General features: G+C 38.1%; 5 protein-coding genes and 1 long non-coding RNA gene across 7 annotated transcripts; 3 read left to right on the top strand and 3 right to left on the bottom strand.

Annotated features, from left to right (window-relative positions):
- Positions 1-12,539: 12,539 nt before the first annotated feature.
- LOC118439168 lies at positions 12,540-14,448 on the bottom strand. 2 transcript variants are annotated; one of them, XR_004837262.1, is made up of 4 exons: positions 13,123-14,448; positions 12,931-12,994; positions 12,797-12,821; positions 12,540-12,701 (listed from the first exon to the last, which is right to left on the bottom strand). It is a non-coding gene; the product is annotated as an uncharacterized LOC118439168 (long non-coding RNA). The 2 variants fall into 2 exon arrangements; XR_004837261.1 differs by having other exon boundaries at positions 12,931-14,448.
- A 6,373-nt stretch (positions 14,449-20,821) lies between these two features.
- LOC118439161 lies at positions 20,822-29,675 on the bottom strand. The gene is made up of 2 exons (XM_035860247.1): positions 28,976-29,675; positions 20,822-27,223 (listed from the first exon to the last, which is right to left on the bottom strand). The coding sequence occupies exon 2, from the start codon at positions 27,117-27,119 to the stop codon at positions 22,821-22,823; it is 4,299 nt and encodes a 1,432-aa protein (XP_035716140.1). The 5' UTR covers positions 27,120-27,223; positions 28,976-29,675; the 3' UTR covers positions 20,822-22,820.
- Positions 29,676-30,803: 1,128 nt separating this feature from the next.
- LOC118439181 lies at positions 30,804-32,305 on the top strand. The gene is made up of 2 exons (XM_035860271.1): positions 30,804-31,416; positions 32,055-32,305. Exons 1-2 carry the CDS (start codon positions 31,093-31,095, stop codon positions 32,127-32,129), a joined length of 399 nt encoding a protein of 132 aa, XP_035716164.1. The 5' UTR covers positions 30,804-31,092; the 3' UTR covers positions 32,130-32,305.
- A 10,570-nt stretch (positions 32,306-42,875) lies between these two features.
- Positions 42,876-49,694, top strand: LOC110860295 (CUB and peptidase domain-containing protein 1). Its single transcript, XM_022109340.1, has 8 exons — positions 42,876-42,947; positions 43,460-43,745; positions 46,389-46,498; positions 46,573-46,755; positions 47,328-47,504; positions 47,830-48,040; positions 48,486-48,848; positions 49,516-49,694. Exons 1-8 carry the CDS (start codon positions 42,890-42,892, stop codon positions 49,628-49,630), a joined length of 1,503 nt encoding a protein of 500 aa, XP_021965032.1. The 5' UTR covers positions 42,876-42,889; the 3' UTR covers positions 49,631-49,694.
- Positions 49,695-51,865: 2,171 nt separating this feature from the next.
- Positions 51,866-54,922, bottom strand: LOC110860294 (histidine ammonia-lyase). The gene is made up of 4 exons (XM_022109339.2): positions 54,527-54,922; positions 53,887-54,109; positions 53,309-53,468; positions 51,866-53,118 (listed from the first exon to the last, which is right to left on the bottom strand). The coding sequence occupies exons 1-4, from the start codon at positions 54,841-54,843 to the stop codon at positions 52,286-52,288; spliced, it is 1,533 nt and encodes a 510-aa protein (XP_021965031.1). The 5' UTR covers positions 54,844-54,922; the 3' UTR covers positions 51,866-52,285.
- A 4,953-nt stretch (positions 54,923-59,875) lies between these two features.
- LOC118439175 lies at positions 59,876-61,800 on the top strand. Its single transcript, XM_035860266.1, has 3 exons — positions 59,876-60,111; positions 60,177-60,504; positions 60,568-61,800. The coding sequence occupies exons 1-3, from the start codon at positions 59,900-59,902 to the stop codon at positions 61,615-61,617; spliced, it is 1,590 nt and encodes a 529-aa protein (XP_035716159.1). The 5' UTR covers positions 59,876-59,899; the 3' UTR covers positions 61,618-61,800.
- The last annotated feature ends 271 nt before the right edge of the window (positions 61,801-62,071 follow it).

Raw genomic sequence — 62,071 nt, 5'->3', positions numbered from 1 at the left:
TCTGAAGACACATGTTTTCGAATTTTTGGATTCGCGCTAAAATTCGAAAATTTACAGAATTTTTAAAAACCGAGGTTTTGGCTGAAAAATGTTTTAAAATTCGCGCCTCGCGCTCAAATAAGCGCATTATGAAAAATGAAAAAATACGGGTATGCTTATTTTTTGTGGCGAACAAAATAAAATGGGTCCCAACCAGATCTGAGTTGTACACGTAAACGACTTGGATTGTAAGTCGAGTCAAGAGGCGTGGTACAAAGTACCCTTAGATTTTGACCTGGGAGGTCCAAACTACCGGCATATATATTAGACGCAAAATATATGGTTTCTGTACGGGTTTGAAGTGGGGAAGTTAACATTTCATAAACATGGAAAATATTTCGAAAAAACGAAAAAAGATCGAAATTTTCAGGTCAGGGGCATTACAGCATTTGACCTAGGGACTTCATTTTTGCTCACACGGAGAACGACCCCAAATGAGGGGCCCATGCCAAGTTTGGTGAAATTATCGCCTTTGGTGGCCGAGAAAAAGTGTGGGGAAGCAAAATTACCTCTGGGGGCGAGGGGGTGGGGCAATTCGAAAAAAAAATATTTTTCCGATTTTTTTTGGAGCATTTCCTAGCTTTTCCCGCTATTCATTTTCAATTAAAAAAATGTGATGGTTTTGGCTTGTATACCTATATCGAGAGTCCGTCAATAATTCAAAAAACCCAAAACTGGTTCAAACTTAATTTGTACCAGACCCTAAAATATTTCATCTCTAAATTGTTCAATTATTTAGAAAGTTAAGTTACCAAGTTTTCAGTAACGTTAGGGGATTTAAAATACATTAAAAATTGTGATTCCTCAAAATTCGAAAATAAGTTCATCCCGTGGTAACCAGTGCAACTCCGGTTTGTTGATTTTGTCGAACTGGTGATTGCCCCTCCTGCTCGTCGGATTTATTTCCTAAATTTTTAACTTATCTCGCCACGATCAATATTCCTGTCGAAAATGCCGAAAATTTCTACCATGAAAATTTCCATTGTTGCCAGAAATGTGGCTCCCTTTTGGAAACAATTTCCCACCACGTGCACCACCTTGGACAAGATTTGCTCACCATTTATCGCGTCACGTTGCAAAATATCAATCAAAATTCCGAAAATGACGATAACATTTTGGAAATTTGGCGGAGGCAAAGCGTTTCTCGTGAGAATTAATTAAATCGTCCATCAGTTAAATTTCTTAAAAAACTACACTTTTTTCAGAATTTAATACTTCCATCTCTTTGTGGAAGGACTTCCTTGAAAATCAGAATGACCACGGATACGAAATTCTACGTGAGTTTTGCAATTATTTAATTACACATTTATTAACGTGTCTCTTAATAATTTACGTACTCATTTACATAAATATTTATATTTTTTAGTGTACTTAAAGTCTTAAAAAACTACAGATTTACATTGTAATTTGCACATTTTAACACGCAGAAATTGAACAGATTCCGAAACAGAAATGGACCAAGCCCTTTTCATAATTGACGAAGACAGCAACGATGTCGACGTCGACGTGGACGTAAAAACCGAAGTTACCCGGGTCGAGTTCGGGATTTCAGAGGCTGGAGATGACCCCTCGCGCCCCAAAAAATGGGACGAAATTCCCCCCGAGGAAGAGGAAGAATCATATTTAAACGACATTCTCGAACTCGCCGATGACGCTGACGATCCTCCATAGGAAAAAAGGTACAAATTTGGAAATGTCAATTTTATATAATTTTATTATTAACGAATTTTGACCATGCTTTTTTCGGAAAACCAGGCTTCATCGAGTCGCAAGTACCGAAGGAGGTCGATCAAAAAACCGCAAATAATTAATTTGGGCGACAACACTGGAGAAGAACCCGGTTTGAAAAAATAAAACTGGTTTTATAGTGCCGGCCATAAATTACGTAGCGCAAAAATGGCGATTTTTGAGACCCCCGTGAACGATAGGCACGATATCATTGTTGAAGAGTACGACCCACCTCTCGCGTTACGCAATTTATGAGCGGCCCCTTAGCTTTCAGACACGCGGCCCTTGGTAACATTTAGCGTGCTGATGACAACGTCTTATTTCGCACCATTGCTTGCAATAAAATTGTCCCTGGTCCCCGAGGGACTATCTAAAAAAACTGGTCCCCTGCGAGCTATGTTTCCCAAAGAAAACTTGCGATGATCAAAGAATTTGTGTCCGACCAGGGGGTAAGGAAAACCCCCGGAGTTTTGACATTGAAAATCCATACCCCGGGGGGTTTACCTGGGTTTTGCGGGTATTCGGGGTTTTGGGGGAAACTGAGGAGGAGAGCTTCACCACCTGCCCTTCACAGATCTGGATGCCCTTGGGATATGTGGTAGTTTCCCATGAGTGTACTAAAACCCTGAAGTGGTTTGACCGTTTGACTGGATGGCCACATTTGCGCCCGCCACACCCTTAAAAATACTTGTAAAATTTCGTAACCTTCTAGAATTCGCAATGTTACCAATGATCGCGTTAATTATGTTAATATTTGATTATGTACTTGTCCTAATTTCCCCATTTTCTAAAAAACGTAGATCATACCCCACTAAATTTTCGCCACACTAGGAGAATGCGTCCCTTCTGTGACCGCTCCTTCCCAACGGAGGCGTCCCTTAAGGACCACAAGGTCACCGTGCACCTTCACGAAACCCGACATGTCTGCACCTAGTGCAAACTGGGCTTTCTGGAAGTGCAAAATTACAAGTGTCACGTTCTCAAGTGCCGAGCGACCCCGACGTCGGAACGTTCCGAAATCCTGATTGCCGACGCGCTTGGGACCATTTTGGGCGTCGAGGTCACCCAAGTCGTGGACCAAGATGGAAACCAAGTCTGGCAGTGTGGTCGTTGTCATTTCAAAAAGACGACCAGGCCGGAGGTCATGGTCCACATTCGGCTTAAGCATACAGGCAGTGGCGGAGAAATAGGGTATGTGGGGTAGGTGTGACATAGGGGCCCCCGCGCAGCGGGGGCCCCCGGGTGCGGCGTGGTGTACATATTGCTATACTTAAGTTTGGTCAACGAATTTCGAAAAATAAATTCACTGATACTGCGGATAAATTATTAAGTTAATTGTTATTAAGTCAAATAGTTTGGGGAACTACAAGTAGTTAGTTGAGTATTTATGGATATATATTGAAGGTAATTAGGTTGCGATTATTCTTTGCCGATTTGGAAGAAATTTCTCAGTGGTCAATGATAAATGGATAACCAGTCAGTGGTAGACTCAAATATATATCTTAGATTCAGGTTATAATCGTAACCGAGTCATTTCCATTGTGGATTATGTAATCTTGGAAGGTGCTTTCCTGGGGTTCAAGCAATTTTTGCATGCCATTCTGTAAAATTTTCGCAAACTATACGTAGGTAGTAGCTTAGAAATCAATGTGGGAGCCCCTTGACAGAGGTGAGACCTTTTCTACCTAAAAACTGATTTTTTTATATTCTTGAAATATAACAAATAAATATGTGCCAAAAATTATATTTCAACAAAATTTGGCTAGAAAAAAGTTTCATATGTATCTGTCAAGGGGCCCCCAAATTTATTGGTAGTCGGACAGTTTGGCGAAAACCCTTTTGGCGAAAAAAATTCGCCAAATAAAAATCCCGTTTGGCGAAAAAAAAATTTCACCCACTTTGTGGCATTTTTAGTACGAGGGTTCCAAAGTAAGTTTTGGCGAAAAAAAATGTCACATTTGGCGAAAATGAAGATTTCATGAGTATGTTAAATCATGAAGATAATACCACAAGAATTTACATATTCCTTTTATTTTCATATCGTAATGCATTTGCAGTTCCAGAAAAAATAAGGGTTCACAAACCATGTGGTTTATGCTTAGGCTGTTTAGGCATTTTCCAGATGGGTACCCGTCTGGAAATTAATTAACAGCGCGAGCAAAATGCTATGAGAATATTCTTTACAAAATTTATAACGGTACGGTCCTATATACCCAAGTTACAAACGAAAAAATATGGCAGATTCGATCACTTTTTTCGAGAAGTATTGAGTATGTAAGTAAAGGACTCGAGCGAATCATGAAAAATTTCGAACTTGGTTATCCAAGCTTGCCAGAAGTGCTCCAGATGATAACTTAATTTCCTGGAATTTGAATTATCTAATAACATATACAATTGTTTTAATTTTAAGGCGTTTGCCTTGAATAAATGCGAAATTTGTATTTCGCCAAATGTGCTTTTAGGAGTTTTTCATTTTCGCCATATGTGACAAAAAATTCGCCATTCGGTACTTTCATCATATTTTTTTTACCACTTTGGCGAAAATTTAGTTTCGCCAAATCGGCTTTCGCCAAACTGTCTGTCAATCAATTTATTATCCAGCTACTAAAGTATGCGAAAATTTTGCGGAATCGCCTGTAGAAATTGTCAAATAAAAATTATGTTGGCCTATTTAATATTCTCCCCCTATTTCGATCTTCAAATTGGGAATTATTGAGACGATAGTCATAAGTGGTTAGGATTAAAAGTAACTGTACAACTTCAGTCATTTCTAAAGCGATACTGTCTGGCATAATTTTATTTCTGGGAGCGGTGCAACGTAGTAAAAACTGAATATTTTCTCTAGGAAGTGAAAATAGTTCGATAACACTACCAGACATTAAAAATATCGCCAATCGGAGTTCTTTTTAAGCAAATTCATTTTCCGTATCAAGTCAGAGCGCATAATTTAATTAACTTGACAGGAATTTTTCGCCAAAAAGTTTTTGAGGCCTAAAATCACGACCACGGCGAAATTAAAAGAATTGAAACATGCAAAAGCATGTAGAAAGTGCATATACCTATGCTTTTGTATATTTCAGTATATTTTATATTTTGTAATTCGCCACGGTCGCGATTTTAGGCATCAAAAACGTTTTTGGCGAAAAATTTCTGTGGGCGTCAAAGACATCGTACATTATCGTATGATAGCTCATTTTCTTCGTAAGACCTAGCAGTTTCCAGTAAAATATATTAGAAAGTTAAAAAAAATATCCAGGGAGTTTTATTTTTTAGCTCTCATTTCGAATTGCTAAAAAATTCTGACATTTGAATTTCGGCGACCTTAAAAATCGTCGACGCGGAATTATTCGGCTGAGTTTATACAAATGCGTGCGGAGTTTAGAACCTCTAAGTACACGGCATCATATCGTTACTAAATAAACGGCAATCGTTGTCAACTGTTGTTGTAACTCAATTGTTTGATACACTGTAGTTAAGAATTTTAAATACAGTTAAATATCACAAAAAAATCCCACCTAGGGGCCCCGAGTTGGCTTTATCCGCCACTGCATACAGGTAAGAAAGTCGGGCATTTATGTAGGGATGATGTTACCTGATCAAGTACATTCATTTGAGTGATAGTGAATACAAGTGAATTTTCTGGTATTTGAATGAAAATTAGTTTCCTGTTATTTAAATGAAAATGAATTTTTTGTTATTTGAATTAAAATGCACTTTGTCATTTGAATGAAGATGAATTTTCTATTGTTTGAATGAAAATGAATTTTCTGTTACTTGAATGAATATGAGTTTCCTGTTATTTGAATGAAAATGAATTTTCTGGCATTTGAATGAAAACGAATTTCCTATTGTTTGAATGAAAATGAATTTTTTTATTGGAATGAAAATGAATTTTCTGTTATTTCAATTAAAACGCATATTCTGCTATCCTGTCACTAGGCTTAAGTATCTATCTACTAAATAAATTCAGAAATATTTATGATTTTTTCCACCATTTTAGACGAGCCGTTCAAATGCCAGAATTTCAATTGTGGGTACGCCTTCGCCTCGCAAGCCGACTTGGACGACCACATCTGGAAGAAGGCCCACCAGACGAGGCACGTTTGTGACTTGTACGCAGTCGTGGTGGGCACATACTCCGCTTTGAAACACCACATGGTCTCGCTGCACGAAAATGTTCGCATCTACACCTGTTCACAGCATCTACACCTGTTCGCGCTGCGACAAGGGGTTTTATGCCCGCTCTCACTGCAAGCAGCATGAGGCACCGTGCCTCAGGCACGGTGTCAACCCGGGGTGAAAAGCAGTAGGAAAAGAGGAGCAAAATTATAGGGAAAATAAACGCTATACACTACCCGCCCATCTATCCCCGCCCGTGTTCGCCTTACATCCATCGACTCCCGAGCATGAAAATATATATCATTTCCCGCCCGTAATTATTTTCTAAATGAGAATCATCATGCTCCAAATGAACTTGAGTAATGTAAGATTGTCACAAAAAAGTTGTTAATATACATTTTCTTAATGTCGGGAATGTGTCCATGTTCATAAGCATGCATCCTTTGATGAAGTAATAAATTGAAATTAGAGTACAAAGTTTACTACGCTTCGCAAAATGTGTCCATCGGCTCGTCCTCCGCAATAAAGTGTGCTCTACTAATAAAGGTGGTCTCTCAGCGTATGCTCTCAGGAGGGGAGCTTGCGAGGTTGATAATAACAGATCTTGATGCCCTTTGGATATGTGGTAGGGACCCATGAGTGTACTATAACCCTGAAGTGGTTTGACTCCATGGCCCCATCTGCGCCCGCCACACCCACTCAAAAATGTCCAAAAAACGCTTTCACTCCAGTTTTCACTCACTCAAATCCACGCCAAAAATCCAATTTTACTCGGATTTTGAAATTTCTTTCAACAATATACTCCCAGATAGTTGCTTTCTTCAATCCAATATCAAACTCAATTTTGCTGATGACTATTTCGCAGGCATAATTTGCGTTGTTGATTACTACAACAATCCTCATTCCGAATTGCAATTTTTTAAAATACTAAAAATTTCGAAAAAATTGAGTTTGATATTGGATTGCAGAAAGCAACTATCTGGGAGTGTAATGGTGAAAGAAATTTCAAAATCCGAGTAAAATTGGATTTTTGGCGTGGATTTGAATGAGTGAAAACTGGAGTGAAAGCGTTTTTTGGACATTTTTGAGTGGGTGTGGCGGGCGCAAATGGGGCCATGGAGTCAAACCACTTCAGGGTTTTAGTTCACTCATGGGTCCCTACCACATATCCAAAGGGCATCAAGATCTGTTATTATCAACCTCGCAAGCTCCCCTCCTCAGTCAGATTACGAGCAAATTGGATTGTGAATTAATCCGGATTAATTCACAATTATGATTAGTTGTTGAGTAAGAATTAAGGGCTAATCATAACAACTATCCTTAATATTGCAGATAACGAGCGCTTCAAATGTAAGAATTTCAATTCTTAAATTATGTACAAGTACATATGTATTTGCTTTGCCGCTCGAAACCCAAGAGTTGTATATTTACACAAATTTATATCAAACAATGGAATACAAAGAATGCATATTTAGAGAATTACATGTACATAAATAAAGTACATATAGACAAAGATTATCCAATTAAAAATCGGAGTATTAAAGCGTGTGAATAAATAATTGTTCATTGCCAAAATGTATGTACATATATATCATTAGCATGTTAAAGCGGGGAGTGGGGAAGTGTAGAAAATCGCAATTTTTGCTTTACATAATGTTATGGAATTGTCCAGAATTCTTATCCGACTTACAGTGCATTGCAATTTAATCATTTGTTTGTGAGAAGAAGACATTTGTCGTTTCTGAGAGGTCTCTGATTTTCGCAATTTTGCCCCCGTGGTGTATAATCTGTCGCCATTTTTACGTACTTCCCCTATACCTGCCAAGCAAATATTGAATTTGAACATTTTCCTGCCAAAAATTTTGAAATTTCTCGGTACAATGCAATGTAAAATTTTACACATTTCATTCTTTCGAGTTTTACTAATATCACGCAATTTGTCCTCTCGAGCTGTTATATGGCCACAATATACTGTGGTTTTTATTCCAAAATTAGACCATCTTTGTACGAATTTGTTAGGAGGAAACTATTCTAATCATATTCAAATATATGCCCCATGTTACACATGCTTCACATGGAAGGATAGGAGGCATAGGACCCTACCCCCACAAATCGATCGCATTCTTTATGCAAAGTACCCTATCCAGCACCCTATGGAATACGAGCTGATAGTCACGATACGAGTTACATAAATTATGTAACTTAGTTACATATTGTAGCATTTCTACAGCGGCAACATAACCATGGCATTTCGTGTACGTGCATGTTTAAATATTAATATATCCATCTTGCTAATTGTTTCTGTACAAAGCCCCGCCAGGATGGATGGATCCGCACGTATGCCATTCTATTTCTGGGTCGAAAGGCACAACAAACCAATCCTTTTGTAACCCTTTCAGTACGAAAGTACTGCTCTCCTCCTGATCATTCAAGTTCCCCATGTGTATCTATACATATTTACAGATATGGGGACTTACCTAGGCACCATCATTGTATGCATTTGCGTCATCAAAATGCCCTTGGCTGAAGGAATTTACGAAATTCTAAATTTTGAAGACAGGATCAACTCATTTTTTCCTCCCTGCCAATTAAGTATTTCTTATTTTGGAAATTTTCACGTTCCATCGACTCTACAAAGACCGTACCAATTGAGTAAATATATTCCTTCACACGATCCATATAACTCGCGAGCAAACATATACGCATAATATTCGCTGGACATTTATGTTGAATTTCTTATAATTCCATTTAAATGAATTTTAGAGCGAACCTGACCCAACCCAATCTATTTTATCAACCCATTGAGCCTCTCTTTCGTTCATATCTCGTTCCTGGTTGCCTCATTTATGTCATCGTCGTACCACACGAGTCGATGGATAACTATAGTACCGTTGCTATCTACACGTTCAAAATTTCGCAGCATAATACTTTGCCCACAATATATCAAACCTGGAACATGAAACCACGGCACCACTTCTTTTCCTACTTTGATTACACCCTGCTAGCAATGTTTGGTAACTTTATTGTAGCTCCGGCGGATTCAATTGGACAAATTAGATTCATGGTTCAGGCCTCAATGATTGTGGTATTTCAAATCGATGAGACCACACCAGATGTGGTCTGATTAAACTTTGCTGGAAGATGAGGAGACATGGTCAACCGTCAATCAACTACTCCAGCCAATTTCCATGATGTGTGTAACGTAGTGCATTGTATTTGTATAACAATGATGATGATAACAAGTGATGGACCCATTAACAAATAAAATGGTTATCACATAACGTATCAACTACAAAAACTACGTATATATAATGCACGTATAATAATTTCTCTTTCTTGCCCTCCAGAAATTTAAAGATTATCTGAATTTGTTCAACGTCCCAATTATCATCGAATTCAAATTCATCTCTTCCAGTTTGTTTGTTGAGTATAATTAGAGCACAAACGTTGAACTTATTACTTTCCCATCTCATGGCTCGGTCAGTCTGATAAATACCTATATATAACAATCAAGTAAAATTAAGATAAAATTAAAATTAAGTCGTTCAGCAAAAGTTACATCTTTAGACCTGTTTTCTCTTGTTGGTGCGGGGATTTCCAAGGTTCCACTACATCTTTTGATCGCGCTATGTCATACTGTCATCAAATAGCACGAACTTCTTTTTATTTCTACTGGTTTTCCTGGGAACGTTTAGCCTCAATGGGTGATAATGTTTTTAACCTGGTAAATTTCCTGAAACAATATTCACTTCAGGTTGCGTTAAACGGTGCGTTAACGCGAATGATTCGGACCGTGGAAAATGGTACAGCTCAGTTCGTATTAGAAGCCAATTTAGATTTCGCCAACCCTTTCGAACCGATCCTCTGGGAATCAGTTATTGCTCGCAATTCTAGAATTCTAGTGGAAAATTGGTCGTTCTCATTCGTCACATGTTCATCCTTAAATAAACCGTAGTAACGTTAGAAGTAGCTCACCCTGTAATAATGATTTGGTTATAACTTGCCCCAAAGGTGCAGAAAAATGAAACAAAATAGATACATAATTTTTTGCACTAATGCACCAATGGTACAGAAAAAAACCTACTCCAAGCAACTTTGCGGGGCCTTTTAAGATGGCATTAATACCATCTTGGTAGTTAATGGCAACACATTTGGGTGGAAAAAATCCCCACTGCCCAACTACTTGGCCGATCATGCCCATCTCCGAACTCATCCTTACTTTTGACTCGAAGATGAAGTGTGCAAAATTTCAAGTCGATAGCTTGTTGTTAAAGAGAGTTATCGTGCGCACAGACGGACGCACAGACGGACGGACAGACAGACATCTTGGTAAATCTATAAGGCCATCTTAAAAGGCCTAAATCCAACAAAGTGGATCAATAATTTTTATGCAATGTTGCACCAATGGTGCAGAAAAATCCAACAAAGTGGATCAATAATTATTATGCATCGAGAAGAGTCCAAAAATTGTGCATCACTGGTGCACAATTACCTACCAACGGTTAACGATAATTTTGAAAAATTTATGTCAAAATTGTATGATCATTTCTCCCGGATATTCTGCATTATTTGTGCGTTTTGCGTCCCTGCCTCCAATTATTTGGCATCATTTTGTGTTCCCGATTGTTAGATATCAATGGTCCTATTAACTTGTTAAAACATTTAATTCGGTTTGTTTAGTACCAATGGTGCGCCTAACGTATCCAATAATGGTCAAGGGGCTGTTTAATTAGCATCAATTGATGCAAAAAGGTCGTTAACAGACAGACGGACGGACGGACGGACGGACAAGAGGAATTCAATAGGTCCCGTGCTATGCAGGGTGAGCTAATAATGCTCGGGTCGATTATTCGGGTTACTTGAAACCATTCAAGGTCTCCGTTTGGTACGTTTTACTAGCGTCTTCCCTTCTCATAACGTTTCTCCTCATTGCCCAGAATTATTCAAAATACAGGCCGTCCCTCAATTGGTATAAGTTAGCAAATATAATAATCCAGGCAGGGTTCGATGTGTGCCTTATCGCCTTTGAAGGACAGGGTCCCACTGTGCGGGTATTGTTTAGAAGTTCCGCATCTGAGAAAATGATAATTCTCTGGGCATTGATGACTTTCGTATTGGTTAATACTTACAAGAGCATCTTTACGGAAGACACGACTGCGCCACTGGTCTTAAGTCCCCCGCGGACATTTGATGACTTGGTGAGTGGGAAATTTCAAATATATAGCAGCCCTGTGGTGGTATATCCAAAAAAATTTGCTGTGCCCGTAACACTCACGAAATATCGCGTGGGAGAGAGCGAGCTTGACGCTGAAATCCATAGACTGTCTGCATTGTGGAGTTCCGCACTCCCGTTTAAATTGCATTGGACAGTCATACTCATTTTGAGAGAGTACTCATGTCAAACGACAAAAGATGAGCCCCCGTGGTACTGTGCAGACGTACCATTCGAGAAGCTATCAGAAATTGACCCCAATCCGGTCCCCGTAGTAAGTCAGGAATTTGCAAAAAGTCAACTTGGTCGAATAGCTGGGATCTCGCAAGTTGTAAATGCCTCATATGCCCCCAACATTGTGGGGAAATGCGAGAAAACTGCATTTGTCGCACCATCCATTTACATCAAGTCAAAGATGTACTTGCTCTCTATTTTTGGTGGGAAGAGTTCGCATTTAAATAGAAAACCGTACGTTGCAAGTGTTGATACAGTACTTTCGAGAAGGGTTTACATCAGGTTAACAAAATTTGGCGTGTTTAGCGAAAGGGTTAAGGGCAAGATTCAGAAACTAATTGAAGGTGGGCTATACAAGTTTTGGCAAGACTTGCTCATTCATGCCCATACGGTTGGTGGAATAGGGAGAATGCCAGAAGACAAATTTGTTCAGCAGCAACTGGATTCTAATATTATTACAGTCTTTGTCATGTTGAGCGTCGCGGGAGGCATTTGTGTAATGCTACTGCTCATTGAAGTTGGTTGGGGCAGGAGGAAAATAATTTTAGCAGAGGTTAGAACTTTGCGGGCTAGGTGTCGAGCCCTTATTAAAAAGTTGTACGGAAAAATGAGACGAGAAATGATTCGTGTTAGACGTGCTATGCATGATTGCAAACCAAAAATCTCTGTGGGGCGGAAAATTTCCCGCTCTGCTAAGTGACATCAAATTTTGATTCTTCATCTTGTTTGGTCTGAAATAGTATACGAATGAATTGTTTTTATACATATATCTTAAAAAACGCATTTCACATCTGGGAAATATCCCTAAGTTAGTATTAAAATTTATTATTAATCAACATTCCTTCTTATATAAATATGTGCATAACTTCGCGTGACACTTATGTATGTACGATGTAAGATGGAATGCAATTGTGACGATCTAAAATTACTTATACACTCTTAGAAAAATCAATACCAGATCAATACCACGCGGTATTCATATGTGACTCTACCGTTTTGGTATTGATTTAATACCAAGCGGTATTATTTTGGATTTATACCGTTACGGTATAAAAACGTCACTTGCGGTATTGATTTTTGTTCGTGGTAGTATTGTTTATTAATACCGAAGGGTAGCAACCTAAGACACAGCGGTATTAAAACACTTAATACGGTATTGATGATTGATACCATGCAGTATGAAAAATAACGGTTTAGTACTGGTTGGTATTGATTTTAACGTTATTTATTTGATAAAATTACAAATCAGCCAATTATAAATGACAAATATTTACAAAAAATGGAAATCAACTGGATGGAATATAATGGAATAACTTAATTATGAAACTGGCTCACAAACAATAATGTGGAAGAGTTGAGCTGACTGGTTCTAAACGCACAAGCAATTTAAACAATACATTGTGTAAATAATTCACACTTTGAGGCAGTTATTTTTATATATTTTTCAATTTAAAGTTATCTTACTCCTAATTCGATAGGAAATATCCAACTGAAATAAGTGATAAGCAAAATGTCAATTAGTTGAAATATTTTAGAATATCTACACATGTCTAATTTAATTTCAATAGTCATTCTGATTTGTAAATGTATTCACCAACCTAAAATTATCCGGAATCCTATATGCACGACCGGAACTCGGAATTGGCTAAGTTGATGATCTCGCTAAATATAAAACAATTTAATTAATACAAAGCAGACACTATGACGAAATTGGTGGTTTAAAAATCCTTCCGATTAATATAATACGTAGCAAAAGATAAAACGAAAAGAAAAAATAAATTTAAGCTTACCCTTTAATAAGAACGTGTCAAAGTTTCCAGCGGAATAGTCAATTTCTTCCCCTCAAATAATTCCCTAGCCGAAATAATTTTGAAGCACTTATTTTTAAAAAGAGAACGATTTGCAACTGCAAGTGTGAGGTGATTGCAAATCTCGCGCACAAATCTATACCGGACTGATTTGAGACTGGGTGAACGTGGTATAAAATCTGTACCAGTCAGTATTGATGTTTTACCAACTCGGTATTACAAGTTAATACTCTCCACGTACAAGCTCGTGGTATTGATTTTTCGCAAAATTTTAATACCCATTCGTGATTGCGTGATTGTACCAGCACGACGGTATTAAAATTTTTCAGAGATCAATACCCAGTTTCTAAGAGTGTATAAGTCTACATGTCTTTGCTTTTTTAACTCGAACGTTGCTTTTGCAATAATTCTATTGGAGTTTCATTTGAAATTAACCATTTCGTGTACGTGCGAGACCTGGTAAGCATCATGTAGAAACCACCGACAAATACACCATTTTGGCTTGACATGTATAGTAGCTAGCTTTTATAATAATTGCGTGCACACTTGTAGAAAACAGGCTGGTTTTGGTATTTCACATTAACGATGTCTGAATCGGATAATTCACTATTGTCTCATGAACAAGTTCAACATTTACCCGACAAGATTTGTATTCATGTCCAAAATAGATATTCTCTTACGTTCCTTATCTACAACTTCTTATCAAAACTTGTCTATATATAAATAAGCAGTTCATCCGTCTAAAAATTTTACTTACATTTGTACAATCGACAACTTTGTCAGAATATTATGTTAAGCATGTTGTATAATTGTATTTAGCTCCTGTAATTTTGTCGTCTATACACAAATTTGTGCATTTCATACCTCGGGAATTAGCTTTTATTTTAGCATAATAAAGGGTGGGCAACTTAAAAGTGGTACAGCACCTAGTCGGAAATTGTTGGGTTTAGAATGTCATAAAATCAAAAGGGCTTGACGAATTTGAATGAAATTTTCCACACTTATTAACAACTACCTAGTAAGCCTTGTGATAGCACCCAGTGCTCTATTTCATTTGATTTGACAGTAGTTATATACGGTTTTGTAGCATGGTGAATTCTGCACCAAACTACTTTTCGCATACCTAAAATTAAGTAGTTCCAAACTTTCGTCCTCCGAGGACTACGCTTCATATATATCATGTAGTATCTCCCCACATAAGTTGGTGTTAACCAGGAAAAATATTGACCCTGTGCGAATAAATATACAGGGTGGAGGAAATTTTTTGTCAAAACATTAAAAATTTTGGCTTCTTCAAAGCTTTGACTACCTGGAGAGGACTTTTGTTTTGTTTTTGATGCCGAACTCTCCAACGGGATGCATTCTAGGTAACTCATGCCAAATTAGCTAAATAACAATTCGTTTGGCCTTTCCAGGGTAAATAATACTCAACTTTCCGTGTCACGTAATCAGGGATTTTAATTTTTCGTCAATTTTCTGGAGAAATGCAAATTTTTTCAAATTTGATTTTCTGAATTTGATAGCTTAACTTATCAGAAAAATTACAAAAATAATAAAGAGTAGAAATCCTTATGCATGCGGAAGAAATCCAACTTGTTTCAACGACCTAAGATTTTCTAAAAATGTGAATTCCTCGGAATGTATAAACGATTTTGAGCTCTTTTTGTACCAGTCATTAACAATTCGTATGACATGTCTAAAAAATACAAAATGATAGAAATCGTAGCAGCGATACCAGAAATATGGTCAAAGCGCCACTGTACCACTCTTAAGTTGCCCACCCTTTATGTACTGAAAATATTTTAATCCTAAAAACTTGTTGACACTGTCACAGTTAGTTAACGTTACATAAATAAGTTCGCATGTGTATTACGTGGTTGGATAGGTCAGTTATTAACAAGTAAAATGTATTCTTATTGAAACTTGAACCAGGGCAGCCAGATTATTCATCTTTTTTAGAACGGCGTCCAACAATGGATATGTACACAATTGAATAAATGTGTTGATTGATTGATTAATTGACATATAGGTATCTATTTTTTGGGCAGACTAACAATTACACTTTTTCCAAGCTACACCGAGATTGTCTAGCGAGTTATAGACAAAAATCGAGTAAAAAATTCAGTCACATGACACTTGTCTTTCCGTTGAATGCCCCCTATGAGTAAAAATATTGGCAGTAAAGTTCAATTTTTCTAGCGATTTTCTTCCACGTGACGAAAACCAAAGCGGCCCTGTGAACTTTGCCGCCGGTATTTTCTTCTAAGTGGCCATTCAACTAGAAGATATGTGATGTGACTGAATATTTTTGATGTGATTTTTAAGTATAACTATTTTTTAATACACCACCCATAGACGTATTTATGTACATATGTATGTACTAATTAAATAGTATATATGAATAGTATAGTACATATGAAAAAGAGGCTGGAGAAGAGAAGGCACGTCTTTTTTCTGCTCTCGCGGAATATAATTTTTGTGTCAAAGTTTTGAAAGTTACCGACCACCCCCACTTCTAAAAACTGGACTACTGCTTCCCCGTTCGGCCCTCTGAAGTAGTGATAGTGAAAGTTGGGGTAAATTCGCTCACCCTGGTGACCTTGTAGGCCTTACCGGATTTTCGGCTTCTTTGACTGGACTTCCGCCCCTATTTTCACGAGTGAACTCGTTTGTCTCTTTCGTCACCAGTGCCTAATTTCATTGCGGAGGGTTCCACTACTCTGTTAGTGAAGGAGGGTAGTCCCTGCATCCCCAGGGCACGGCGCGGAGTTCTGAGTGACCGTGACCTGCGGGGTTGGCTATCCTCACGCACTTTAAGTGCCTAAATAAGGCAAGAAAGTTTTTCCTTCCGTTCCTTTTTTGTGTGATGCAACGTTTTAAAAGGAGCCCAATATACTAATATTTTTTTTGGGTCCCTGCGTGAGTCCAATTGGTCTCTCTTCGCGCTCAGGGTTCCCTACAGGTCTACATGTCATCACGTGACGGGATTTCGGGTGACGCACTCGACAACGAGTCACAACCTTCGGGGGACGCGACGTCAGTGTCATCACGTCCAAGAGGCAGACCACGAAAATCGCTCATCGGCCCGGTCTTCTCAGCGATTGTGAATGGCGAGTCTGCGAGTGAAATGGTTCCTCCCGGGCCTCCTATTTATGTGAATGACGGCCCAGCACCGTTGGACACATCAATTCTCTCTGCCCCAGCACGCCGCCGTTCGTCGGTGTCGCCATCATCTCCTGGCGTGACAAAGAGAGACACTTTCGCCTCAGCGCGTCGATGGATTCAGGACTCCCTAATCCCGGACCAGAACTCAAAACTAAGGAAGTCGGATATATTCGCCCGCTATGCACTTTTCGTTGACCAATCGGGAGAGGGTGGAGTCGCCGAGACCACCCTCGGAAAATGCATAAAGGAGTTATTCCCCAACGTCATGAGCCGTCGAAAGACTGGGGCAGACGCTCACACGTTTTTTGAGGGAATGCGGTGGATGGATTCGCCAGCCTCGGAGGAGACAATGTCGCAGGATTGGGGGGAAGTCCTTTCTCGCCTCAAGATGACCACACCCACACTACGAAGAGTACCAAAAGGGGCCAGAAAAGAAGTGGCGCGGGCCCTCACTAAGGTCTTAGAGGAGGTGACCACTGCCAACACCGAAGAAGTATGGGGAAAGCTCTTTCTGTTCCCCTATGCGTGTCTTCCTGTCCCCCAGAAGACCGATAAGGTGAAGAATTTGACAACATGGGTCAAGTCACGGGTTGCTAGGTGGCTAGTGGACCAGACCACCCCTCCGCCACGACAAAAACGACCTCCCGCCAAGCCCCCTCGAGTGATTGAGAGTGTCGCCAAGAAAGTTGAGGCCAAGTTGGCAGATGGCGATGTCCGGGGAGCAATTCGACTTGCCTGCTCAGATGACACGATTGCCCCCATGACCCAGGAAACGATTGATGCGCTAATCGCCAAGCACCCGCCACATCCGAAGCCTACAAATTATCCCGTACCGCCAAAGAATTCAGTGGAACCAGCAGCGGTGGAGATGCTTGAGGTCACTACAGCCATCGCAAGCTTCCTGCCAGGATCGGCGGGAGGTCTGGACTCCCTCCGCCCACAAATTTTGAAAGATATTGTCGCGGTAGAACAAGGAGAAGCAGGGACTAATCTAATCGACGCCCTGCTTAATTTTATAAATGTTGTTCTCAGAGGGAGTGTACCGGTCTCTTTCTGCCCCATTTTCTACGGGGCTTCCCTCACCGCACTAAAGAAGAAGACGGGTGGAATTCGGCCCGTGGCGGTTGGAAATATGTGGCGACGTCTGGCTTCTAAAATTGCTGTTGCCAGGATGTCGTCCCGCCTGACGGAATACCTCGCACCACATCAGCTGGGGGTGGGGACAAAGGGAGGAGCAGAAGCAGCGGCACATGCGGCCCGCATTGGGGCCACAAGCACACAACAGCCAACGCCTTCTTGAAATTGGATTTCTCAAACGCCTTTAATGAGATTCGGCGGGACACGATCCTTACTATTATCCATGAAAGGTTCCCCTCAATGTTCCGTTTTTTGTCACAGGCGTACTCCTCGCCTTCACAACTATTTTATGGGGACACACCCATCTCCTCCCGCCGCGGGGCCCAACAAGGAGATCCGATAGGTCCCGCACTTTTCGCCCTGGTCGTCCAGCCCATCATCCTTGCTATCGAAACTGAGCTGAATCTGTGGTACTTGGATGATGCCACTCTAGCGGACACTCCAGAGAAAGTTCTCGAGGCATTGGATACAATTATTCGCATGGGAGCCGACTTCGGGCTTCTTCTCAATACCGCCAAATGTGAAGTAGGTGTGCTTGGAGCGGACGACCATTCCCGCTCTAAAATTTTGGAGCGGTTCCGACAGCTGGCGCCAGGGATACAGGAGATATCCCCCGCAACCGCCGTCCTGCTTGGCGCCCCGCTTACTGACGAGGCCATCGAGTCGGTGGTGGGGACAAAGACCGACCAACTTGCCAAACTGGGCGCCCGACTCCTTGAACTCTCCTCCCACTCTGCGTTTTTCCTCCTTCGGGCGTCCATCTCTACACCCCGCCTTATTTATTTTTTGCGGTGGGCCCCGACTTGGAAACGTTTCGACGCCCTCACACTATATGACGCCAAACTTAAGGAGTCAATGGAGGGTATCCTCAACTGCTCACTTTCCCCGCAATCTTGGCTTCAGTCCTCCCTTCCCGTCGGCGATGGCGGCTTGGGGGTTAGGCACGCTGTAAACGTGGCGATTCCGTGTTTTCTCGCGTCCGCTTACAGTGTCCTCTCCCTTGTAGAACGCCTACTCCCGCCATACCTCCATGGCACCGACACCGCATTGCAAGAAGGAGAAGAGCGATGGAATCCAATGGGACCCGCAGAATTTCCCCCGCCGGAAGTTAGAGGTTTTCAGGCCTCGTGGGAGGTGCCTCAGCAAGAGGCCGCTATCAACCACCTCAGAAATAGAGCATCTACTCCAGAGGATAAAGCTCGTCTCCTTGCCCTGGGACAACCGCATGTGGGGGCGTGGCTCAATGCCGTACCTTCGCCACAACTTGGGACGCTACTCCCAAATGAGACGTTTCGCATCGCTTGTGCCCTCCGTCTTGGATGCGACGTCTGCCACTCCCATAAATGTCCATGCGGAGCTATGGTCACATCAAAAGGCTACCATGGCCTGAGCTGCAAAAGTAGTGCGGGGCGTCATTCCCGCCAGGCCGCAGCAAATGACGTGATTTGGAGAGCTCTTCGTTCCGCCGGAGCCCCCACCATTAAAGAGCCAGCCGGTTGTTCCCGGCCAGACGGGAAGCGCCCTGACGGACTGACATTAGTTCCATGGGCAAGAGGGCGGCCCCTGGTATGGGACTTTACGTGTGTCGACACTTTGCACCGTCTTACCTCCCCCAAACCTGTTTTCATCCTGGTGCGGCAGCCGAGAGGGCGGAGGACAGGAAGACAAAAAGGAAGACCTTCTGGACAGATTCCTCTTTGTTCCCGTAGCCGTAGAAACAACTGGAGTATGGGGAAAGGAGGGCCTGTCCCTTATCAAAGAAATAGGGACAAAGATCACAGCCCTCACGGACGAGAAGAGGGCAACGAATTTTCTCATCCAAAGAATTAATATTGCAGTTCAACGCGGAAATGTGGCCGCGATATTAGGATCTCTGCCAGCAGGACGAGAGCTGGATGAGGTTTTTTATCTTTAGGACGACAACAATTAGAGGAATTTTTTTAAATATTAAGATAGGGAAATTTATGTACTGCGCTGGTCGTTTAGCTTTTTCGAAACAAATGTATGTAAAATGAACATGGAAAGAACAATAATAAATACAATTAAATCATAGGGACACTGATGTACGGCGCTGGTCGTTTAGCTTTAAATTTATGTACTTATAATGATTTCATGAATTAAATCATAAAATAAAGTAGCTCAATATCTATATTATAATTTCCAAAAGTCCGTCCCGTGGAATTTTCCGTAACATCCCTGCATTCTGATTGGCTGTTGAAATTCTGGCTCCACCAAAGGGTTATAATTTCGGTTATGAGTTAGGTTATGATTTCGGTTATGATTTCGGTTATAATTTCGGTTATGATTTCGGTTATAATTTCGGTTATGATTTAGGTTATGATTTAGGTTATGATTTCGGTTATAATTTCGGTTATGATTTAGGTTATGATTTAGGTAATGATTTCGGTTATGATTTCGGTTATGATTTCGGTTATGATCTCGTTTATGATTTCGGTTATGATTTCGGTTATGATTTCGGTTATAATTTCGGTTATGATTTAGGTTATAATTTCGGTGATTTCTGTTATGATTTAGTTTTAAAGAATCCTAAAAGTATTCGTTAGCTACCTGTAAAATTTTCTCTACCCAAGTAAAATAAAATAAAAATAAAATCCTAAAATTCCTATTTAGCAAAGTTAGAAAATTCCTTGGCAACGTTCAAAAATTCCTCAGCAACGTTAAAAAAATTCCTTGGCAATGTTAAAAAATTCTTCAGCAACGTTAAAAAAATTCCTTAGCAACGTTAAAAAAATTCCTTAGCAACGTTAAAAAAATTCCTTAGCAGCGTTAAAAAATGCTTTAGCAGGGTTAAAAAATTCCTTAGCAACGTACAAAAATTCCTTAGCAACATTAAGAAATGCCTTAGCAAGGTTAACAAATTCCTTGGCCACGTTAACAAAATTCCGTTAACAAAATTCGCGCCAGTTACATATTTACTTCGTTCATCCTATGGTTTGGTTGGTTCGTTTAGGACGCTAAATTTGGACCGTCTTTAAGACGGGCTTATAGGCTAGTATACTATAAATAGACATATGTAAATGTAAGACAAGACTCGTTTATCTTCACTTGTTGAATTATTATTACAAAAATATGAGAAATAGAATAAAACTAGGATGTGGTAATGTTCTTCATAATCATGAATAAAATGTGCAAATTATCATATTTGCTTTCAAAATTCCCCGGGCAAATTATTTTTTCCGGCTAGAAATTCGTGAAGGAAAAATATAACTTACGTATTACTATTACACTACATGGGGCCCATTGTCTGATGTGTGTTCAGTACAGGCATATGTATGTACGTATACCAGTATCTACGTACATTAACATTTAAATATGGATATGTTTTTCAGGCCGAATGAACAGGGTGAACTCTCATTAGTACATGTGGTTACAGGTAAGATAGTATTTTATTTTTAAAAGTAAAATGGTGTATCGCAGAGTTCAACTAAATACTTAAACAAATCAGAAAATGGTTTCAGAAAAACCAGACTGTACAGGTTGTCGGAGCGTAAATAATATAATATATTACAATTCATACATATGTATGTACATAGGTATGTCTGAATTCATCAATAAATGTGAATGTAGTAATTCTAAATACAATTTTTTTCCTCATATTATTTAAGTGAAAAATGTAATCAATAAATTGATGCTCATGTGTGTTCACGTATTTCTACATATGCTCAGGGCCCGTGAGAGGGGCGGGCAAGCCGGGTAGTTGCCCAGGGCGCTGAGGCGCCGAGGGGCGTCGGAGGGCGCCAACGATTATATGATATGTAAAGTAATTTATTGGCATAATCCTGGTAAAAAAATCAAAGTGAAGCTGATTAAAGTAAAGTTCTTTTGAATATTCCACAGCAATGAGTGGTATTTTTCAGTTGTCTTTGAGTAGGGTCTGCCAATTTTGGTTTTTATGGGCTTAAGTTTTTGTGATTGTTGTTGTAAACTAATCCCTGAAAACCCCAATGCTATCATGTGTTCGTGGGATTTTTATAAAACTTTGAAGCAAGTTGAAATAAACTTCTCTAAACCATGCATACATATCTTCACTATTAATAATGCTAATTAAGTTATCGGATTCAGCATGGAATTTTGAAATTTTGAGGATTTTCACGTGAATTGAATTTCTAATGTCACTACCATGTACAGAAATCCTATCTTGAATAAATTGGATTCTTGAATTAATTACATTTATTCAAGAGCCTCCAAAAATTCCCGAAAAATTCCTTACACATGAGATTTCTAGAAAATTCCCGTTTTTCGAACGCCGCCTTTGACTTTAACATAGAAATATTTGTGACACAAAAATGAACCCTCGTGTGCAAAATCACGGGTACCAAAATTCAAGTTAATTTTTCCATTCACAGTGTGACGATTTAACATGTAAAATTCAGATTTACGTTAGGCTAATTGTACTTTGTCGAGGTGCGAATTTTAAACCTTTCTCCAGTCAAACAATTTGGTTTTCACAAATCTTGAACTTTTCGAAGTTGACAGCCCCTTAAAAAATTCAGAAACATGTTTGTTCAGAAGAAATATCTGATTTATTAAAATTCAATTTTCGCGTCATTTTACGTTTAACATTTTTTTACTTTCTGAAATTCCTTAAAGCAAATTCTGGCCAACTTTAAATTTCATTTAATACTGCCGATGAATTTTTATAAGCCACGTAAGGACGTTTTATTGCTAATCAATATGTTTCCGAATTTTTCGAATTTTAAAGGTTCCAGAATTTACAAAATCAGAGGTTTTGGCTGTAAAAAAATTAAAATGCAAGTTCCAGGCTCGAATTAGAGCATTCTGGAAAAAATTATTAGTGTCCTTATTTTTTCGCGAAAAAATAAAATTGGTCCCAAGTGCATCAGAATTTTTAATGCGAAAGACCTACATTTTGAGCAAATTGATTTCTTTCTAGATTTTCTCATTAAATTATCGAATGACTAATTTTTAGATAAATTGAAAATTTAGGTTTACGACCTTTTTTTACCCCTCGAAAAAATCATGTAGATATAGAAATAAGAAGGGAAAAATTAGGGGCGCACAAATATGTTTTGCCCGGGTTAATTTTTGGGGTCGCACGGGCACTGCATATGCTGGAGATAATTTGACAAAAGAACGGTTATTAATTATGTCGCGAAGAAGTGACTCTTTTCCGCCCCTCCCTCTCTCCTTGTCACGCGTTACACCCCCTTTCCACTTGTGGCACAAATCGACCTGTCCCCCAAGACTTTTATCCTGCTACCCACGTCACGAGCAACATAATTTATGGACATCCGCTAACTACATGTTTCCCGCAGTTATGTAAATACACTAATTTATGCATAGAAATTTAACCTTTCTCAGCACGTTTAAGGAGTTTATGTTTTAACAAAAGCTGGTTATATACGGAGCATTGTCCTTTTCTTCGAAAATTCAAGGCCTGATCTGTCTTCAATTAATCTAACCAAATCTCCATCAATAGAAGCCTCCCACCTATTCCTGATTGTGGAAATATTATCTCTGTCTGAATGTTGTAGTTCCACGTGATCTGGCGATCTACGGACACAGTTCTCGATTAAATTAAAAAATGTATCTCTACTTTCATCCGTGAAAACTAAGTATGCAATTGGATTATGCAAAATACATGTTTTTAAATCGCCATCACTATTTTCAAGTTTGTCAAATTTTTGTATCATGTCATTTATCGATAGCAATTCTACACTACCCACACCACAATCTAAAAGTTTCACAACTTTTGGAGAATAATCAGTATAATAAAAATTCAACCATTTCATTTTTCTAAATGCAACCTTAGGTTTCAACATTGTACGAAGGAACGAGACCATCCAAGCAAGTGGTTCGACACCACACACATATCCGTGCAATATTCCGAATTTAGATTCTTTTAATATAAATGCGAAATCTATATCAGAACGGTTCACCACTTTTATCAGGAAATCCTCTAGGTAAAAATATCTTCCACCTACATGAGATAAGTCCTGAGATAATTTCAGATCACGTTGTAACCTTCTGTTACTATCTTTAAACTTTGGAAAATTGGCATAACCTAAACCTTGCGCCAGTCTCGCTTTTATCATATCGTCTAAGAATGAAAATAGGGCAAAATGGTTAGCTGGTTCGCGTTGTAAAAGTATATTTGTAAGTAGTTTGGCATCCTCTTCAAATGAATTATTTCCATGATGAGAAAGACGATCGATTTCGCTTGCGAGGAATTTTGCCACGTAAAACTCGGCAAATGTGCGATGAATGAATTGTAGGTTTTTTGCCCCCTTATCCTCGTATGCAATGCCTAGTCGAATGATATCGTCGACAACCATTTTATCAGGACATAGTAATTTTCTCCCACAAACTCGGGTAATTAATGAATCGTAATCTTCCGAACAATTGATTATCTCAACTGCAATCTTGTACATATATTCATCCAAACGTGCTGAAACATGTCTATCTGCCACGGATGAATTTGGAAGCCCATTTTTCTGAGAGAGGTAAATATGGTACTTCCGATCGATAAATTTTTGATAAATATAGCTCAAAGATATTACCTCCCTCAAGTCTTCAATTGCTCCTTTTTTTCCTTCACTTACGACGTAATCAATCGCATTATCAAGGAAAATTTCCGACAAAATTCTTAACTGTAGGGGCACCCCGAGAAAGTTCTCTCTACCTTGAACAAGATGCGAGTGTGCTTCTAGAATTACCTGAGTAGCAAATTTTGTTAACAGTGTGAGTTCCGAAGTTTGTTCGTTGGTACATCGAATCGCAGTGGACCACAGGTTTACAAGAAACTGTATTTTCTCATTCTCCTCAACAGATTTCGAGTCTCTTAGGGGGACAAATGTATGCTCCAGGACGCACAAAGTGCTCTGCAGCAGATCCGAATCGTGACGACGAGTCGTGATAATTATCCTAATTTTTGTTTGCTTACGAATCTGAAGGAGAACGTTTGTCCACAGTTTATTGTTTTCAATCGTCATTTCGTCGAACCCATCCGCTATAATTGTTACCATATTGCCCAATAAAATAAAATTACGCAATATAAATTTCGAAAATTCATTAAACTTTTGATTTGCAGAAATGCAATTAACAAAACTGGATACGAAATCAGTATCACTTAGCTCAATGTTCTCCAAAGTTTTGAGTTCGATAACGATTAGAAAATGCATATTACTTCTTTTAGCATTTTGTTGCAAAATTCTGTTTGCCAGCTTGACCACCGTTGTTGACTTGCCCATCCCGGGTTCGTCGGAGAAAATTATGAACCGGTTGTCTAAAGGTAGGTCGTCCTCATGTACTTCAACATTTGCGAACGCAAATTCTGTTTTGTGAACGTCGCCTGCCACACCAATGTAACTATTATTACGTGATACGAAACGCATTGATCCACGTTTTTTCAGTTTCGGAAAGAGTGATTTACAGGAAGAATTTGTCGCATTTTGGCTATCATTCTTATGAATTTCTACCTTAAAGTTATGCCCTATATAGCACTTTTTATCCATTTCAAATTTCAAATAATTACAAGCTGCTTCCAAATCAATACCTGGCTTATTAATTTTCCTCTTAATATAAAAATTAGGAATATATTGCAAAACACGGTGGAATGGCTGGTTAACATTGAAATCGTCGCTGCAACGAACGTGGTCAACAACGCAGTCGGGTTCACTCGTGCAAATACTTTGGAATTCAACAAATGAGTTCGCTGGTAAAATAATAATCCTTATTTTTGTCTGGCAAAGCGGTTCAAGCACTCCCTGCTGATGCAAGTAATCCTCCTTGTTGCACTCAAATACAACAATGGTTTCGTATTTTGTCAGTTCTCTTGAGTAGTATCCTACTAATTCTGCACTATTCATGTTACGCGCAATTTCAAAATATGAGCTCTTAAGGCTGAACACGGATTTTGGAGTGTGACCGATTTTTTCCTGACTACCCTCGAGAATAGATAAGATGGTGGATGGTGATGATTTTAGAAATTCTTTAAACTCGTCTTGCTTATCATGAATGACATCTCTCAACAAGCGCGGATGCCCCTGCAAACATATTTCCTTTGAAAGCAAGCATTCTAACAAGTCAGTGTCAACTTCAAAATTAGCCAGTTCGAAAGAGTTGGGGGTTATCATTCTTTTTCTTTTTGGTGATGGCTCGTCAGAATCTTGGGTAACAGTCTGTTTGATATATGTGCACTGTCTTAGCCAAACATATTTAATTGATGGATTGGACGAAAATTTGTGAATTTCATCATCCGACACATCGATACAGTTAATTATTATTAAGGTAATACCACTCAGTTTTATTTCTAGTTTTGGTCTAGATTTTTTATTCTTAGAATCATATTTCAAAATTAAAGCTGTTTTAAGCGCGGCGTTAAATCCATTGTGTTTCAAAAAGATGAATTTGAGCAATGTCAAAGTCAACAAATCTTTACTGGTTGATGTCAAAATTGTGGCCGTATTCTTATTTACATTGTAACGTTTAAGTGGATCCGTGCGGGTAAATTTTACACCACAATATTTGTTCAGCATTTCATCACAGAATGACTCACTCTCAAGTAAAACGGAAGTAAAATCATAATCTGGAAGATTTTTAATCCCATTTCGTAATTCAGTTTGGAGATTAAATGAGCAGCAATTTTTAATGAGCTTGTATGTTTCTTGATTTTTAAAACTGATCCTTCCCATTTCAGCGGAAAATTTGTCGATATTATCGAAAATAGGTTTCAGTTCCGGACTACAAATCTTATGTACTTTATCATGTCGGATGTATTTCTTCCATAATCGAATTCTTTTAAATTGTTCTGTAATTTTTTTCTCAGTCTCGCTCAGTCTGGTCGTTGACAAACTAACCTCATCATCCTTGGTGGATATACTTCCGCAGTGTATATCGGCACGAGAAACCCACTCGGACAACCGTCGTCTAGCATTTTTATCCAGTACGGGAGATATCCCGTTCCAAATTAAGTTTACCCAACTATTCATAGCTTTATCTACTTTAGTGTTCCATCCCTGAAATACTACAAATGGCCATTTTACTACTTGGTATGATACGTCGCCATTTAATCGCATATCCAAGTTTACATCCGTATCACCAAAAACTGAGGAAGACAAGGAATTTTTGATAAATTGCAAGGAACGTTTGACAATCTTTATAGATTTTTTAAATAGCGACGGCTTCGTCAGCGGAATGGCCTTTTGCCGAAACGGGTTCCCCCCGTTTAGAATTTTTACAAATAAATCAATACGATGAAACCTGCCTACGTGACTTAAATGTGAAATTAGTGTATCCTTGAGAGGATCAAACTCTTCAAATGCTCCTGTAATCTGTTCCGAACTAATCTGCACCATATCTCCGAATGGAGGATTGGTAACGTTAACAAAATTTGGATAAAGTACGTAATTGCAAATTTCCAACCTAACGGTGTGAAAATCCAGATGTTGTCCAAATTTGGAACATGAGTGAATGTAATCAAGCATTTGGCGAGTGCCAGGACTGTCGAAAACGACACAGTGTGGGTGATACCGGTCCCCATTATACGGGACAAAGCTTGATGCGCTAAGTTTTAAATATTTTACGGCGTATGTGGCCACCTGAGCTAGCCAACCGCCGAGGGAGTGTCCAGTGATGATGTGTTGGAGTGGTGGTGGGTCGGATGTGTCTTTTTGAAGTTTTTCGACAGCTCCCATGACTTTTAAGACGAAGGTACAGGCAGAGTTTAGCTGTGGTGTTTTCTGGTTATTCACTATCCCCTGCAGATCCGCTTCAAGGTGGCCTTTTGCAAGTGTCGTTCCTGCATTTTTGCAAACGATTTTGAATTACAAATTGGTCTTGATTTGGGTTATAATTTGCATGAAAAGTGTTTAAAAGATATTAAATGTGCAAACAGAGGAAATATTCACACTGTGGTCAAATTGTTGCACGTATTTAGTTACATGATTTTTTCGTTTATTTAATTTCAATAAACGAAATTAGAAAGGACGAACAATAAATAACTTGAGCATATAGAGTTAAGAATTATCTGTTTGACGTCAAATAAAAAATGATACGCTAATCAGCCTTTGATAAGTAATGTTATACTATTTGCCTGTGCTTTTCTGGAATAATGGGTCAAATAAATTCATCCTTCTTGTGTTTGGTAGTGTGCACTTTTTATCTTGACATGCTAGTCTATGCGTACACTCTCAATAATTTTTTGACGATATTGTTACCGGCGGAGGTACTATGCAACTCTACCGCTCGGGTAATAATTTATCACCGAAGGGTAGCATATATGTATACAGAGGCTAAATCCTCCTCAGGAGTAGAAGGTCACTACTTGTCGGGCCCCGATTTCGATCTACTTTGGATATGTTGTAGTACTGCATGAGTGTAGAAAAAGTGAAGGAGGGTTAGACTCCATGAGCCCATTTACGCCCGCCACACCCGCTCAAAGGCGCCCAAACCCCCAGAGTTGCCGAACTAAAATCATCGTCAAAAATCGAGTTTTGGTCAGATTTTCAAAAAATTTACATCTTTGTGATCCCAGATAGTTGCTCTATCATGTCCAATAGCAAACTCAACTTTTTCAGTCATAAAGTCATGCTACATATTAAAATACCGACATACGCATTTCAATTAGGATATGTATATATGTATGTAAATCAGGCAAATCACGGATTTATGTAGAAATGTAAATAGATAAAATATGTACATATGTATGTAGATAACCAGCCCGTCTGGAATGAATGGCGACACTACGATATGAGGTGGAGTTATCCATGGCAAAATTGTTTGCCTTCTTTCATCCTGTCATGTCTGGATTCTGGATTTGGTGTAGTGGTAATTAAACGATGTCATGCTTAGGACCTTACAACAAGAATGTATTCGGTTTAGGGTTCGGAAAACCCCACGATTTTAATGGGTTTTATTGGGTTTTAATTGGTTTAATTGAGTTCTAATTGGTTTTAGTGGGACTTAATTGGGTTTATTGGGTTTTAATAGGTTTTGTACTTTTAAGTAAAAACTTTTAAGTAATAAATTCAAAAACATTTTGCAACTATTATCCATCCAATTCACAAATCCTCCTTGTCCAAACATAAAACTGTTCGTTACGAAATTAATTTTTGGTAGCACTAAATCACAGAGATGTTGGCCATTGTTAATTTATTTAGCGTTTTTGAAACTTACAATAGTAGTGAAAAAACTGCTTGGCTCCAGTGAAACAAATTCGTCAAACATATTAGTGATTTTTTCAATGTTTAAGTTTTACGGCAAAATCCAGTTAAAACCCAATAAATAACAGTAAAACACAAATAAATCACGACAAAACCCGCGTAACACGATAAAACCAATTGGGTTCTATTCATTTACATGTATTGGTCTTGTGGCACGTCGAGGTTAACCGTTACTCCAAACAATCGATGTCATTCTTAATGTACAGCCTCTTACCATCTCTATATTAATTTGTTTGTATAAAACTAACGATCAAACGAACGAGTTGTACTCAAGTTGGAACCGTATACATATGTACATAGGTGGCAAATATTGAAGAAAAAAAACTTACATTCCAACTCCTTTTTGGCATCATCAAAGCCAGAGTATGCGATTTTAGCCAATTTTGCCAAGTCCCCGATTGATGGATGAGGCTCCAGCTGCAGTTTCTTGTCGAGCTTCAAACCCTTCGTGGAGAACGTTGGATTAGGCGGACGTAAATTTTTTTTCAGAATTGTGTCCCAGTCGGAAGGATGGATTTTTAAGTTGTCATCTGGCTCAAATTTTACCTCCATGTCGATTATACAACTAAAACAATTTAGTCGACTGGACAGATCGGGCGAGGATCTAAATTTGATCTGAGTCATGAAATGATTGCGACGCTTCATTTACTTCAGCTTGAACGATATCTAATCTGCTTATCAGTTTAAATTTAATGGCTCCCAACATCGCTTTATTGACTTGAGACATAAAGTGTGGTTTAATTAAGTTTGCAGTTTGGGTTTCTAGTTTAATTTTTTTCTATTCAGTTCATAAAGTTTCTAATCGTGTCGAAATCCTGCAACAATTGTAAGAAAATATTTATCACATGGGGAGGGATATGTTGGTTGGAAAAGATGGCATGGATATGGATATCAGTTGGTAGCTTAGCGGTTAAGGTGCTCGACCGGATATCGAGAGGTCCCAGGTTCGATTCCTGCGACCATTTGAAATATGAGATAAGTTTCGTATGCTGTAAGATTATGTAAGAATACGAGACAATGGGTCGCACATTTAAGCCCATTTTTTGAAAATACACCCAAAGAATTTAATAACGGAGCCTTGTTGATAAATGACATTCTTCTCAAAGATTTTGTGGGTATTGTTGTAAAATCTGTCACCAAATTGAGCAAGGGGTTGCAGAGCAGTCAAATGTGCTCCTTTATATTCATGAATATCTCACTGCACAATTGACCGTGCATACATATGTAAAGCATGTGTTAGATTTTCGGGGAAGTTTGAACCCTACCCCCGTGTGTGTGACAATTAGCATGGGAAGAATAGGATGCTTTGACCTCTATGTAAGCCCCCCATCAGATCGATCATATGCTTTCTGTAGAATCCCTAAAGTATCCAGATTATCATGGGTAAATCCAGAAAATGTACATACATAAACATCCTTCTTAAAAATGTCTGTATTTGCATAACATCGGCGTGCACAGATACCTATTTACATACACCCTTAGGAAAATATGTAGCATTAAATCATTACCGATCGGAGTGCATACATATATAATTTCACCGACACAGTCATTATCATATAGTATTGAAGTATACCATTGGGTTAATGAAAATTTACCATTCAGAGACATAAATAGTATTTCATCATTACCGAACGGAGTGAATATATGTATGAATTAACCGGCGGGGTGATAACGAGCATCACTGCTTAGTGAAAAATACACACCGTTTTGATGATGAACACTAACCACTTTGAATCAAACTATTACCAACCCGGTGAGAAGGTATCGCCAATCAATATGACTGACAATAGAGGTATCCCAACGTATGCTCTCCGACTTCGACCAAACTGGTCTCAATCGGTCACAAATTTTATGAAATTTGCAAATGGAACTATCTGCCAATGCGCAGGTTTGGCGGAGATATTTGCATAAACACTTTGTAAGCTGTATATGCATAAGTAGATATGTACACACGTATACTTGCTGTCTAAAATATCACAATCTCAACTTCCGCGTTCAATGCACTCACTCCACTCCAGGAACTGCAAACAGGAGCTTATCAGTTGATGACGCTAACTTATCATAAAACATAAATACATACACATGTACATATGCTAGCATATAAGGAAACGTAATCTGGTATACACACAAATATTTTTTAACAGAGTTGGAAATCGCATCACCTCATCTCCTCACACTTTTGATTCCACATTTTCCATCGGTCTGCAGATCACCTAAAAAACGGCGACATCCTTCACCCCAAAAATTAATAAACCATTTATTTTTTGAAATCATGGGTTCCAGCAGTTCTAAAGAGGATAACGATTAAGCCGATACCGTTGCTATTAATGGTTGCATACAACCCACGGACTGGGGAACGGTGGAAGAGCACTTAACATCCGGCAATTTAAAACCGTTCGACCTCCTCCAATGTAACGCCGGTTCTTTTTTTGGCACGCATTATCTCATGTATCTCGGTGAAGGGAAAGTGTCAAATGTGGTCTTCTCCAAAACGAAGATGACCGGCGTCTTGAGACTTGAATTGTTACATAAAGCGGTTTCAGATGGGAGGAAAATTCGTGTCAACAACCTCAACGGACCGGCGAAGGAAAGAGGTTTAACCGTTCTGGCGGGTGGAGAAATTTGGAAATTGATTCAGCAAGACTTGGCAGATCTTGCTACTACAAATTCGGATGGGAGTATGACCGCTTTTGTACCATACCACTTGACGCTCGCTAATTGCGAGCATTACGTGACCAAGTGGAGGTATGGGGAAGGGTTTAGCTTACAGGTGAGAAATGAGATTATAAATACATAGCTTGTCTCGTGATTTAAGTGAGAATAGTAAATTTCGAATTAAATTACGTCTCTCACAATGGAGTTCTCACAAGGTTTGACCAAACTAGTGTCAATCGGTTACAAATTTAATTAGGCTGAAATTTGCAAATGGAAACTATCCGAAAATTCTCAAGTTTAGCGGAGATATGTAAATACTTGCATAAAATAAGTAGAAAACGCACCCCCAAGGCTGACAAATTTTTCATTTTCCAAATTTGCTGCGCATTTTTCTCCTCTTTTTATGCAAATATCTCCGGCAAATTTTTATTTTCATCTATTTAAATATATGCGGGGTCAAAAATTTCGATATTACATAAAGTGATACAACGTAGCTCACAATATGTAAATAATTATTTAAATTTGATAATGTTACAGATTTTTTCACAGCTTAAAAAATTACACCATAAATGTGTTTCTGATATTTATATAAAGTCTATTTTACTCCAGTTTGAGATGCCAGACCTTTTTTTCTTTACACTGTACTTATGGAAAAAGTGTCTTAATTTATCATTTCAATTTTAATTTGAAATTTGAGTTTCTCATTCCAGCATTTTAACTTTGCTGACTAATTAATCTGTCTTATTTCACTAGACGAATGCATTGGAGACAAAGCGCATTGGAGAGATTGTGCACAAGGTTGGCCTTGCCATTTACACTTCCAGCTAGCATTATCAGGACGTTAACATGGGTTAACATTCACAAAAAATCATTATTACCACATAGTTTTCCTCAAATCAATTTTAGAAGTTTATTTACTTGAGCTTGTTTCTTGATTACATATAATTTTATTGAAATTAAAAACCTGTAGTATTTCAATAAAAACAAACGAATTCTATCGAAAATTCAGAATCTGTAACTATGTCCTTATTTGCTTGTAGTCGTAAATTTACTTTAATGTGCCCTTGTATGTATGCGGATTTTGAATTTTGGCGTCTCAACGTTCCCCTGTTTCATGGATAATTTCTATGTTTATAATTTTACTATATATACGTACATATGTACATAAATTTAGATTAAAAGTTTATCTTGTACACCAGTAGTATTTATACTACCATTGCTTACTTTCGCCACCGTAATCGATGTCATAATGTTATTAACGTTGGTGATCATGCAAGTGTGTCATAATTATCTAACCGGTTTTCGGTGGTTACTCATGCTCATCCCGTGACCACTCTTCCGTGAGCCCCTTTGATTGTGGGTTGTGATATGTTTGGGGTATAAGTGTACGGGGGTGTGGTGCTGGCGCTATGCGCCGGCGCTCTACCCGGATAATGTATGCTCTATATGTGAAATTAATACTTTATTTAGCATTGAAAAAATTTTCGCAAATGAATACGATATGCATTCAAGGAAGACACAAGTTTAATTTTCACGTTGACCTCAAAGCGGTTAGGATTTAGTATTTGTGATAAATTATGATATGAACTTCACATAATTTACCACAAATATTAAATGCCACCTACTCGACTTTTTTTATTCCAAATTTATTATTGAGGCCAGGGTATGGGGAGCAAATGTACTGTGTTGGAGCCCATGTAAACGGTACAAACTTAAAAAATGTTTGGTTTCTATGTTGTGTACAATGCTTGCACCATTCCTCCACAAATAGGGTTTCGTTATCACCCAGCACAATGGGAATAAGTAGAAATAATAAAAAATACATTTTAAAAATTTGCCAACAATCTGGTGCAGCAACGTTGTGTAACAGAATTCAAAAATGGATTTCCTGATTTTAAAAACCAAAGGTGTCTGTCGAATCGTAAAACAATTTGATCGTTAATTTCGGGCGATGGTCCAAACCGCTCCACGATTTCTTCAAGACTAAACCCACTTGCACGGTTAACCAAGAAATATATAACGTACCGATCGTAATAATTACCCGTCATCGCTTGCAAGCTCTTTGTATTACTGTGACGAGTTTCATATGGGAATTTATAGCCATATGCTGTGTAAGGCTTCCCATAACTGCACCTTAAGATAGTTTGATAAATATTCAATTACTAGATTAAAATTATTTTCTATGAATACATTTACACAAGTATTTACCAAAAGTCCGTGTCCATCAGTATATGTATAAATACCAGTCCAATGCTGCCCTCTTTTAAAGCTATAATAAAATAATGCACGTTATATTGCCTTCCTCCAAATAATTTGGCATGTATGCAGACAGTGAATACTCTACCTGGGATCTGTATTTATACAAATGGCTGATGGAGTTTGCTCAAAATTAATTCGAGTTATGCCATCCGACGGAATGACATCGAAATTTTCAATATTTGTAGGCTGTAGAAGGAACTTGAGGCAACATTTTATAGTTTACGAATCCATGATTAAATTATTGAGTGGTCCGTGTAAATATTCCGTTGCTCATCTATTTGAATTAATCCTGCAGCACAAAATATTATAAGTAACGGGCTTTATAAATGCGTAAAATGTTTGTGATTTTCCTACACAGAATAGCTGGACCGCTTCCGACAGGGGTTTGCTAAATGTACATAGTCCGACCATAAGTTCCCGTGAATGCATTTCCGGTGATAAAGCCCAAAGTATTAGAGCTATCTGATAGAAATTTTTGTGGATGAACAAGGTATTATGGTGAAAATTTTAAAAGAAGAAACCAATTCTTGCTGAAATGTGAATTGGCCGATTTGCCAAAACTCGTTATGGAAAAACTTCAAAACCTTGCCAATTATCCAATTTTCAACCGATTTTCGATTTTCTAAATGTTTCGGAAACCTCTGACCGTGGGGCAAATTATACGTTCCCAAATTTTGAAAATTTTGACCCCACCCACTCTAATTCAGGTCACAAGGTCATAAAAACGAGGTAAATATTTATGTACTCCCTGGCGACCCCAAAAAATATTTTGATTACACAACTGCCACTTATTGTCTTGGTTACCCGTTGGCCGTCTAGGTCATTGCAAAAACTTTCAAGACCACACCCCCAGTGGGTGTGGCTTTCTGCGCTTTCGACCAGTTTTTGATAAAGTGGGTCTTGTGACATATCATTTTTGTCAGAAAAGTCAGGGCACTCTATTCGAGATATAAAAGTTTAAAAAACCACTCCCCCAGTGGGTGTGGCTTTCGGCGCTTTTGGCTAGTTTTAGAGAAAGTGGGTCGTGTGACATATCATTTTTCTCAGCTTGGCGAAGAGATTACGACTGAATAAGAAAATTTTGCGACCACACCCCTCAGTGGGCGTGGTCTCGGCGCATTTCCAATTTAATCGAAACCATGTCATGTGATATGTCATTTTGCTGAGCTCGACGGGGAGATCCAGATTAATGTATTAGAAAATTTAAACCACACCCCCAGTGGGTGTGACCCTCTGCGTCTTTTCGATTTTATCCAAAACATGGGTTGTAACACATCATTTTTCTCAGTTCTACGAAGGGATCATCATTGAATAATTATAATTTGAAACCACACCCCCAGTGGGCGTGGTCATTTTTGACTTTTCGAACTAAATTAAACCATGTCATGTGATATATCATTTTTCTAATATCGATGAGAGGATCTCAACCGAATTATTGAAATTTAGGAACCTCATCCCCAGTGGGTGTGGTTAATAGCGAATTTTCGAATTTTCCTAACAAGGGACACTCACGACCTGTCGTTCGTGTCCAGGGTAGCCACTATGTTTTTTAGAATCTGCTAGGACCCTAAATGAAGGATCCATTCTTATTTCCGTGTAAAACTCATATTTGGCGCCGTGGCGTGGCGCCAAACTTAAAAATCTGCGTTTTCGACCAATTTCAAACCCCCATAACTTTTGCATTTTCGGGGGGATTTTCAAAATTTTATGCTTAAAATGATCACAAAGGTATAAATTAAGGGTATGAATATATAATTTGCCCCACGGTCAGAGGTTTCCGAAACATTTAGAAAATCGAAAATCGGTTGAAAATTGGATAATTGGCAGGGTTTTGAAGTTTTTCCATAACGAGTTTTGGCTAATCGGCCAATTCACCTCTCAGCAAAGCTAGGATAGTAAAGGTTTCTTCATTTAAAATTTCAACCATAATGTTGTTTAGAAATCATAACTTCGTTTTCACAATTTCCTCCACGGGCTTGTACACAAGACATAAGTCGTGGCGAAAACTGCTCGATCGCGGCACGCACGGATTTCCTGGGAAAAGCGCCAGATCTTCAGTAAGTGCGACCTCAGCCCTTCCACACTTGGGTGAAATTTAGAGCATACTTGTACCTATAATTTTCACCACCAGTCATAATTTAGGGGATTAAGGTCTGCAGATACTGAGCACCGTTCTACGGATGAAAAAAAGTCATGAAAATTCGTCTGAAGCCAGTTTTGGACAATTTTGCACCTTGCGCAGGAACGGGGTCTTGTTGAAAGGTCCAATGTCGATTTTCGGAGGGTCCAGGGTTCAGGTTATTAACGTTTGGCTTTAGGACACTCTGAAAATAATTCTTGGCTTCAACTTGTACCCTTTGCGGTAAAAAACAGAGATTTCATTTCTCCAGCCAACTTGCTACCATGCACACCACGGTGATGGCTTCGTATTGACTTCCGCATACTTAAACGGATGTCAGACTTCTGTACAACAAATATCTGGCCTTGTTTTCTATTAAATTTTTTGCCAACGGTGAAAAGTCTGAAATACTTTTGGCACGAAAATTGGCGCGTACCACGATCAACCTGTGGCCGTCACAAGTTATGTCTTGTCTAATTGCCCGTGGACGAAATCTTGACAAAGAAGTTATGATTTCTAAACAATATTAATACCTTGTTAATCCATAAAAATTTCGAACAGATAGCTCTAATACTTTGGGATTTATTACCGGAAATGCATTCACGAGAACTTATGACCCCACTATGTAATCTCAAGTTTCAATTGTCCATTTACTTCTCGACTGAAACCACCTGATCCCGTCGGAGTCAATTGATAGACTAGCATGAAACAATTCTCCACCATGCAAAGACAGGTCATACAGCAGGGTGAATCGATGTGCGGTTGTCGTAGTCTTCCTACTGAAATGTTCACAATAAATTCAAAATGATAAATACATCACATTCGAATTATTTATTTTTGTATCGTTGAGTTAATCAAAGTCCCATTGTGGTTGAAAACTCGCAGTTGCTCCAGCCGCAAACTATTTTTCTCCCCATCCTTCTTGCAGCGGTACGATCCGCAATGCGGATCGCACTAATATTTGGAGGCGGATACATTTTAGCAACGTTGGAAATTGCACTGAGCTTCACCACATAACTCCAAGTCCGATTAAAACGTCGCACAAAAGCGCTAGAATTACGTATTTTTGGGATATTTGGTTGATTTAAAATAAACAGGACGAATGATTCGGGCAAGTTGGCCGTTAGTCAAACCTGTAATTATTTGTACAATTCCTCACAAAATTCAAGTGAATAATATCATTAATCACTACTATTTATTTTTGATCAGTGCTAATAAACATTACCAGCGTTCACAGAAATATTGGTGATGATTTGAACTTTTGCACCCTCGTAAATGAGTAAATCGTTTTCACTTGAAGGTGCGTTCACGGGCGAGAGCCGCAGGACCGGAACTTGTAATTTTCTAATTACATCACGTGCATTTGTAGGAAAAATCTAGATTAATTCTCAATTATTGGAACTGAAACAAGCCAAAAGTTGTGACAACTAACCACAGGTGCGTCAGCAAAACGCTCTTTCTCCTGGGGGGTAGCCAACTTAATGCAGCGAGTCGCCAAAGCAGCTCCGTCCTCAAGCCACCCGAAAGAACAAAATGTGATGAGTTCATCTCCCGCGCAAACAGACGACTGACCATAATGACATGTACCTGACTTTGTGATTCCTGTGTTCTTCCCAAACTCATCATGATCAGTTGCCTCTCCTTTTCTAATTAACTTGAATGACAGGTAATTTAGGTATATATTATCATTATCTTGCAACAATGTATGTATAAAAACGGAATAAGTTATTTCACTGGTCGTACAGGCGATGTTCATTGGTCCATACAACCATATCCGTCCGCCATGAAGTGAAACGTCTAGAAATTTCCAAGCCGTCGTTTGAGGAACCTTCGGAGGTAAAGTAGGCAATATAAATGGCTGAATCCACTAGTTAAATTTCACTCTGTCTTCATGAGCAAAGAAGAATCTACACGAAAATACCAACCTCAATTAATTAAACCAAGCAAAGAACGAAAATTTTGAAATTTGAAATGGATTCCCAAAGTCAATTTACTCCATCTGCTCCTCTGACGGAAGACCCTACCCCCAAGAAGGCCAAGACCCTGGAAGAATGGGTAGGAGGTGGGATTAGTGAGGACGGTGCAACGCTACCCATGAATGACGTTGAATGCGTTGAGTGGAAAGAAAAGTCATTTTTCGAGGGAGACGGTGTTGTTAAATTTGGCGACATTTCTTTGAAATTTCAGTATGATAAGCGTCGGGAAAACTGGTTTCTGTATCTCCAACAGCTCCGTCGAAGTGCTAACGCCAAAAAAAGGAGAATTACATGAGCTGGCTGAGCTGATCATCAGTATCTGAGCAACAATCTGCAAAATTTGGGGGTTGGAAGGGACCTAGGGAATATAATTAAATACCAAAGTGTGCCTAATTTATTTATAATTAAATTTGTTTGTTTACTTGTAGGTGCGCCTACTCATTGGGGAAATGCGTATGTTTGTTGGTCCCTTCCAGAAATTTCTCCGTGATGCTCAAGTAGGCAGGGGGGTCGTGCAAGGAGTTTCTCCATGATTCCAGCTTGGCTAAATGTCAACTATATAATTCGGATTTTGTTGTAATCATTAAACTTTTGGTGTTGACAAAATGTGAAATAAAGATTTTATAACTCTTACAGTTTACAATTTGCGTTTTATTAAAGTTATTTATTTACTAACGGTTTTAAAACACTTTAAAACTAGATTTGAATCAGAAATTATAATAAGTATGTCTGTAGTAGCTTGAAAAACCATACGAATTAATTTAGTTTAACTTCACTCTTTCAAATTAAACTTCTCTCTTTTGCAAACTAAAATATTATCATTTAATGAACATTTAAGTTAGCCGGGCTGTCTTTTTATGACAAGCCTGATACTGCTTTTGAGACAAATTGATAAACATCACCTCTTTAACTCGTATGCTTGTGAACTTTAAAGCCAAAGCTAAAAAGTATAAAAATAAATAGTTCAGCAATTATTTGTGCAACTAAGTACCAATGTATTTATTCAATTTTATAAATGTCTCAAATTTATTGTGTTTAAATTCTGACAATTTGGAAATTTGTAGTTTTTGGTTGAAAACATTTATTTTGGTCATACGAATTTATCAAATTCCAGTCGCATTCGATAATTTGCTTCTTCAATGTGCTTCATTTACAACCAAGCATCATTCTTGCTGAGTGTAATTAGAATGCTTTGTAAAGTCAACAAAAGGCCCATCCCCATCAGTCTTTGCAGATGAGCAACCAGAAGAACGTATTCACATTTTCTTATCACACTGATATTTTTAGACAAAGCTTCGCATTTTTTACATTAAAATGTTAATTAACAGGTTTATGATACTCTTCATATTTTGCGAAGTTATACGTGCATGTAAGTTGGTCACTGATTGCATCGTCTGCATTCAACAACCGGATGCAGCATGTGTTTTTGCTCTACTTGACCGTGTCGGACCGACCTGCATACCTAAGGCTGAATCGATGGGCACCCACGTGAACCTTGCTTATAGAAGTGAAAGAAGGTGCAAACAATACTTGAGAGGTATGGTTAGATCATGATAAGCAATACATGTGAAAATTATTAAAGATACAAGAGTAGTCTGGTTGCTCATCAAATTCGACTACATTTTTACAGACTTGTTGGCAAAAAGAATCACATTACCACTTAATTCAGAAAAAAGTCGTCTCGAGCTTGAAAAGCGTGATGCCGTTGTTGGAAGCTACTCCCCGGCACTTGTTAAAATTCTCCAACCCACCACCCCACTTTTGTGTGACCACAGAGATAGCAGTAGAAAATGTACCCACCATTCCAATAAGTACAGAGGTTATATTTGTGAGCACCATGCCGCCGACTGCAATGACTACGACAGCAGCAGCAGCCTCCCAACTCCCTGCGACCACAGAGACAGCGGTAGAAAATCCACCCACCGTTCCAATAACTAAAGAGTTTATATTAATGGGTACCACTCCCCCGACTGCAGAGATGACAACAGCAGCAGCAGCCTCACCACTCCTTGCAACAATTCCTTTATCAGGAAATACCAATATTCCAATGGTGAATATCAATATACCTCCCTGTGCGTCGACAGAGATGACGAACACCACTCCGCCTATATTTGATCATAAAATTCTTTAATTCTTAAAAAACGACACATCTTCAATTCGAAAAGTGAGATGTATTCGCAGTAAGCGGAGTATTATAATATAGTGATTCTTTTGATCCGTAGGAGAGCATGACTGCAAAACTTGGGCGTAATTTATGCCGAACCAAGCAGCTTCTGAGAAGAATTATTATTAATGAACCTGGACTGCAAGAATTAAATATATGATGTAATGCCAATAATTCCAGGTAAAATTTGCAATGACTTGGCTTTTCGACGGCGGAAGATTTGCAACAGGAAATTGCCAGATAAACGTTGTGGTGGACACACTTCTTATTAATAAAATTATTGTATTTCAATAGAACTTTTGGTATTTTGTAGTAGTGTAATGCATACGTTGCCTAGTCAAGCGCACGCGCATAGCGCCAGCACTACACCCCCGTACACTTATACCCCCAAGCATATCACAACCCACAATCAAAGGGGGTCACGGAAGAGTGGTCACGGGATGAGCATAAGTGACCACCGAAAACCGGTTCGATAATTATGACACACTTGCATGATCACCAACGTTAATAACATTATGGGTTGGTACGTTACGGTGGCAAAAGTAAGCAATGGTAGTATAAATACTACTTTCTGTCATCATTTAATTGTAAGTAGCTCATGGATTTTTGATTATAAAACAAATTAAAAAAGATAATAGTCCTGGTTCCGAATCCTTGTGTGTAACATTGATGAGCGTAATTATCTTTAAGTCGTGCTAATCACGGAATATGTATTGACAAACGTGATTACGAATATTAATGTGGTTTAATCTACATCAGTTAAATACCTACGTACATTTAAAATCTAGATAGGAATGCAACCATAGTTCAATCAAGGTAGGTAGGTAAGTTTATGTCGCCATTTAATATTGCTGTTTTATATGAAAAATTACACATTTACAAAGCAATTTTAGAGGTTTGTTGTGTTGCTCGGGTATTATTGTACTAGTGTGTCCTACTCTGCATTGGTTCTGGGACTTGTGTATAGCGGTATGGTATGTAATCTGCATATTTAAAAGTGTTAGAAAATCATTTAGAAGCTCGAGATGAAGAATCGGACGAGAACTTGGTTGGGAAATTAATAAATTCAATGTTGAATGAAATGTGAAAACCGATGACCTGGAGAAGAGAAGCGCAAGAGAAAATCGGAAAGTGGAGAGGCGAACTCCGTATAGTTTCGCATGGTGAAAATATGCGTTTTTGCCAACTTAAAACCTTCATAACTTCGCTAATTCTGCAGAAGTGCTCAAGTGTCACACCAATTGTTGTTTGTGTTTAGTTCCTTGATATTTTGGTGGTGGTTTGAAGAAGATCCGTGCGAAACATGTCTGACATGTGCATTTAAGTTATGCTTGCAATCAAATATAAACATATCTCATAAATCAGAAAAAAATCTCTACTTCACACCGCGGAGTGATTGATCATGCGATTGAGCATTATGGAAAAGTCTCAATATTATAATAATTTATTATTAATAAGGACCTCGGCCGTAAAATTGTTTTTGTGCTAATATATATTTAATTTTCCAAAAGGTATAATGAAATAAACGCGTATTTATAATCGCCATAAAAATTAACGTATTCCCTTGTCCCAATTTCAACAAAAATGTATGCAAGTAGATTCTAATTTTTGGTGTGATTTTTTGATATAAGGCGCTAGACAATCCCGGTTGAATAAAGTTTACATTGTAAGTGAATTTATTTCACTCTTGAATAAATTCGTCTCACCTGAGTGTAAGTTTATAATATGGATTTGTTAATTAATAAAAATGTAATATCTAATAGAATCTGAAATAATTTTAGTGTATTTTACCACTGCGAATTACTGATGATTCATTAATCACTCCGTAATAAACACTGGCCACTGTACGTTCTACGAGAAGCTTATCAACTGTTCAATTAATATGTAAATAACAACGGTCAGTTTGAATCATTAACTGATACACGTGCCAAGTGCCACTTCAATTTTCCCATGACTGTGCAACATGTTTACTCCACTCTCTGTACACCTGTTGCTATTTGGGAAAGTACACATTGCGAAAATGGAAAGACCACTCCAACTCATTAATTAATTTGCTGTTATCCCTGGGAATAATCAATCAATAATTATCTCACGACATTTTCATCAAATCAATGCAAAATACACTCTAAGGAATATGTAAATACAATCACTCTCTACCCAAATGGTAGTACATATGTATATTACTACCGAATATATTTACTACCATATATTTACTACCGAACCACCTTGTAATAAACACAAGGAAGTATGTAGCATCAGTCTCACTTTACCCCAATTGTAGTAAAAATCTCATTTTGTCCCGAACACGCCCCCTGCCGGCAAGGTTGCCCGATTGACCCCAAAAGTTGATAGGATCCTCCCCCTGCGGTCATATGTATGATGCCGCAAACCTATTTCGATTATCTTGATCCATTCTCACGTTATACTGCTGACAGACGGACAGACAGACAGACAAAGTCTTTGCATAAAGTGGCAGAAGCGACTTAATAAATGCCTTACGAAGTGTAATGTGAAACAGGTTATGTTATTCGATACTAAATTTACTACCACTACGGTAGCCACATTTTCACTCACGGGAAAAAGAAATTGAGAAATTTTCATTGGAAAAAGACCTGAATGGGATCTGCATAACTTCATGAGACTATGGTTTGTGCATTAAAGTTTGACACAATTTTGAATACAATTCCTCTGAAGAATTTGTTCCAATTATAAAATACAGAGCATAAGCTAATCTACCCAGATTATTACCATTGGAGGATTGTTTCATTGCGCAAATTTTTTGATCTCGCATTTCATTTTTTTAATTGACGTAGACAATTGTTGGTATCGAAATCCTGATGCAACAGATTGCCCCTTTAACCTTGTCTAATAGTAATGATAATTTCTCGCCGGATTATTTAGAGTGTAGTGTTGGACAGCCAATAGTATGTACTTAAATACATTATGCAAAACTAATCTAATCTAATTAATTAATTATTTGCATCATCGTACATAAGACTGGGCATATAAATACAAAACTCATCTGGATGACGGGACCATATTCCCCAAATATCCAATCCAATCCACAAAGATGAAGTCATCAACACCTTTAATAAGTTTTATTTATACCTTGGTCGTCGTCACATATGGTAACAAAATATCTTAACCTAACCTTGTACACTAGTTTTGAGTTTAAATTATTGTGTCTCAACTTTTCCTTCTTCCATAAATTCAATTAGGAATTTTGAAACCTATTCTTCTCCGTGAGATTTTTATAATATGACGATTTTAATGCACTTAAAATTCGATAATTTTTAGGTTAACAAAGTTAGGAGGATAGAATTTTGTTTCCTTAATGAGAAAATTTTTAGTTTTTGCTCATTGTTTTTCATCTATTTTATATTTATTTTCTCATTGAAGAAAAAAATAAAAATTCTACAGTCGTAACTTTGTAAACCTAAAAATTATCGATTTTTAGGTGCATTAAAATCTGATAAGCCCACGGAGATGACTACATATGTCTCAAAATCGATATTTGAATTTATTGAAGTAGGGAAAGTTGAGACTTAACAATTCAAACTCAAATCCCGCACACAATGCAGCCTTAATTAATTTGTAAATATAGACGTGTAATAATTTTTTTTAATTCAATTATTTACAGGCGCCCCACCCCCATCCGATTTTCGGGGCTTAAACACCGGTAAAATTGTAGGCGGAGTGGAAGCTGATCGGCACGAGTTCAAGTTTTTAGTCGATATTCGGCTACAAAATATTCATCTCTGTGGGGGTTCCATCGTCACGCCGGAATGGGTCGTCACAGCGGCGCATTGTGCTCATAGTGCCCCCAGTGGGTACACCCTCTCGGCAGGAGAGCACAATATCAACGTGACCGAAGGGACGGAACAAGTCCGACAAGTCACGCAGATTAATATTCATCCCAATTATTTGTGAGTTATGTATTTTGACAAAATAATTTTGCGGTAAAAACCTTTGGAAAAAAATTGTTGGTTAAAATTTCGGCAAAATATGCTGGCCTAAATTTTTATTTAGTTATAGGAAGAGGTACAGAACGGTTTTAATAATCAATATTTCCGAATTTGACCTTCATAAGGCTAAGCTTGATATAACGTTTGAAATTTTGAAGCCACATAATTAGCTATTTGCAATTTTTAGATTGCACTTGTGCCTTTTCCTGTGCACTTGCTCCTTTTTAAAATGACGATTTGGCTTTACTTAAGCCTTTTTAAAATTAAAAGGTGACTGCACTTACAATTAGGGTTGCCGCGGGTAACGGGTCGGGTACCCGTTACCCGCATACCCGCACGATTCTTGCGGGTACCCGTTATCTGCGGGTAGCGAGAACTACCCGCACGGGTAACGGGTATTTCAATCTTTATTTAATTTTCCACATAAATCAGTTCATAAAAAAAGTCAGCAGCAAATTAGTCTATTTACCAACAAAAGCGTCAATTTATTATTTTTCCATTTCAAAATCTGTCATTTTACATTTCCAAGCAACTAACGCTTATGGCAAGCGTGTCTTTTCGGAACCCACGAAAGCCTACGGTGGCCTTTTCACATCCCGAAAATGCGGAGAAATTATTGTTTCTCAAGCATAATTTGCCTGCTCTAAAACATCGGTAATAATTTGACTTGTATTTGGGTGTATTTATGTAAGACTGGTGAGATTTTAATTTGTGCTTTGAAAGTATAAAAAACCTGTATTCGATTGAAAGCAAAAATTTTATTTGTAGACGATTTTTTAATGCATTTAAAAAATCATGAAAACTTTATTTAAATCAAAATTTCAAAAAATGAAACTAAAAGTGAACCTTTTTTAAGACACACCAAAATTGTCTAACGAGTATATCAAAAAGTCAAGCCAAAAATTAGGAATCACGTGATACTACATATCCGTTGAATGTCAACTTTGAACAACAATGCTGGCTGCAGAGTTCAATTTTTAAGTAAATGTTCTGCATCTTTTTCCTACACTGGTCGACAACATGGTAGACTTCGAACTCTTCCCCCAATAGTTTTCTTTAAAACGGTGTAATTCAAGAAGTGATAATTCCTCATTTTTGGCCCGATTGGTTGATATAATTCGCTAAGAAATCAAGAAATCCCGGTGCAGGCTTGAAAAAGGTTACATTGTAGGCCAAAAAGTTTGGTTTCAGAAATATCTAATGAGATCCAGCAAATTATGACATTCGTTACTCGTACAGCATTATCTCAAACTACTCCACAACCCAAACAAGCAAATAATTGATTAAATCCGATTGATTAATGAGACTGTTTAGTTTTTAATTTAATCCTCATAACGGGTAACGGGCAACGGGTACCCGCACGGGTACCCGTGCGGGTACGGGTAGTTGGGCGGCGGGTAGCAGGTCGGGTAACGGGTAGAATTTTCGCTACCCGCGGCAACCCTACTTACAATGCAAGTCTTTTACGTGTACAATTCAGATCTGGTTGGGACCAATTTTATTTTGTTCACCACAAAAAATAAGCATACCCTTATTGTTTCATTTTTCATAATGCGCTAATTTGAGCGCGAGGCGCGAATTTTAAAACATTTTTCAGCCAAAACCTCGCTTTTTTAAAAATGCTGTAAATTTTCGAATTTTAGCGCGAATCCAAAAATTCGAAAACATGTCTCTTCAGAATGGCTTGCTTGACTTATAAAAAACCCACATTATTTTTTGACAAATTAAAAAATTGAAAGAATTTATAATTCTAATAAATTTCAAAAACTGGAAAACAATTTTGATAATCAAATTTCGAGACAGTTGGATTTTTCATAAGTCAAGTAAGTCATTCTGAAGAGACATGTTTTCGAATTTTTGGATTCGTGCCAAAATTCGAAAATTTACAGAATTTTTAAAAACCGCGGTTTTGGCTGAAAAATGTTGTAAAATTCGCGGCTCGCGCTCAAATTAGCGCATTATGAAAAATGAAACAATAAGGGTATGCTTATTTTTTGTGGTGAACAAAATAAAATTGGTCCCAACCACATCTGAATTGTACACGTAAAAGACTTGCATTGTAAGTGCAGTCACCTTTTAATTTTAAAAAGGCTTAAGTAAAGCCAAATCTTCATTTTAAAAAGGAGCAAGTGCACAGGAAAAGGCACAAGTGCAATCTAAAAATTGCAAATAGCTAATTATGTGGCTTCAAAATTTCAAACGTTATATCAAGCTTAGCCTTATGAAGGTCAAATTCGTAAATATTGATTATTAAAACCGTTCTGTACCTCTTCCTATAACTAAATAAAAATTTAGGCCAGCATATTTTGCCGAAATTTTAACCAAAAATTTTTTTCCAAAGGTTTTTACCACAAAAAATAAGGATATGCTTATTTCTTGTGGTGAACAAAATAAAATTAGTCCCAACCAGGTCTGAGTTGTACACGTGAAAGACTTGCATTGTTAGGCAGTTTTAAAATGATAAGGTGACTGCACTTAGGCCTTTTTAAAATTACGGATTGACTGCACATAGCTCTTTTTAGAATTAGTACGACGATCGTAGCAAAATAATGATTATGTATTAACATTGTAAAAATAAGTTTTCAAGTGAGCCCAATTTTTTAGGAGCTACCAATACGAAAACGACATTGCCTTGATGAGGGTCTCACCTCCATTCGAATTTAACGAGTATGTCCAGCCCGTCGTCATTCCGAACGTCAACTTTGCTCCAACCAGTAATACATACATTTATTTACAGATTTTGGCAATAATTTTGCAAAATATGCAACGATTTTTGCACATATTTTAGCCCTGGCAACCGTCACTGGCTGGGGTTCTATCTCCGAAGGGGGTGGATCTCCACCCAACGATAACCTGATGAAGGTTGTCGTCCCATTTGTGGACGATGTGACGTGTCAACGCAATCATTACGGGGAAATTGCCCCGTCCATGGTTTGTTACGGGGAGGCTGGCAAAGATTCATGCCATGGAGGTATATTTATTTTGGTAAAGGGCAAGGTAGAATTTGGGCTCATTTGGGCCTACGTATTTTTATTTTGTTTAATTTGAACTTCAATGAATAAGGGCGTGTTAAAAAACTGTCCACAACAATTTTTGCAGACTCCAACCCGAACATTTCGGAGCAAAAGCTGTTGATAACTTTCAAATAAAAATCCAAGTTTACTTGTATGTATTAGTGTCCTACATATGTACATATAAGAGGACGTAGTTTTTGACTTTTTAGGAACCTTGCGTGGGTACGATGATTTAACAAAGTATAAGTATTCAGAAGTTTACAACCAATTCGAAGATAATACCTTGCAAATGAATGTGTTAAAAATTAAGACGTCAAAGTTTTCCGTTTTGGGCCTACAAAATGAACTGGGGGTATTTTTCAACTCAAATTTATCTATTTATTACTTCTTTTATAAGAAAGTTCAAAATTGAAGAATAAAAACGCGTAGGCCTAAAACCCCCCAAAATAAGGTCCTTCCTTCCTGCTTTATTTGGAACTTAAATTAAATGCGAATTTGATGGGTTTAGCAAATTATTCTTTTTTCATAGATTCTGGTAGTCCACTTCTTTGCGGGGACAACCAAACTTTGTGCGGAATTGTGTCATGGGGCGAAGGCTGTGCGAGACCAAATTTATTCCGTGTGTATACAGAAACATCGTTTTTTAGCGAGTGGATCCGGAGCTCCACGATCAAATTTGAAGAAGATTCAAACCCCGCCCAGTTTAGTAAGTTGTCCTTTTATGAATTGTTAAGATTGCATAGAAATCGAGCATACAATTCATACATAATTCATTCATTTACATACTTGAAAATTCACAAATAATTCAGAGCATAATTGAGAATTCACATTATTTAACTCAGAAAACAAGTGATTAGTCGCACATACCTAATTCACAGATTTACATAGCTCATACATAATTTACACATTAACATAACTTACACATAATTCCCACATAGTTCACATATTTACATAATTCACACACAATTCCCGTTTATGTGTATTCATTCATTCACTTTCATCATAATCAATTCAATATTCTTCCTATTTAGTTACTACTTGCGGTGCCCGGATTGACGCGTCCTCTGCCGAAATCACCTTCCAACTCGGTGCGTCCATTCCGGCCGGTCAGAAGTGCGTCTGGGTCGTGAAAACCCGCTACGATTCGGTCCGATTCCGACTTTCCAGCTCCGGTCTTGGCGAAAACGATGGTCTTTATTTGACCAACTTTGCCCATTCAGAACCTGGCACTCAAAAACGAATGTACGTTGGTCACAAAAAAAAATATATTACCCTCTTAACAACGAAGTACACACACATACATACTTGTGTACTACCTAAATTACCATTAAAGTTTCCCAAAAAATAATATTTCTTCGGTAGTTTGTGACAAACCCGATGGTGAAAAGTGTGTTTTTGTCTATATTTTTCTGCCCAAATTTTGGAATTTTCCCTATACTTGACCAACGTTAAAAAGTGGAATTTTCCCTATACCGACCAACGTTAAAAAGTGGAATTTTCCCTATACCGGCCAATGTTAAAAAGTGGAATGTTTGTTTTTCGTCAAAAATTGCAAACTGGTCGAAAAGTCTAATTGGTAGGTATCCGTTGTAATTATGAAATTAACATCGTACCCAAGGGAAAATTTATTTACTGAGAAATCAGTAGTACGAAAGCAGTTAATTTAACCCTTATTGGGGCAATGTAGGACTTCGGTCGGCCAAAACTACACCGTCGCTTCCGGCTTCGTCTTGGTCACTTTGAGCATTGGGAGCGCCCCAAGTAGCGGATTCCGACTGGAATTCTTCTCCTCCGGATTTTCCGACCAGACCCGGGACTTTTCCGAGTTTGCCCGCTTCACCACGAACACAGGAAGGTTATCTTACCCCATAGATGGCGGGATTACCAGACCTAATGAGGACGCCCTTTTCGTCATTAATCCCACCATGTCGGCCGTGCGGACCTTAAGGTTGACGCGGATGGACGTGGAGACTGATACTGATCCCTCGTGTCGATATGACGCCGTCACGATATACGATTGGTTTGATAATCAGTACAGACACCTAGACAGGTGAGGCTTTAATTTGGTAGACGCACAGATATGTACATAGTTCACATAGATCCCCGAACTCACTTCAATGCTAAAAACTTTTTTGAGTGAAACTAAATCCCGCTACGGATTCTGTCAACTGAAAAAGTGGGGCAAAGTGACAACAAAGTCTGAGAGTTTGGAAAAAAAGGATTTGGCGAAAAACCCGCTTGGCCAAAATCCAATTTCATGCATTTTATGTACAGTGTGCAACTAATTTTTCTGTCTGTATTTATTTATACTCATAGAATGTGGTATTGTGAATTCTCGAAGTAACCGGGACAGATTTGATTTGAATTTCAGCCCGCCTCCAATGTTAATCAAATGGGCACGTGATTTTGGCGCGTAGAAATTCTGTCCCGTTTACTTCGATGCACCGCAATATAATGTCACCTATTTACTTTTTGATGACGTATGTAGTTTACAGAAGTTCCTAAGTTATGCTATTATAATTATAATTTTAAGTGACTAAACGTAAAATTAATGTATCGCCAAATGAAAGGTTTTCGAGGTGTCAATTTTCACAAATGTGGCAATAATGTAATGCATCACATTGACGAAAACCTTTTTTCGCCAATCTTACCATGAATATATAATTTACATGTGAAATTTATAAAAAAATCTGACAATCTTGTGTTTTCTTTTCCAGACGGTGTGGATACTCATTGCCGCCATCGTTTACACTAGAGTCTGGACTGGGCTTGGTTACTTTTCAGAGTGATAGTGGCGTTGGCGGGACTGGATTCGATTTTGAATGGGTTTAAATCCTTATCGAAATTAATATTGGAAAACATTTTAAAGCAATCATAAATAAATCTGTAATAATAAAATTGTATTCGTCAATTTGCATCTTACGACCTGGCTAGCGACAAACCTGTTCATCTTCATTCATATTAAAAGAAGAGTAGTGAATAGAAGAGTAGTGAGTAGTGTCTTCCCTTTAGTTTGAGTGGAAGAATAACTTGGATCGCATACATATTTACATAATTTGCATAAAACACATTTATTTGCACCATGCGCAACTTTGATAATGATCAATTAAAAAAATTAAACCACCTAAAATCAAAATTGTAGCTAAAATAAAAATAAATACTAGCTTATAAGCCCATCTTAATGACAAATTTTTGATTTTTAGGTGCATTAAAATCTTAATATTAAAAACACCGAGATGAATACGTGAGTTTCAGAATCGCAATTTCAATATATGCATGGTAGAAGGGAAAGTTGAGACAGGACAATTCAAAATCAAACCCCGCATACAATACCACCTTAAACACCTCTGTCCGTTCACCCTTTCGCCATTAACAACATGGACACAGTCTGGTTAACGCAGAAGTCTTGTGTTACTAGCGGTGTCCCTTTATCGATATAATTGGCCCCAAATTTGATCCTTAACGGTCTCAGGGACGCGATCTCTCTCCGTTTAATCCTGCTCTTACAGAAGTATTCCCGGCAGGTACCAATGATCTGCATTGATTTCGCATTCAGGATGGAGGCCACGGTTTGATACACAATCAGGACGGACAACCCTGTGATATCGACAAGAGATTTTCGCCAATATGTTTCTAATTTTTAAAGTACGAATGAGTTTGAACTGACCCTTGTAGGTCATACGGTCACGGCGCAACGGTGATTAGATAAACGGTCAAATGTATCGAATTTTTTGTTTTGACCATTTTATACGTATTTGGGGGGGGGGGATTTCCAAAAATCTACATAATTTTGACGAACCTTAATCGTGTACCCATGTAGCTTCACCCCTTTGCTGCATATCGTTTGCTACATAACGGTTTATTGCATCAGACATGCATATACCGCTTGTCGCAACGGTTGCGTAATTAAATGAAAAATGTAGTTTGCCATGTTGCGAGTAATTAAACTTTCCATCGAGGAATAGATAATATGTAAAAGTTGATTGCATAACGCAAGTTACGTAACCGTTCTGCATCATTGATACAATTCGAGCCAACTGATTGTTTATTACCAGTGTTTCTGCTGTTAAACAATACCTGCACGAAATTATGTTTTTAAACCTTTAATAACATTAACACTTATCAAAAATCCGGAAAAGTGCATCAAATTGCACGACAATCCATTATGTGAAAATACATAATATTGTAATTTTCCAGTTTTTTCTAAATATTCGACTAATTGAGAAATCATTGTGCCAATTTGTGATGTGCGTACCAAGTTTATAGGGTAAGTTTTACCTGCGTAATCGATGGCAACTGTGATAAGCCCGGTATTTGACAGAGTAAAATTTCTTGAAAATATGAAATTCCCTGCATCAATGGCACGTGATTTATTAAATAGTATGCATTTTTATTCAAGTTGGTACATTTTTATGCACCATGCAAGCATAAAAATTATTTCGTGCACACAAAAAGGAACCCAGTTTATTACACTCGTACGAAAATCTGTACTGATTTACGGACGTATCTCGCTTATAAATCTGATAAAATAGCCGTCGCTGATATAACTAAAGGTGGAATAATTTTCTGGAAATCAATTATTTCTGAGTATTGTTTCAAGGACAAAAGCTATTTTCCAAGTCACTTCACCCAAACATCACCAAATCCTTCATTATGGAAAGGTAATTGAGCAGGTTGGAATTTTGGAATACATTCCAAAATGTCATATATGACATTCGAGTCAAAACATAAATTTTTCAAAACCACTGCACATGCAATTGGTAATTTTGAGAATATTCCACCGACACGAATTGTCAAACGGTTCCAATTTATTATCTGCGTGTGAATTTGCTTTCATTTGAAGGTGCTAAATACTTATTATTATTTTCCATCTTTCCTATAAGAGTCATTGCTCATTACGTTGTGATCGTTTCCTTCAAATTATTGACAAAGAAATATAAATATCAAACTTACAATGGAGGTCTCCCAAATACTATGTTGCTATATTTTTGAGTAACGATTTAAGAGATGGTTTGGCATCAATGTAAAATATGTCACGAACTCATACACCAAGCACACGTTGCATCGTAATTTTTCAACTAGTATTATTGCATTTATTAGTTGTTACGTACATATCTGGTTATCATACATGAATGGTAATTAAGTAGTTGAAGAGATGTATTTGAAACAGAAGAGATAGGACAGTTTATTAGAGTAGTTAAAGGCGGAATGATGTACAAGGATGTATTCATTAATATGTAAATAATTATGTCTGTATAGGCGTACATACATACATATGTATATGCCTAACATGGCACTACTAATCAGATAATTGTCAAGTAATTACTGACACAAACTTGATGTAATTACTTTAAAAATATATTCCAAATTCATGTTTCATAACCTTCATAATTAGTTCATTTCCCCTGACGGAGCCAAGACATAAGGGAATCAACTATTTTACCTCTCCATGTTACATAAACGTTTGTTTTTATCTTCAGAAAATTCTCAATAAAGATGGTCCATGTTTCCAATCATATCCAGCACCTTTCTCAGCACTGGTTCCAAAAAAACATCATCCTCAAAAAAGTTAACCTTGGCCTTAACCAAATTCACAAAATCTGTCGCATTTTTCGAAATGTCAAACTCCTCTCCTTCCATCTCTCTAAATTCGATCGCTTGGCGCAGCGCGACAATCAGCGCGGCCACGACTTGTTCGACCAAATCCAGCACTCGGATACAATCCCTCGCCGCAATCGTCCCCATGCTGACCTTGTCTTGATTATGACATTCCGTCGATCTCGAAAAAACCGAAGCGGGCATCGTATTTTTCAGCGCTTCCGCGGTCCAACCAGAGCACGTGATCTGTAACCCTTTTAATCCATGATTAATAGCTTTCCGATCTCCCTTTGCCCCCGAAAGGTCGGAGGGAAGCCCATTGTTGTAATTCGTGTCGACCAGAGAGGCCATCTGGCGGTCGAGGAGATCCGCCATGTTGGCGACTTGACACTTCAAAGTGTCCATCGTCATGGCGATGTGCCCCCCGTAAAAATGTCCCCCGTGAAAGATTCGGTCGGAGTCAACATCGATTATTGGGTTATCGTTCGTGCTGTTGAGCTCGGTTTCGATAATGGTTTTAGCGAAGGGGAGAAAGTCTTCGAGAACGCCGATAATCTGGGGGGCACATCTTAAAGAATAACGATCCTGGATTTTTCCGGATTTGCTGTAATCCTGTGGAGCTGATACGATGTTTAGATCGCTTCGAATTCTCTGAGCTACACGGAGCTGGCCGGGATGGGGTTTCACGGAAAAGAGGGCTTCGTCATAGTGGAATCTGTTTCCTGTGAGGAACAGCGAATTAATATACCGAGTGGTTTTAATAACTCCGAAAATATAAAAATGCGTAAATTTCAGTAAAATTCGTGATTTAAATACATTTACTTTCTATTGGTTTTGATTCTAAGCCCATTTCCATTGGATTTGAATCGTAAAATTCTTAAGCTTTCAACGAATTGACGTAAAATTGATTACCTTTCAGAACAACGATTGCCAATGACGTAATTTTTGTAGTTAATTGAGAGATTCTATTGGCACGAATCCATGCCAGACACGCGACCCCGGTCATGGCCGAAGTCCCATTAAGAATTCCTAAAGCCTCCTTATTTTCTAAAACGAGTGGTTTGAGACCAACCTGAAAATATGTATAATTTTGTAGCGATTATCAAACCAACAATGGAGAAGTGTGAGGTGCTTATCTCCGATTTTGACCGTACTAATTTTTAATTGCTTTGGCAGAAATAAGCAGACCGAAATTTTTGCGTTTTCTGGAATTCGAGTGTTTTTGTTACTTGTTAGCTAAATTTTCATCCAAAATCTGGCTATTCAAGACGGTGAAACTTTTCAAGCTTAAAACCGATTTCAAAAATTAACAACTATTTTTGGTCAGAATTGCTTCATGATGTGATAAAATATATGTAAGTAAATTTGAAATTTGCATGCTATATATTTCGGAATCTTTAAAAAAGCTAAAAACTCTAGTTTTCGAAAATTAAATTTTAAGTTTTATATTTATTAAGTTTTTCAAAAAATAAAGCTTCCAACTTATGTACCTTAGCCAAAGCTGCGTCCGCCGGCATAACTTGACCGTGGTACAGGACGTCACGATGACCACTGATAACCGCGCCAATGTAGGATAAATGCGAAAGGTCTCCACTTGCCCCCACCGATCCTTCTTGAGGAATTCTGGGAAGAACGTCGTGTCTCAATAAGGCCGTCAATTGCGCCAGCAGTTCAAGTCGAACTCCAGAATTCCCTCGCGCCAAAGATATTAACCTAGTCATTTACATAATTTATGAAACGAGATTAACCTCTTTCGTATGTTTTAAATAAAATTTCCCTTCGGTTCAACATTGATTTCATACTTACATCTGATAGCAAAAAATTCAAGTTTTCAACCAGTTTACAATTTTTGAGTTTCTCAACGAAAAACCCACTTTTTAATATTGGTCGGTATTGGCAAAATTCCAAAATTTGGGAAGAAAAATATCGAAAAAATCTACTTTTTACTATCCAATTTTCCAAAAAATACAAAAGAGATACTATTTTTGGAAATTTTACTTCCAGTGTAATTTATACGGTACACATTTGCATATTTCGTCGTGAAATGTAAATAAAATACTACACTTACTTGGTCGCTAAGAGGTAAAGAAAATAATTAAATACGATACCGATTAGCCTTTTCAATTGTACCTTGCCGTCATAATGGCACGTGTCTCCTCTTCTGTAAAAAATCTGCCTAGTGCACACCCATGAAAACGAATCACATGGCTGGGCAAGACCGCGGTCAGTTCGGGGGTCACGAATGCCCCACAATTTTCCCCCACGCCCGTATTTACCCCATAAATGACGTGTCGTTCTTTCAGCAGTTTTTCCACGAGGAGGGGACCCTTCTTAATCCGCTCCACAAAAATGGGATCAGAGCTTAAAGCGGGTGTCTTCACTTTGCCCGCTATTTCCCCAATTTCCTCCACCGTTATCGTTTTATTCCCAATAATAATATTCTCCATTGTTAAAACTGCTACGATTTTGTGCTCTGTGGCCAGATTTCAAAAATTATTACTTTACTTGGTGTATGACAATCCTCGACTAAAGTTCGAAGTCATATGAGTTTAAATACTTATATATTGTGAAGCTTCACGAAAAGTGTATCGTTAACTCATTTGCATGACTGGTTTTGATTTTATGTATTTGTTTCTGTATTAGCTTGAAAATCTTGGATAAGTAAAGAAGGACAATTAAAAATAATGTGACATGGAATATGTACACACGTATGTACAAAGTGTGCTCATAAGTTTTCACATTTGCGTTATTTCATTTCAAATTTCATACGGATACATAAATTACTTAATTAGTGAATTTTTGGATATGCACGGGCTATTTCCATATGGGAATCTCCATTTATTACGTCATCAAACAGGTGCCTGGGTGTTTTTGGTTCGCCAATCTTACTCGTGTTAAACTTAATATGGGTATGAAGGGGAAGAGGTTAGTGGGTACTCTAAAAAAACTGCGTTTTTTGATGACATAGTATATTTATGGACGTTCCCCGTTCCCATTTACGTAAACTTTTTTATGTCCTTGGTTTCTCTTCATGCACCTTGATCTGTACGTGAAATAAAAATGTCAAGATGTAAAGGGTGTTAATAAAGTCCGATCCCATTTTTCCTATAAAAAAGTGAAGGCTAGTATAAAAAAAACTACCCGTCATACTTACAAAAAATGTTCGACATATTTACCTTAGTATTTGGTCTTGTTACCATTTACTTTAACCATGCCCTCAACTCTTTGTTTAAGGCTCTGTGCTAATTTTTCCAATGTGTCTGTGGGAATCGAATTCCATACATCTTGAACTTTTTTTACTAGCTCTTCCCTCGTCCGGGGTTGTGGTTCTTTGTATACATTTTCCTTAAGTATGGACCACAGGTTCTCCAGGGGATTCAAATCTGGGCTGTTTCCGGGCCACACCCCCTTGCTCCAGACCGTTGAAACTTGCGTCTTGATGAGACTCAAACTCGCTTTTGCTGTATGGGCTGTAGCACCATCCTGCATGAAAACTATTTTTCTTTCATTCGGAAATATTTCCTTGTTCCCCATGCTATCGAAATAGATAGGTAATATTTTTTCCATATAATACTTTGCATTGACTGTTTGGCCTTTTGGTATGATATGTAGAGGGGTCACGCCACGTGCACAAAATCCACCCGCTACCATAACTTTAAGCCCGAATTTTGGGACTACTCTTGATGGTACATCCGATTTGTTTTCTGTCCTGTAACGAACATTTTGTTGGTTCAATTTTGGATATAGCTCAATAATAGATTCGTCAGTCCAAAGGATGTGACTGCGCAATTCTTCACCAAGTCTTTTTTCACTCAAATGGCCACTTTTCTGAAGGAGTTCTCCAAATTTCAGACGGTCATCGATATTTTTTTGTGACATGAGAGGTTTTTTGGTTAGTTTGTAAGCTGTGTGACCCCACCTCGTAGATTTCACAAATTTTTGCACGGTCACATAGTTAATTTGCTTCTTCTTCTCTTTATAGCGTTTTGAGTCATTTAACTCCCTTGCACAATTACGTAATGAACTACCGGTTTTCTTGTAAAGTCTGTTTTTAATCATTCTCTTTGTGGTAGGTGACACCTTTCTGGGTCGCCCGGGTCGCTTTTTGTCGTGGACAAAATTTTTGTTCTTCCATTTCCAAACAGTTCTGCGGCTGCAGCCCAATTTTTGCACAATTTCTGCAGGTTTAAACCCCTGCTGATGCAATGTTTGTATCTTAACTCTAAGATGCTCATGACTTACACGTTTAGTTGTTCCTCCCATGGTAAAAATTTGAAATAAATAACTTCACTGGTTCAAAAGTTCCAGCTGAATTTGTAACAACCGCGCTCCAAAAAATTCATGGGATCGGACTTTATTAACACCCTTTATCTTACTCTCACAACAATGGAAAATTTTGCAAAGGGAAAATCCTCTAAATCTCCATTAATTACGAGATTTGGATTTAAGACTTATATAAATTGTTATCCAAATGATAACGAAATCTTCAAGTGTTAATGTCAGAGATCAAATTTTGGTAACTAATCTGCAAAATTTGCTAAGTTTTCCCACTCAAAAATTTTTCATTGTAGCGAGATATTTAAACCACCCTGTACATATCATACATATTATGGAAATTGATAAATCATCCCATGTGAAAGTTTAAAATGTCGAAATTCAATAAACTTATGACCACACTGTGTACACATCCGACCTTGCAAGCGAGTATGGTAATAAGATCCAGCCCCAGACAGCTACCCTGTAACTGGGGAATTTAAATGTACTAGAATTTAACTTGCTTCAGACTTGGACAGTGTGCCTTTTGTTTGCAAAACAAATTAAAACAGGTAAACAGATACCTGGTTATCTGTATTTGGAAGTATGGAATGTATGCATGTATGTGTGACATTTATGATCGTCATTCATTCGAGTTTTAGTATGCAAATATCAGTTGACCAGATCTGGTTGAAAACAAGAACTGGTCACCGTATTGGGCAATAAAATTTCGTGTCTACCTTTATCACTGGACTGTGTTCTACATATATTGATTACTCTAGTGCACTCTAAGAAATCCGGTGATATATTTACAGGCGTGACCCGAGAGAGCGGGGTTTTTGCCGTGTTGGTGGTGCTATACTTCCTTATATGGTAATTGAGTACCATCGGCTGGTGGTGGGTTATTTTCATACGGTTACCAAAGGTGATACGACAAATATGCAATCTACATTTACAGATGCAACCGAGATATCTATATGCAACCCTACAAATATGTAACCGATAAAAATGCAAGCGACAAATATGTAATTACTATTTCAATTTTAACTGCCGCACGAAGAATCTTATCAGTGCTCCACGTTTTCACCATTCCGGAAGAATCGTAAATTGTCACCGGCCGGTAACAAAATTTCTTAGAGTGTAAATATGTATGCATATTTATTGGTGGCCTGATCAACACTGCTGCCTTCATACATATACAAACTATGTATAGATCCTCGTGATAGATAAGAGAATTTAATAAAATATTGTCGTCACTAACGTGCTCGTCAATTCACTTAAACCTCCGCAGTGGCAATCGACAATGAAAGGTGTAAATCTTCGTAATTATTATGGCATGATGATCACTGGCCGCGGAAGCGTGGGGACCAAGGGACAATGTCAAACCCATGATTACTCGGTATCCGCGTGGTTTGCCCATCATATTTAAACCCCTGGATCCCCTATCCTGCAATGTTAATGTGCCCACAACTTCCGAGGCCAGTGATGATGATACAATTGTACGGTATGAATGGAATAAATGACGACGCAGCTTTCTATGCTGATAATTTAAATTTAAATAATCAGGGCGAGCTTTGCACTCATATTTTGTTTCATAAATTTTGCCATCAATAAGTATTATGACATCAATTGTGGTACAACTTATGCATCAAAATTTCCAAACGTACAAGAATTAAAATAAACCGTCGTAAACGGACATAAGGAAGTAGCTTCAGACTATTTCACCCCAACCACTCCCACGACATCTTGAGGACACTCAATTTCACTCTATGTCATCTATAGATTCAATTTTTGAAAAAATCTCATTTTGCCCTGACCACACCCCCTGGGTGGGAGGGGGCGTGGCACAACTCGGACCACACACCCTGGGGCGCCAGGGGGTGTGGTCGGGGCAAAATGAGATTTCTAAAAAAATTGAATCTATGTATGAAATAGAGTTAAGTTAAGTGTCTCCGAGTTGTGGCACACCCCCCGGCCGTCAGGAGGTATACTTGCGGCAAAATGAGATTTTTATAAGAATTGAATCTAACATGTAGGATATGTAAAACACTAAGATTGATTAATTTATTAATTAAGATTGATTAATTAAGATTGATAAAACTGTAAAACATGTAAGATGCACGATTTTTCAGACTGGCTACATGTTAATGAGGAAATTTTTAAATTATTTTATTATTTTTAAATTATGCAGATTCGGCAATCTGTATTTTCTTTATTTTGTATCTCATTCTCAGCATTATTGCGCTACTTGTGTACCCTGCGTGGCCTCAGTTTATTTATAATGCTGAGAATGCGATACAAAATAAAGAAAATATAGATTGCCGAATCTGAATAATTTAAAAATAATAAAATAATTTAAATTTCCTCATTTATACGTAGCCACTCTGAAAAATCGTGCATTTTACATGTTTTACTGTTTTATCGATCTTAATTAATTAATCAATCTTACTGTTTAAATGTCCTACATGTTAGATTCAATTTTTATAAAAATCTCATTTTGCCCCAGCCACGCCCCCTGGGTGCGAGGGGGTGTGGCACAACTCGGGAACACTTAATTTAACTCTACTTCATCCATAGATTCAATCTTTGTAAAAATCTCATTTTACCCCAACCACACCCCCTGGCGGTCGGGGGTGTGGTTCGGCTGGCCCCAAAAGATTAGGGGATCCTCCCCCTAGGGTCATACGTCTGATGCCGCAAACCGATTTCGATTATCTCGATCTGTTCTCCCGTTATCGCGTTGAATGACAGACAGACAGACTAACTAAGTCATCGCATAAAGTAGCTTGCGCTACATAATAAATGAGTTTGTTTTATGCACGGTTCGGGAATTTTAGTTTTCGACTCCTTTTTGGTAAAATTTTCCTACGCGGAATATTTACGCTATTTAAATAGATGATTGCGTTTGCAGCGATAATGAAATGAGGAATGAAACAGTGGAGTATTAAAAAATATAGTATTCTGTGCATGTATTTACATATTCTAGAAGGGTTACGGGTAAATCGTCGTTGGGTAACTTGTAGGCGGGTAGAGTGGTGGTTGGGCAAGTCGTAGTAGGGTAACTCGTGGGAGCGAAAAATCTCGTAGGAGGACATTGTCGTCGAATCCAGTTTTTAGGGCTTAGCTTACACTACACTGTATAGTAAGGCTTACAGATTCCAGATTTACAAGCTGTTTAGTTCATTCACCGTTTAACTAGCAGCTGAGTTTGTAGATTCTCTTCATTTTACTTAAGTTAAATATTCCACAATGAGCGAAACTCCATTATTCACGATTGGGAAAACACAGAGAAATAAAGAAAAACTAAAATATAAAAGCAATTGGCATACCCTTGAGAAAACTGCGCCAAGTGGCCGCGAGTACTGGATATGCGCCAACAGAAGTTGTAGAGGCAGAATTATCAAACAAGGTCAAAGCATTGCTGAGGGTCAAACCCATACCTGTCTGTCCTCTTCAATAGAGTAAGTTGAGAGTTGCTTAAACAACAATTTGTAATATTTACAACCCAATTTTACTCAAAATTTAGCGCTGAGATTGAAACACTGAGAGAGCGAGTCAAAGTGTTTGCCATATCAAACCCATTCACACCACCGTCGAAAGTTTTGGCTATTGTAAAGGCCGAGTTTTCCGTAGAAGCATGTCAGGCTTTACCGTACGACGCTTCTATTAGTAGAAGCATACGGCGATGGAGACAGCCACTTGGAACAAAGGAGCCAAAAAGTCGCGAGGATATATGTTTGACACCTGATCAAATGATTGACGTTCAGGGGAACAAATTTATCTTTAACGATGCGGACTATGAAAAAAATATTGCAGGAAGAATTTTAATATTTACAACGGACGAAAACTTAAATGTAAGGTAAATTATAAAACGCACCGATTTTACGTATTTATACAGGAACTTTATATTCCTACAGGAACTCGCCTTATGTAATGTTTGTGGAATTGATGGGACTTTCGATGTCGTCACTGAACTTTATACACAGTTGTTCACCATACATGCAATGACCCGGGACGGATGGACAATTCCTCTAGTGTACGCTCTCCTTCCGAATAAAAAAACTGAAAGTTACAAATATGTCCTAGAGAAGATTTCAGAGCGACGTGGATTGCCATTATCTCCGGACGTTGTGCTCATGGACTTTGAGCAATCTGAGATGCGTGCAGTGGCAGACGTATTTCCAACAGCAATTCTTCAAGGATGCCACTTTCACTACACTCAATCACTCTATCGACATTTCACGCCCCACATGAAGAGAGCGTATGAAAATGACAACTCTTTTGCTCTACAAATGAAGAAAATTTTTGCATTGGCGTTCGTTTTACCATGTGATGTAAATAGAGCATTTGTAGAAATTAAGTCGGAAAGCGCGTTCGATGAAGATCTTAACAAAGATTTAGGTGTTTTTTTCGCATATGTTCACAGTACTTACATAGGTTCGGCATATGTTTCGTCTCTGTACAAAAGAGAATTTTGGAGTGTCCATGATAGGGTTAAAAACAATGTAGCTCGAACAAATAATTCGCTGGAAGCCTGGAACAGACGGTTCGGAGTTTTGTGTGAAAGTTCCCATATTCCTCTTTATCGAATAATTAAGCATTTGCAAAGTGAGCAACACTCAACCGTGGTAATGCTGGCTTCGAGAATTTCAGGCAAGGCTCCCGCGGCCAAGCGGTACAAACAAATTCAACTAAATCGGCGACTTTTGAATCTTGTTGATAATTATGCGACCCTTGAATTGAAAGACTTTGTTAAGGGTGTTGCATTTAATATGCTAAGTGGGTTAGGTACAGTTAGGCGTGGCGATAAAAGCAATAACGATGCTGTTGATAATTCAAGCGTTGAAGAAGAACTTACGCAAGTTATTCCCTGTTCAAGTTCCTTTGATCCAACATATACCCATGTCCCATGCTTAAAGCGTAAACGAACTAACGCAGGGACATTTTCAAAAAGACAAAAAACCTAATTTTTACGAATGTTGTAAAACAATTAATTGGATTGTAAATTTTAAAGGAAAGAGGCAATAAATTGTCTATTTTTTCGACCTAATATTCTTCTTCGACTTGTCCTCCACATTTACTTGTCCAACAACGAGTTGCTCTTCCTTCGACTTGTCCTCTACAAAATGTCCGACGACGATTTACCACCAACCCTTCTAGAACTTTAATTGCAATATCACAGCTACAATTTTTCGGATTTTATAGAATAAAATTGACTAGAATAATGAATTATTTGTTGTAAACAAAATTATTAACGTCACTACGGATTTTCGGGTATGAAATTATGAACAATTGCACAACAACAAATATCGCGTTCTAAAAGTAAACGCTACTTACATAATAGTGTTAGTGGGAGGAGCTGATCATGAATTTTGAAAGCGTTGTATGGTACCACAAGTACGTAAAACAAAACGTTTCATC

The sequence above is a fragment of the Folsomia candida genome, unplaced genomic scaffold, assembly GCF_002217175.1.
Source record: "Folsomia candida strain VU population unplaced genomic scaffold, ASM221717v1 Fcan01_Sc031, whole genome shotgun sequence".
NCBI lineage: Eukaryota > Metazoa > Arthropoda > Collembola > Entomobryomorpha > Isotomidae > Folsomia > Folsomia candida.
This window is presented reverse-complemented; position numbering and strand designations above follow the sequence as displayed.

What these genes read in the sequence shown, in the direction of transcription:
- LOC118439161 (XM_035860247.1), bottom strand. Translation starts at nt 27,119, where the DNA reads ATGGGAGCTGTCGAAAAACTTCAAAAAGACACATCCGACCCACCACCA.
- LOC118439181 (XM_035860271.1), top strand. Translation starts at nt 31,093, where the DNA reads ATGTATCTCGGTGAAGGGAAAGTGTCAAATGTGGTCTTCTCCAAAACG. An exon ending in GGGAAGGGTTTAGCTTACAG is followed by an intron (nt 31,417 to 32,054) that starts GTGAGAAATGAG and finishes TTATTTCACTAG; the next exon opens with ACGAATGCATTGGAGACAAA.
- LOC110860295 (XM_022109340.1), top strand. Translation starts at nt 42,890, where the DNA reads ATGAAGTCATCAACACCTTTAATAAGTTTTATTTATACCTTGGTCGTC. An exon ending in CCTGGCACTCAAAAACGAAT is followed by an intron (nt 48,041 to 48,485) that starts GTACGTTGGTCA and finishes GGGGCAATGTAG; the next exon opens with GACTTCGGTCGGCCAAAACT. An exon ending in CAGTACAGACACCTAGACAG is followed by an intron (nt 48,849 to 49,515) that starts GTGAGGCTTTAA and finishes TTTCTTTTCCAG; the next exon opens with ACGGTGTGGATACTCATTGC.
- LOC110860294 (XM_022109339.2), bottom strand. Translation starts at nt 54,843, where the DNA reads ATGGAGAATATTATTATTGGGAATAAAACGATAACGGTGGAGGAAATT. An exon ending in CGTGCCATTATGACGGCAAG is followed by an intron (nt 54,110 to 54,526) that starts GTACAATTGAAA and finishes GTAAATGACTAG; the next exon opens with GTTAATATCTTTGGCGCGAG. An exon ending in GGCAATCGTTGTTCTGAAAG is followed by an intron (nt 53,119 to 53,308) that starts GTAATCAATTTT and finishes TGTTCCTCACAG; the next exon opens with GAAACAGATTCCACTATGAC.
- LOC118439175 (XM_035860266.1), top strand. Translation starts at nt 59,900, where the DNA reads ATGAGCGAAACTCCATTATTCACGATTGGGAAAACACAGAGAAATAAA. An exon ending in TGTCTGTCCTCTTCAATAGA is followed by an intron (nt 60,112 to 60,176) that starts GTAAGTTGAGAG and finishes CTCAAAATTTAG; the next exon opens with CGCTGAGATTGAAACACTGA. An exon ending in CAACGGACGAAAACTTAAAT is followed by an intron (nt 60,505 to 60,567) that starts GTAAGGTAAATT and finishes ATATTCCTACAG; the next exon opens with GAACTCGCCTTATGTAATGT.